This window comes from Delphinapterus leucas, chromosome 5 (genome assembly GCF_059928025.1).
Source record: "Delphinapterus leucas isolate spDelLeu-1000000601 "Yukka" chromosome 5, BTC_Dleu_Yukka2, whole genome shotgun sequence".
In the NCBI taxonomy this organism is placed as follows: Eukaryota; Metazoa; Chordata; class Mammalia; order Artiodactyla; family Monodontidae; genus Delphinapterus; species Delphinapterus leucas.
In genome coordinates this window covers 49,575,249-49,647,337 of record NC_143133.1, presented here as the reverse complement: position 1 = coordinate 49,647,337, position 72,089 = coordinate 49,575,249, and positions in this window count along the sequence as shown.

Below are 72,089 nucleotides of genomic sequence, written 5' to 3'. Positions count from 1 at the left end.
ATTTAGGTTGCTTCCATGTCCTGGCTATTGTAAATAGTGCTGCAATGAATATTAGGTGCATGTGTTTTCTTTAATTATGCTTTTCTCTGGGTATATGCCCAGCAGTGGGATTGCTGGGTCATATGGTAGTTCTATTTTTAGTATTTTAAGGAACCTCCATACTGTCCTCCATAGTGACTGTATCAATTTACATCCCACCAGCAATGCATGTGGGTTCCCTTTTCTCTACACCCTCTCCAACATTTATTGTTTGTAGATTTTTTGATCATGGCCATTCTGACTTGCATGAGGTAATACCTCATTGTAGTTTTGGTTTGCCTTTCTCTAATAATTAGTGACGTTGAGCATCTTTTCATGTGTTTGTTGGACATCTGTGTGTCTTCTTTAGAGAAATGTCTGTTTAGGTCTTCCGCATATATTTTTTTTTTTGCGGTATGCGGACCTCTCACTGTTGTGGCCTCTCCCATTGTGGAGCACAGGCTCCGGACACGCAGGCTCAGCGGCCATGGCTCACGGGCCCAGCAGCTCCACGGCATGTGGGAACTTCCTGGACTGGGGCACGAACCCGTGTCCTCTGAATCGGCAGGCAGACTCTCAACAACTGTGCCACCAGGGAAGCCCCTTCTGCACATTTTTGGATTGGGTTGTTTGTTTTTTTGATACTGAGCTGCATGAGCTGCTTGTATATTTTGGAGACTGATCCTTTGTCAGTTGCTTCGTTTGCAGCTATTTTCTCCCATTACGAGGGTTGCCTTTTAATCTTGTTTATGGTTTCCTTTGCTGTGCAAAAGCTTTTAAATTTCATTAGGTCCCATTTGTTTATTTTTGGTTTTATTTCCATTTCTCTAGGAGGTGGGTCAAAAAGGATCTTGCTGTGATTTACGTCAAAGTGTGTTCTGCCTGTTTTCCTCTAAGAGTTTGATAGTGTCTGGCCTTACATTTAGGTCTTTAATCCATTTTGAGCTTATTTTTGTGTATGGTGTTAGGGAGTGTTCTAATTTCATTCTTTTACATGTAGCGGTCCAGTTTTCCCAACAACACTTAATGAAGAGGCTGTCTTTTCTCCATTGTATATTCTTGCCTCCTTTGTCATAGATTAGGTGACCATATGTGCATGGGTTTATCTCTGGGCTTTCCATTCTGTACCTTTGATCTATATTTCTGTTTTTGTGCCAGTACCATACTGTCTTGATTACTGTAGCTTTGTAGTATAGTCTGAAATCAGGGAGCCTGATTCCTCCAGCTCTGATTTTCTTTCTCAAGATTGCTTTGGATATTCAGGGTCTTTTGTGTTTCCATACAAATTGTAAATTTTTTTGTTCCAGTTCTGTGAAAAATGTCATTGGTAATTTGATAGGGATTGCACTGAATCTGTAGATTGCTTTGGGTAGTAGAGTCATTTTTACAATGTTGATTCTTCCAATCCAAGAACATGGTATATCTCTTCATCTGTTTGTATCATCCTTGATTTCTTTCATCAGTTTTTTATAGCTTTCTGAGTACAGGTCTTTTGCCTCCTTAGGTAGGTTTATTCCTAGATATTTTATTCTTTTTGTTGTGATGGTAAATGGGATTGTTTCCTTAAATTCTCTTTCTGATCTTTCATTGTTAGTGCATAGGAACACAAAAGATTTCTGTGTATTAATTTTGTATCCTGAAGCTTTACCAAATTCATTGATTAGCTCCACTAGTTTTCTGTTGGCATCTTTAGGATTCTCTATGTATGGTATCATGTCATCTGCAAACAGTGAGAGTTTTACTTCTTCTTTTCTAATTTGGATTCCCTTTATTTCTATTTCTTCTCTGATTGCTATGTCTAGGACTTCCAAAGCTATGTTGAATAAGAGTGATGAGAGTGGACATCCTTGTCTTGTTCCTGATCTTAGAGGAAATGCTTTCACTTTTTCACCATTGAGAATTTGGTGAATTTTCTGTGGGTTTGTCATATATGGCCTTTATTATATTGAGGTAGGTTCCCTCTATGCCCAGTTTCTGTAGAGTTTTTATCATAAATGGGTGTTGAATTTTGTTCAAAAGCGTTTTCCGCATCTATTGAGATGATCATATGGTTTTTATTCTTTAATTTGTTAATATGGTGTATCACATCGTTTGATTTGCATATATTGAAGATTCTGATCTGATCTGGTTAAGGGGCTCATCCTAGGACTCAAAGTAACTTTCCTTAATGGTTCCTTCAAGCCTTCTTTGGAAATAGTCAACATTCTTGGAGTCATCTAACCTAAATATCAAATGATGGAGTTAAATTTAAATCCCTTAATTTTGTGGTTTTAAGTGGCATTCTCAGTAAACTGCAAGCTCCTTGAAGGCAAGGACTTCATCATTCTTCCCCAGAACTTAGCATACTACTTGGCACCTAGCAGTACTCTGTAAATATCTGTTGAATGAATGGACATGCCACAGAAATCTAGATGTCCTCAGGGCAGCTTTGGGACTTGCACTATTTACAATAGCCAGGACATGGAAGCAACCTAAATATCCATCAACAGAGGAATGGATAAAGAAGATGTGGTACATATATACAATGGAATATTACTCAGCCATTAAAAAGGGATGAAATTGGGTTATTTGTAGAGATGTGGCTGTCCTCAGGGCAGCTTTGGGAGATGTCCTCAGGGCAGCTTTGGGACAGTATTTATTTTTTAATAAGAATTTATTTTATTTTTAATAAATATTTATTTTAAACATTTTAATTATTTCAAAATCTGTAATAAAAATAGCACACATGCATTACAGTTCAAAATTTCACATATTGGATACCAGCAATACAATGAATCATAAAGTCAGGTGAACACCAGTGTAGTTGCTAACTTGAATAGTGTTTCCTGCCATTTTCTGTGCTTTCATTTACTCATTCATTAAATTCAACAAATATTGATTAAGCAGCTACCCTGTGCCAGGCACCATCTAGGTACTTAGGAAATATCAGCAAATAAAAAAGACAAATATTTCTGCCTTCATGGAGCTAACATTGTAGTGGAGACACTGACAATAAACAGTAAATTGAATGGTTTATCATAAGGGAATAAAGTGTTATAGTTGAGAGTTGTGTTTGGGGAGTGATTGGAGGTTGCAGTTTTAAGTAGTCAGGGTAGGTCCCATCAAAAAGATCACATGAGAGCAGAAACTTGAAGCAAGTGAGAATATTAGCTACATGGATATGTAAGGGAAAGATAATTGGATGCCCACGTGGGAAAAAAAATTAATATTAACATGCCTCATACCATGAACAAAAATAATGTTTTGAATGGAGTAAAGATATAAATATAAAATTCAAAATAAAGAATGCTTTTAGAAGACAAAATAGGAGAATAACTTCATGACATCGGGTTGGGAAATTTTTAATAGGACATAGGAAGTCTAATTATAAGAGAAATGATAATAAATTTGACTATATTTTGTTCATCAAAGTCACCATTAAGCAAATAATAAGACAAGGATGGACTGGGAAAAGGCATTTCATCAAATATAACTGACATAAAACTAGTATCCAGAATATATAAAGAACTTCCACAAATCAATAAGAAGTAATGGCAACCAAATAGAAAGAAATGGAGATTGGAATAGGTACTTCACAAAAGAGGCTCTCCAAATAGTAGCCATATGAAAAGGTGTTCATCCTTAGTAGTCATAATATAAATGTAAATTTAAAACACATGGATTATGGCTGCAGGCCTACCAGAATGACAAAAATTTTAAAGGCTAAAGTTACTAAGTGTTTTCAAGGTTTTGGAACAACTGAAACTTTCATGTACAGATTGGTGAGAATGTAAATTGACACACTTTGGAAAGTGGTGTAACATTATTAAAACTGAAAATATGCATCACTAATTTCACTTCCATTTATATATACCTCTGAATTGCAATACACACAATAATCAACACACATGTATGAGAATGTCCACAACAGCACTATTCAAAATAATTCAAATCTAAAAGCAAACCAAATGCCCATCAGTGGTAGAATGGAAAAATCAACTGTTAGTGCAGTGTGCAGCAATGAAAATGAACAAATTCCTACTATGCATTGAATAGAAGTAATAGGATCACAATCATAATATGAGGGAAAGAGGCCAGATACAAAGGCACAAAGACTATATCGCCCTATTTATACAAAGTTCAGAAACAGACAAAACTAAACTAAACCGCTTAGATATGTACAACTAGTATGTGGTGTATATCACAAACAGATTGATATTTTTGAAAAATCAAATAGTGATTACCTATTAGAAGACACCGGGGCAGTAACTGGAAAGACACACATGAAGGGCTTTTGAGATGATGGCAATATCTAATTTCTTGATCTTCATGGTTTTCATGAGAGTTTCTTTATAATAATTTATTAAGCTATCAATTCACTTTTAGCTAACTTTTGCATATAACATTCATAATAAAATATCTGAAGTCATTAGAAAGATACTAAAAATTTAAGCAATTTTAAAAATTGGGGAGCAGGGAGAATATATGGGACATCCCTGTACCTTCCTCTCAATTTTGTTGTAAGCTTAAAACTGCCATTAAAAAAATAAAGTCAATTTTTTTTTACAAAAGAGAAGATTTTTTTCATTTTATCTTCCAGTTTTATTGAGATATGATTGACATACAGCACTAAGTTTAAAGTGTATAGAATAGTAATTTGACATATATACATCATGAAATGATTATCACAACAAGTTTAGTGAACATTCATCATCTCATATAGATGCAACATTAAAGAAATAGAAAAAATTTTTTTCCTTGTGATGAGATCTCTTAGGGTTTGCTCTCTTAACAACTTTCATACATAACATACAGCTGTATTCATTATATTCATATTGTACATTACATCCCTAGTACTTATTTATCTTATAACTGTTAAGTTTGTACCTTTTGACTGCCTTCATCCAATTCCCCATCCCCCCACTTCCCACCTGTGGGTACTACAAATCTGATCTCTGATGTGAGGAATCCAAAAAAACAAAACAAATGAACAACATAACCAAATGGAAACAGAGTCATAGATACAGAAAATAAGCAGGTGATTGCCAAAAGGGAGGGAATGGGGAGAGGAGATAAATAAGTGAGGAAGATTAAGAGGTACAAACTTCCAGTTGCAAAATAAATGAGTCATGGTACAGTATGGGGAAAATAGTCATTACTTATAAAATAGCTTTGTATGGTGACATTGTAACTAGACTTGTGGTGATCATTTTGAAATATATAGAAATACCGAATCACAATGCTGTGTAACAAGAACTAACGTAGTGTTGTAGGTCAATCATTCTTCAAAAACAAACAAACAACCTCATAGAAAAAGAAATCAGATTTGTGCTAAGGATTTATTTTTTAATTATGAAGAAAAAGAATTAGAGATTATGACCATAGACTATACTTTTGAGGAGTTCTGTTTTAAAAGGGAGTAAAGAAATGAGGCTGTAGCTCTTGGGAGAAGTGAACTCAAGAGGAAGATTTATGGGAGAAACTGATTCTGTAGAAAGAAAATGCAGAAGAAATAAAGGAGAATTTCTGAAGCAAGGTTTTTGAACAGGCAAAAAGAGATGGAATCCAGGGCTCAGGTAGAAGGGTTGGCCTCAGACAGAAGCATGGCTACTTCATCTTTGGAAATAAGCAGGTTGTACTGAAAACAGATGTTGGAAGGTGAATTGATGTGATGGTGCCCCACAGATATTCTCTTCTGATAGATTCTAATTTATCAAAGAAGTGAGAGGCAAGGTCATTAGCTGAAAGGGAGGATAGAAAAACTGTGTTAGGGATTGAGAAGAGAAAAAGAGTAAAACAGTTCTCTAGAAAAGTAAAAGAGTGAAAAGTAAAAGATTAAGGAAGTGTAGTATAAACACCAAGTAGCAGTGAGTCCTCTTCAAGTTAATGGAAATAAATATAAAATGGGAAGAGTCAGCACATTGTGTATTTTTCCCTAGCCCCTATTCAACTGCACAGATGCAGGTTTTGATTTTAGTACACACACATGTATACACTGAAATGTATTCATTTATATGCTTATGTACACATATGTGTGTATTTATTTTCTGTCTCACCTTATCAGAATGTAGTCTCCAAGAGCCAATTACTTTTTTATACAGGATATTAATTATAGTTCTCTGTGCTATATAGTATGACTTTGTTTTTTACTCATCCAATATATAATAGTTTGCATCTGCTAATCCCAAACTCCCAATCCTTCCCTCCCCCACTGCCATACATGGCATCTATAAGCCTGTTCTCTGTATCTGTGAGTCTGTGTCTGTTTTGTAGATAAATCATCTGTGTCATATTTTGGAATCCACATGTAAGTGATATATGGTATTTGTCTTTCTCTTTCTGACTTACTTCACTTAGTATGATAATCTCTAGGTCCATCCATGTTGCCGCAAATGGCATTATTTCATTCTCTTTTATGGTTGAGTGCTATTCCATTGTGTGTGTGTGTGTGTATATATATATATATATATATATATATATATATATATATATACCACATCTTCTTTATCCATTCATCTGCCGATGGACATTTAGATTGTTTCCATGCCTTGGCTATTGTAAATAGTGCAGCTATGAACATAGAGATACATGTATTTTTTCAAATTATAGTTTTGTCCAGATATACGCCCAGGAGTGGGATTGCTAAATCATATGACAACTCTATTTTTAGTTTTTTGAGGAACCTCCCAACTGTTTTCCATAGTGGCTGTACCAATTTACATTCCCACCAACTGTGTAGGAGGATCCCCTTTTTTCTACAGCCCCTCAAGCATTTGTTATTTGTAGACATTTTAATGATGGCCATTCTGACTGGTGAGAGGTGGTACCTCGTTGTAGTTTTGATTTGCATTTCTCTAATGATTAGTGCTGATGAGCATCCTTTCATGTGCTTATTGGCTGTCTATATGTCTTCTTTGGAGAAATATCTATTTAGGTCTTCTGCCTATTTTTTGATTGGGTTGTTCTTGTTTTGTTACTGAGTTGTATGAGCCAAATACTTTTCTATCTTATACATCACTATATCCCTACCAACTAAAATAATGCTGTTCTTATAGTAGATTCTCAAGAAATGTTTGAATATTGAATAATCAATGAGAACCATTGGTAAATATTACCAGTGCTTTAGTTTTAAAGCAAAAATTTCTACTGTTTCTTTCAAACATCTGATTCTTTCACTTGAAAAGTATCTTATAGTTGTAAGAACAATGGAGTTAAAAAAACTAACCAAACAAGCTATTGCAACTACTTCTGTTTCAATCACAATATTCTCAATACTGTACAACCAAACAAAATATTCAAGTAAATTAGATGATAAGATTGATCTGATTTCAGCTGTCATCCATAAACACTGATTTGAAATTTTGTGTTCAACAATAACCTCCTCATTTAGCTAATATGAAGAACTTCACAACGAATAAATATTAATTATTTAACTTGCAAAATAAAATTATACTGACAAATGTCTCTTTTACATTTTAGGATGTTGTGTAACAGTTTACTTCAAAAAACTTTCTTTTCATGTAAATTTTAGTCCACTGCCTTAGATAATAATTAGAAAGATGGGCTCATCAAAATATGAGAATGACATGAAACTGGGGAGAGGGGGAACAGCCATTCATTGGCTGATGAAACCAAAATGGAAAATATTTTTACAGACTGAAGCACTGTATTACACCTAGTAAGTTAAAATTTAACAGGAAGAAAAACATTTAGTTACTATTGGGGTTCCCCAATAAATTACTTCACAAGTAGAACACAGGGACAATTTGGCTTAATAGAGCAGGTGAAAGTAATTGTTGTAGCTGGCAATAGGCTCAAGGAATGCTTATGATGAGATGAAACTTCCCCCCAAAGAGCTAATGTGATCTTAAGCTGCATTAACAATATATGTAGCTTGAACAAATGAGAAGGCAACATTCTTTTCCCTGTACTACTCATAACACACTTAGTGTACTAATCCAATTCTAAGTATCACAATGTTAAGTCAAATTGGAACATTTTGGGAAGACAATGTATAAGATGCTGAAGAAAATCCAATGTCTTAAGTGAAAGCATTAAAAAAGGGGGTAGGGGGGCAATGGAGTTATTTACCCAGAAGAGAAAACTCAGTGAAGATAACAGTCTACCTCAAACATTTTAGTATCCGTATATGAAAGAGGGATTCTACTCATTATGGCCCCAAGAAGTAGGACTGGGCCAATGAGTAAAATATAGGGAGACACATGTTGGTCAAATCACAACATTTTTTAAATTAGAAAATTGCGATTTGGAAGCTTTCCAGCAATTTCTGCTCTCTGAGGTAGAGAATGGGATTTGCCTTTGAAACAGATCCATCTTTTGTTCAGGGAGCGGTCCCTCTGGAAAGTTCCTTTGGTCATGCAGGTGACAAGAATCTGCTGATTGTTCCTAAGTGATACTTGATGTGATTGAAATGTCCCAGATTGAACCACTAAATGCTCTTCTGACAACTAAAAATTATTTGATCAATGGGTTTATGTGTTCTTGCTCATCACTTTGCTCACAGGAAGGTTGGAGATCAAATCTAAATCTTCCAGGTAAATCTGTGAACAAGACTGGCTTCATCAGATGATGCCTGCATCTCCATTCAGTCCACACATTTTTATTGATTTCTACTGTGTGTCAGGCACTATTCTAAATGGCAGGTTTACAAGAGAGAACAAAATGTTCTTCTCACAAAAGTCAGTTTTCCCAAATATCAAAAACTCCTCAGTTCTCACCTTCTCAATAAAGTTGACTCAGACCTCCCAACTGAACACTACATCCTGCTTCCATCATATTACATCCCACCCTCATCCTCACACCTGAGTCCTAATATCCTGTTATCTTTTTCATTTCTTATTCTTATTTTTTTTCACAGCATTTGCCACTTTCTAATATCTGTTGCAGCTCGCTTACTTGGAGCTTATTAGACTCTTCAAATAGATTTTTGACTATTTCACTTACTGCTAAATCCCCAGCACACAGAAAAGTGCCTAGCAACAGTAAACATACAATAAGTATTTGTGAATGAATGAATAAAAACCCTGGCATTGCCTGCAAACTGCCTTGGTTGCTGCTGACTCTCCTCTGGGACATGCGGGAGGTTCCTGGTCAATCTGGTGATCAGTCTTAGGTCGACCCTACTGTAAAAACATTGCAGCAACTAGTATAAGATTTGCCCTAGTTAGGCAGAAGATTCTACCTCCTTTCAAGCACAGTTAAAAAGACAGGAACTTACACTGAAGGTGAAAGGAGAAAAATTCTGACCATTGTGGGCAGAAATCAAGAAAATCATTAGAACTTTTTCTGACTGGCTTAGGAAATTGGGGGTGGGGTTTGATGAATATCACTTGATAAAGAAGGATGGGCAATATTACGGTTCATCCCCTAATGTAGTTTAACATGCCAGCTAAAATCCATCAGAAATGATAGTAAAAGTTCTCAGATTTTTTTGCAGTGGGTCCCAGCTGCTATAAGAAAGCTTTGGTCCTCTCAGGGAGATTTCCATGAGAATGAAAAAGTTCTGTGAAAAACCATAGGTGGAGCACTGACTAATATTAAGACTTTTAATGGCTGGGTTGGGTTCATAGAACTGATGAATGTGACCCAACTGGAGAATTGGAAACTGTCCCAAATAAACCTAGATAAATTTTTGAAGTTAGCCACACTGCCTTGGAAAACTCCCTTAGGCCTTATGCTGAAAGTGGTCAAGAATTTAAGTGGTGTTATCTTGATGATGGGGTAGCAATGTCCCAGATCAAGATAAACTTCTTAAAAGAACACTGATGCTGTGCTAGTAAATCCCAAATCAGCCACAAGGTATAATAAACCCCATGGGCCACATCAGAAAGCAATGTGGCTATGACTGCTGGATCAAGGGACATCCAAAGCTGAAGTAGGTTATGGCAGTAATGATGACCTCCCCACCTGATATAAAGTATTATGGCTGAAAACGCTGGACCTTTGCTTGGATGAACCATGAGCTGCTGCTATACCACTTAAAACTAAAAGTGCAAAGCCTTCTTTACTGGTGCAGAGCCATTCCCTCTCCATGGCACCTTATTCCTCCGTCCTCTCCTACCCTGATCTTGGCTGCTTTAAGGACAAAGATGATGAGGCCTAGGTCAAAGAACTCACTGTTTCCAAAGGAAACTGAAGGCCATATTCACCTTTGAGCAGGCAGTAAAACCTTGGGGAGAAAGGGGGACAAGCTTCTATGTCTTTTTTGGATAAGGATACTCAATTAACCAGCTGATTCAGTGCAGTAGTGGAGATGGGGCAACTGGACTGGGTTAAGAGTGGAAAAAGAAAGTGAACATGACCTTGCAGATGGAGGCTTTGGGCTGATTTACTGTACTGTTGCTATTGCTTCTTCATCCAAATGTATAAGAGAAAGAAATGATCTACGTGCTTATTTGCCCCATCCTGTAAGTGCCACAGGAGATTCTCCAGATTTAGAAGAACCACATGAAGAGAAGTACTGACAAATTTGGGACTCACCACCCTAATGACCCATTTAAGCTAAAAGTCTCTGTGACTGAAGAGGCTGTGAATTGGAGCCTCTGGCAACAGGTGGTAGCCTCAACCCAGAAGAGCCCCCTGGTGTTTGGACTCATTATCTCTAAAGACTACCAGTACACTCCTTTTGAGAACTATCTTTTATTTTGCTACTAGGCCCTTGACATAAATGAACTCCTGGCACATAGAATCTTTGTGACTCTCCGGACTGGCATTCCCATTTTAGAGTGGGTCTACTTAGACTAAATGGTAGAAGGTAGAAGAATCCCAACAAGACATGCTTGTCAAATTGAAATGATATATTCAAAAATGCAGCCAATTTGGTCCCAGCAGCATCTCAACTTTGCATGAAAAAGTGGCAGTTATCCCTTTAGGGGAATATTATACCCCACAAAACTACTTATTCAATGGGACTTCAACGTGCCAAAGTTCCCCTAAATTCTTGAGTGTGGTTTGATGGGTCAGCTAACCTGAAATTCAATGGTGTCCACTGACTACCACAGCAGTTCAACATCAACACTAACTGAACAGAAAGTAGATGTGATTCTTTGGCTCAGTGGCCAAAACTCAAGGCCATTCTTAGCTTATACTAACTCTTGAGCTTGGGGCTCTTGTTGCCAATAACCTAGCTGTCTGGTCTACCACTTGGGAAAACATAGACTGGCAGATGAATGACAGCCCTCTTTGGAACCACAAACTGTAGAGACAAATCATAGCTGATGATGGAAGCATGAGTCACTCATACAGATGCCTATGGTAAGGGTCAGTCATACCAAGTGGAATAAAGCTGCTGAGCAATTCCCAGATTGCCACTAGTGCTGCCTAGATACCATCCTAGTACTGGAAATGCATCCATCATCACAAACTGGGCACAACACAAAGGATTCCCTATATCTCAAGCAGAAGCTACCATTGCATGCCAGACTTGTGAATCCTCCCAAAAGTTGACCAGTTTGCTTTGAAGTGAGGAAGACCACATTGCATAGGGTGTGGCCCCCACCTGTTTGCTATAGATCGAGTATGTCAGACCTTTGACCCTCTCAGGGCTATTGGCGATGCCTCACAAATGCGGACACTATTTCAGGTTGTAAGTCACTTGTCAGTCTAACCAGTCGGCTCTACCCCTGCCATTGAAACCTATAAAACTAATCTGTGTTGGGTTTTCAGCTTTCTGGACTATTTGCAATCTGGCAATGTTGCGCCTCTTACTGCTGAAGCCACTCAACAATGGCTGATAGTCAAGGTATTTGATAGACCTTTCCATCCCATCCCAAGGCATCTGGTATTGTTGATGGTTTCAATGGCCTCCTCAAAAATTGACTCAAAGACCTTTCTGACTCTACCTTTCTTAACTCCTCCTGGTCCACACACCTTAGGAAGTCAATTTTTTCACTGCAACTGTCCACAGAAAAAGATTTTCTCCTCTTATCTGCTTCTAGGGTAATTGTCAGGAAGAAAGTGGTGGGCATTATATAGACCTATTTTGAAAATTCAGGATTTCATCCTGACCATTCCTAGCCATGAAGCTACCTTCTTTCCCTGAATAGCAATCCCAGAATGAACTAGATGATATACCTTCAAGGTGTCTGACCACATAAAGGCTGAAAGGACTCACAGTGAATTCTGGTTCAGCCTCCTGGATTCTCCTGTTGGATTGACATGAAACTACATCATAAGGATAATAAATACATGGTCGCTGAGTTTTTCTACCATCGCCCAAGTAAGCCAAAAATGTTGAGTATGTAATAGGTGTCTGTATATTTTATAAAAATATTCTTAGCCCTTTTACAACACTCTGTTCCAAACAAAAGGTCTGGGCATGAATAGAGGATGATTGGTAACAAGTGTGAAGTTACAGCTACTGGAATGGAGCATACTGACTTTGTGGCAGTGGAGAGAGAACAACACCCTAGCACCCAGTAGCTTAGACCCTGTGAGGTACCTCAGAGGGAGGGACATTGATGGTCTTTTGCCTTTCATAGCCACCTCTAGAGCTTTTCTCATTAAGGAAAACACCCTCGTACAGCTCTTCCAAAGTACTACAAGCAGATTAAATGACTGCTGGGTCTGCCATCCCCGGCCAGACAGCTCTGAACACAATTTGATCACATCCCCCTTCACCTTACTGTCTATCAGAAACATCAGGGGATTCCCCAGTCCCTGTGTCTCCCACTCACAACCCCCATCAGCAACTCAGGATGTCTTCCTCACCTCTGTTGCCATAGCTCTTGAACAGGTGGTGGTGCAGACAAACAGGACAGATTGGATGGACTATTCTTGGGTAGCCCCTTCAGGAAAAAGGACTAGGCACAATTACTCAAATTGAACTGGGAAAATTTAGGCTTATTAGATGTCCAGGGGGCCATGTTGGAGGCACTGTCAACCTATGTCCCCCAACTGATGTAGGTCCCACTTGGTGGTATAAACAACATTTTCTTTCAGGCATGGATGCCCCCATGTATGCTCCCCATACTGTACTTCTTGTATGGAAGCCAGGTGTTAATTTGCTTCCCTCCCCAAAACACGGTAATTTGAACCGTTGCAAGCTAAGTCTGTTGGCATGGAAGACTCCAGATGGGGGTACTCCGGGTATTTATAAGGCAGTACTGAAACAAAAGTGAGTACTTGAGTACTTCTGACAGTGGAAGTACTGAGTGCAGTCAGTTTCCATGAACTAGACCATTTTTGGATAGTTTTGTGGGTTTTTTTTTGTATAAAAGGAATGTAACCTTTTGTAGTCATTGTAGGGTGAGGGAAAGAACATACTACATAAGGTGGAACAGTTAGAGTGCTTCAAAGATGAGTAAATTTGCTGATTGTGGGTATTCTGTAACTAGAGGTGCTCAAGTATGGAATATATAGTTATTTAGTAAAAGTGTTTTAGAAGAAATTCAAATGTTGGCTGCAAGACTGGACTAGATTCCATGATACTTCTTTCTTCTTAATTTTGATCTAAGGAAAAATTACTCCAGCATAAAAGTGTGCACAAAAATTTTAAACTATGAAGCTTCAAAACCCTGAGCACACTATCAATATAAATAACCCCTCTGCATAATACCTCCCTTCTCATTCACCTGAGATTCTCTGAGTAACAAGCCATCTCAGAAATCGACCAGCTCCTCTTATTTGACAGATAAAGAAAATGATACCCAATGCGATTAAATGGATTTCTCAAAATCGCATAGATTTATGACATACCAAAATTAGAAATTGAGTATCATGACTCTTAACCAGCCTTTCTCGTCTGGGGTTCCTTATCTAATCGACAGAACTCAGAAAAATCATTTGAATGAATATGTTCTTGGTTCTCCCAAAGAGGATACCTAGCACCATTTCAGATGCTAAGGAGAGAAGGCAGGTTCGCGTGTACCTGGATACCTAGAGTGCTGGGTGTTGCCCCCTGGACCCCTAGTGGAGATGGCTGTCCCTGGAAACATGCTGCATCTCTTACTCCACCCAAGTCACTCCTTTTGTCAACATGAAGGATTGTTTTCCCCTCAGAATTAACAGGCAGTCCACAGAATAGAGTGAACCACAGGTAGAATACACAGTCCTTTTGCAGACTTTGGGTTCTTTGGTAGAAATGGAGGGAAGCACACTTAGAGAATTTGCTGAAAACCAAGTTAGTGCTCTGGCCCTTTGCTGCAAGCGAGCAACCTTACTTTACCAGGGTTCATGCTGTCTCAGAAAAACAGACATTTTTATCCTCAATATATTATTTGCAGAGCAAAATGCCCAGTTGAGCCACTCTGGGGTTCAGTGCCGATTAAATCCTTACTCTTTAAAAAGAAGCACAGTCCCTGAGCACTTTGGGGGGAACTGGGGAGGCCAGTGGCCAAGGCACAATCTGTGCCTCTCTCTTTATCCTTAAACAGGCTGCTAAGTTGTGCAAGTGTGTGAATTATTATTTTCCTAACATTATACACTTGATTTAAAGCATATTCCCTTTGAAGGAAGGTATAATTTGGGAATTATTTGAAGTCTCTAAGTGGTTAGAAACTGAGCTTAGCCAGATTTCTAGCTGTAAGCAAAAGTCAGCCTCTGATAAGAAGCTGTTGTACTTTATTGATGCAAAGGAGGTAAGTACCCTCTTGGGGGTTTCTCAGTTCAAGAGCATCCTAGTTGTTATTTGCAAACTGCAGTGTGCAATTCTGAATGTTTTCAGAGACACTGACCCCATATGACTGAGTTCTCGTCATAGGAAGCTTCCAAGTACCTGCCCAAAGTTTTAACGACATATTGGTTGCAACATGAGTTTTGTGAGGCAGGAAAGCTTCCCTCCATTACCTATTCATATGCAATATTGAATTATAAAATAAAGCACAGAACTGAAATAGATAGATTTTCCAACAGATAGACATGCAGCCACATTACAAAGTCAATTTCATATATGGGATCCTGCGCTGAATCATTTAGCTATTTAGGAATGCATTTCGCAGCTAACTCATCCTGGCAGGCCCAACGGGATGCAGTTCCTCTTAAAATAAATATGGAGTCATCAAACAGACATCACTGTGACAATTAACTGCTGGGCTTGAAGGAACTTTTGCTTGGCTTTTCAAAGCAGCCAGAACAAAAAGAGAGACTCCATGCGTCACAAGCACAATCCCCATTTGGGAACAATCTTTTGCAAAAATCAATCTTGAATAAATACACTATATGAGTCCTCTTTTTCACTTAGCACAGTTAGGAAATAAGGGGTTCCATATAACTGAATTTTCCAGACAACTTGAAACTTACAACTTTAATAATAAAAAAGAAAAAAAAAAAGGAGAGAGTGGGCTAGAGATAGTCCTAAATATTTTACATAGACCTTGGTTTCCTTAAATAGAGGCTGGGTTATCATTTAATTTTATAAGTTTTTTAGTTGACTTGACATCATCCATTTGGCAAAGCCATTGCAATAGTTCCAGGAAGGGATGGTGCACGTCTGGATTGGGCAGGGGCAATGGAGAGAAGGGGACAGATATGAGATGTAATTTGGAGGTAGAATTGACAGAACTTAGTGACTGATTGAATGTGGCACTCGGGCCAAGGGTGAAGGCAAATATGATTCCCAATTTCTGGCACAAGTTACTGAGAAGATAGGTGTGCTATGCATGGTGATGTCATACGTAGAAGAAGGAGTAGGTTGTAAAGAAAAAGTATCAAATGTACAATAAGGTCAATAATCAAGAGCTTAATAGAACTCAGAAATAAAGGGAAAAGACCCCTGAGCCAGAGAAATAATGTCTGCAAAAGTCAGGTCTGAGTTCACACAGACTTTGGTGAGGTTCACTCAGCACAGATTGGCTCTTGACTGACCCTCAGGTGGAAGGCATGATGTTTCATGATTTTAGCATGTTGGAAGCAGTACATGAGAGAGGAGAGGCTTCATGGAGCTGATACACTCACAGTTAAAGCAGTGGCTTAAAGCCTGAAAGGAAACCTGGTATATTATAGCATGAAACAATAAGTGATATTCATCATAAAGTCCCCTACATTGGGTGAGGACCAAATGAGGTATTATCTTTAAGGTTCACAGTTCACCATTTCTTTTAATACTCAAAGCAATTCTGTGTGGTCAGCAGATTATCAGCATTTTACAGGTGAGCCAACGGATACTCAGAGAGTTCATGCCACTTGCCCAAAATCACCAGTCAGTGGCTAAGCCGCGATTTTGACTCCAAAGGCTAGCTCTCTTTTTCTCACACTGAGGCTAATGAATGGAATTTATGGATGATACAGCTATCAGCTCTGTTCAAAACAAAAATTCTTCTGAGCAAGTAGAGTTGTACTTTTAAAATACTTGGCATCCTGAAGTCATGGGCTCCCCGTCACCTGAATTTTTCAAGGACAAGTAACTGCAAGTGTCCATTAGGTTTTTAAATGAGATTCTTGTGTTGGATGGGAAGAGAGGTCACTTAATTCCTTTCAATGGCAATATTCTATGAGTTTAGAAACAGGTTCAAATGAAATTGTGGGTAGAAAAGTGCTGCAGATATTATAAAGTGATATTCAAATGTTAGCATCTTTGTTATTTGTGTCAGTGTGGGCACATCAACAGACCCTACTCTACAATAGGCTGAATAATCCAATACTTAAGTATTGTAATGAGATAATCCTGTACTGCCCTGCCCACCCTCATCTGTCTCATTCTTTCCCTCTGATTCTACCTACGTTGAAAGGCATGTCATTTCTTTGAATGACTAACAAAATTAGGCATTTTCTCCAGAGGGCCACTATTGAAACGGACACATATGCCAGAATGAGGATTGTAGGAGCTCAAACAGCTTCTATCACTGTTTTGAATTATCATATTCACTTAGATGAAACTGTTTAACAGACTACCTAGCGATCCCTCTGGGAGGTAGAGACACATGGACAAATCATCTTTGATTGGTAGTGACATGAAAATGTGGCAGAAAGTGTTTTGCATTATTAATTTATGTTTTCTCTGTCTTTCCCACGTCTTTTGTCCACATTCAAGCAGGCAACAGGCTCACACCAAGAGAGATTTGTGACAAGTCTCCTGGATTTTATAGTCAAAAGCCTAAACTCATTAAGAACAGTAGTGCTTTAAATAAGAGGGATACCCAATAATTAAAAGCAATTTTCCTGGATGGAAGAGAGTTGGTGAAAAAAAGACACATAGTTCTCCGTGCTGAGGATACCTGCAACCTACCTCTTTGTGGTACCAGATGGTGGGCAAAAATTTAGTGAATGACCACATAGTGTCCCAGAGAGACTAGGGCCCAGGGCTCACAACCTGACCAAAGATTCCTTAAATGCATTGTGCATTGTGGAGGCTGGGACCATGCACTTCTCAATAGAACCAGTGCATTGGTACTTTGTGATTATCCCAGAACCTTGGTACAACCTCAGGGAAGTGGTCATAGGAAACCTCAAGAATGTGTAGTTCAATTTTCCATAGGAAAAATGGTGGGGCCTCTAAAGGTGAAAATTTAGTTGGTCTAAAGTCAAAGAATATGAAAAAAATTTTTGTTCCCCTAACAAGAATAGAGATGGAGCTGCACATCTACTCCAGAATTTAAAGCCCTAAGGAACAGGTCGAGAAACTGCATGGAAGGTCAAAGTGGAAACGCAAACTCTGGTGAGAAAATCCAAGGAAAGCCAGGAGTTTCTAAAAGGATATGAGCCCATACATGACAAGCCCTAGATAATGAATAATCCTGGGTCCAAAAAAGAGCTAAGCACTGCCATACAAGAAGTAAACCCTCAGAGGAAGAGGGCATCCTACATCACCTATACCAGACTCATATAGTTGCTAAACAGCAGCCTTACCTATGAGTTTCAAATTCTTGCATGTTTTCATGGCAAATCCTAATTTTATCATCTTCCCAAAGGCCAAGCAGAGCCTAATTTAGTGTGACACTTTCATGTCCAAACTAGTTTTACTCCTCAGAGTGAGATGGGCAGGACAGGAATGAAGACACAGACATATAGAATGGACTTGAGGACATGGGGAGGGGGAAGGGTAAGCTGGGAAGAAGTGAGAGAGTGGAATGGACTTATATATACTACCAAATGTACAACAGATAGCTAGTGGGAAGTAGCCGCATAGCACAGGGAGATCAGCTCAGTGCTTTGTGACCACCTAGAGGGGTGGGATAAGGAGGGTGGGAGGGAGACGCAAGATGAAAGAGATATGGGGACATATGTATATGTATAACTAATTCAATTTGTTATAAAGTAGAAACTAACACACCATTGTAAAGCAATTCTACTCCAATAAAGATGTTAAAAAAAAATGAACATCAAAATGAAATTTCAAATACATTAGTGCTCTTTCCCCTAAGCCCTGAAACTTTTGCTCGAAAATCCATGGCACTATGAAAGAATTTCTGCCTTCTAACAGATATACTACAGTTCCCTCTATGGGTAGGAGAAATTCACCCATAAAATAAACTTCAGCCATTAGCCTCTTCTATGGGCAAGTGAAATCCTGGGTTTTCTCTTTGCATATCGGGAAGCTGGATGCATTTTCTTCCCACTCTCCTGTGGTGGTAGATAGTCTTCAAAGATGGCTCTCATCAATTGCCCTTCTCCCTGTATATGCAGCTTGTCCCTTCATTAAGAGGGAGAGTCTATGAGAACCTGCTATATAGCACAGGGAACTCTAATTCACTTCACGGTACAGTAGACACTAACACAACATTGTAAAACAACTATACCCTGATTTAAAAAAAAGAAAGAGAGAGAGTGTCTACTTCAATCATTCTCTTTGAATCTGGGCTGGCCTTGTAATTACTGGAATGTGCAGAACTGACTTTGTTGAGTTTCAGTCCTCACTTTGAAGAAGTCTAGCAACTTTCCCTTCTGTGCTCTCGAAGGAAGCCAACCTCCACACCATAAAGAAGCTAGCAAGATTATTAAATGATAACACACAATGTGGAGACAGAGAAAGAGAGAAGGAAGGGAAGGAAAAAAGAAAGGGAGAGAGAGACACAAAGAAAGACCATGTAGAGGCGCCAGACTTGTAAACGAATTAACCTTAGACCTTCCAGCCCAGTCTAGGTCAGATGAGTAACCTAAGTGATGGCATTTCACCAGAAGAACTGTCCAGCTGAATCTTGCCTGGATTCCTGACCATGAGAAACAATAAATCTCTGTTATTTTAAGCCATTCACTTTAGGAGTTATTTGTTATGCAGAAATAGAGAACCGAGACACAAGTCTAGACTTCACGAGTTCAACCATTCTTTTGCCACCACTTCAACTCCCATGAAAGTTCCCAATTCAGTATAAATTAAAGCATTTATCTCCTAGACAATACCTGCCAGGACCTTCTGGAGAAGACTAAACATATGTTCTCTGTCCTCAGCTGGGCTTTGATTCCCCTGAACAATTCTTCCATATGTCCCTGGATCACTTTCATTCCTCACAGCAGCCATTACACACATTCACTATGTTTCCTCAGCCTTCCTACCCCTATTCTCACCTCCCTCAAACATAGGAAGAACTCACTTTCTGCTTCATATAATAAATCGAAGTGGGAATTCCCTCAACCTCATCAATTTTCCCTGTTGGAAAGGGGACTTCCTGCATCACCGGTCCCATGGTGCCAGAATTAAGTATCTGATTGGTTCGTATGGGAGAAAGGACTGGACATGCTCACTTCAACCCCTTCTCTCCTTCAGATCCATCTTCAGAGAGCACACATTGGCATCTGCTCACTGTTCTTGGCCCCAGAGTAAGGGGCCCATTCTGTCTGGGGAAGCTTGGATATGTCCAGCTGTCCAGCCCTATATGCCTGTCTAATTCCTAATTCATGGCGAGAATATTAACAAGTCTCTGGACCCATACCTCACAGGGAGTTTTCCAGTCAACCCATCACTTATAAAGCTTCCACACTGAGTTTCATCTCTCTGCCTCATTGTGTGATTCTTCATTTGGTTCTGAATTCAGGGAACATGGTGTGGAGTGGGGAGAGTTATATATTGATTCCTTAATACCCCAGTGTTCCCCATATGTTTATTTGTAAACACCACCATCCTCTCCTCTCAACTTCAAAGAACAAATAATCTTTTTTTTTTCTTTTGGGGGCTAATGCCTCCATTTTTGATCTGCATCCCAACTCCTATTTCTCCCCACACAGAATGGGACCCTTCCTTCAGGGCTGAGAACAGCTTAGTCTCTCTCCTTCATTTTCAAACTCTTGGACAGCATTGAATCTATCTGCCCAACAATTCTCTCTTGTATGAGAAATAATCTTCTCTTCACCTTATATCCACCTTAAATCGCTTCCTTATTTCTATGCTACCCTTCATATCTGGTTTCTTAAAGACTCATCTATAGTCATAATCTTCTACCCATTATACCCCTTAGATTTTTCAATACACTGTAGTTTGTCTTCCATTCCCAAAACGCCTCTGAAAATTTTTCTTAGTAAGGTGGGTCTCCTTGGTCTCCATTCCTTATCTTCAGTGGTCTCCCTATAGTACCGAATCATGAGGGTCATTCCTTTCTTTCTTGACTTCCATGACACCACTACACCCTCCTTATCTTCCCAAATCTTTGATGATTTATGCAATATCCTATTCACAGGTAGTATTTCCTCTACCTAACAATATAATAGTAACTTTCCCCAGAACACCAACCTTGGCTTTCTTATCACTCGGCAGATTCTGGTGGGACAATGACACTACTCATCATGGTTTAACTGTCATTAACTATTCCTGGTCAGGTCTCTATCACCACCTTTCTAAACCTGTATCCTAAGTTCTACCCACTTAATTCACTTATTTTTAATTACTTTATGACTCCTCTGGGAGTTCCCTAGCACAAAAAACTTAACATTTCATTAAAAACATTATTTCCCCAAACCTGCTCATCTCTTAATTTTCCATTTATAGCTAATATCATCACAATCCAATTGGTCACTCATACTAAAAATGTCAGAATTATCTTAGACTCATCCTCGTGCCTTGCACTTCATCAGCTATCAGTTACTGATTCATGAGAGGTCTTCCTTTTAAATCTTTCTCAGACATGACCCCTCAGCTCTCTGATTCCTTTGCCTTAATTGAAGTCTCCACCAGTATCCTGCAAATGGATTCTTAGACACCAGAGGCATTTTCTCCCATCCATCCTATGCTATCACTACATTTAAAATTTTAAATCGCATCATTTCTCCCCTGTTCAGTCCTTCAGTTAATACCTGTTGTCTTTGGGACAAATTTAATCTCTTTTGCTTTGCAAGTGAGACCCATCATCATCTGGCTCCTCTATTGCTCTACCTGTACAACCTCATTTCCAACTTCTACCCTATATGTTCCCTGTAATACATCTAAGCATACTGCTTGTGCCTTCTTTCCACAAATATACACACAAAGTGGCTCTCACACACCAGTACCTTCTCATATGTTGTTCTTATCACCTGTGATATTCTAGTCTGCCGGGTGAAATTCTCATCATGCTCCCAAATCCTGCACTAATGTTACCATTTCTCTGATCATTTCCTCAAGCTTGTCTTCACCCTCATGCTAACAGAGATGGAAAATTTCTATTTTTACTTTTAAAATAACTACAGACCTCCATCATCACACTTACCAATTGTTTTATATTTCACTATTTTGTCTGTTCCCACCTTGAAGATAGTTACTTTCATTTTTTGAAAAATATATTTGTCAGGTACCTGCTTTTCTCAGACACTGTTCTAGGCTCAGGGAATAAATCACTGAACAAGCAAAGGTCCCTTTCTAATGGAGCGTACATTCTAGTGTAAGAAGAAAGACAATTAACAATAAACATAATAAATATGTAAATTGTGTAATATGTTAAAAAGAACAGGGTAAAGGAAATCAAGAATGCCAGGGTTAACTAACACAACACTGTAAATCAACTATAAGCCAATAAAAATTAATTTAAAAAAAAAAGCCAGCGTTGAGGGAGAGGAGGAGGGTTGATTTCAGTTTTAAACAAGGTAGTCAGTGGTCACTGAGAAGATGAGGTTTAAGCAAAGTCTTACAGAAAGTGAGAGTCAGTCATTCAGATATTAAGGGAAGATCCAATAAAAGAGCACTAACTCGGGAGTGTGTCTGTCTTGTCTGGGAGAAATAAGGAAGAAACAAGCTCTGCAAGTAAACAGAGGACTGGATCTTGTAGGACCTTGTAGCCTCTGCACGGGCTTTAGCTTGGACTGGGGTAAAATAGGAAGCCAGGGCAGGGTGTTTTGCAGAGGAGGGGTATGACCTGACTTCTGTCCTAAAAAGATGTCTCTGGCTACAGGGTTGAGCACAGACGTTAGGGGCAAGGGTAGGATCAGAGAAACCAGTTAGGAGGCTATTGCAGCAGCCCAGGCAGGAGGAATGAAAGAAAGCATGAAGAAAGGAAGAAAGGAAGAGGAATAGGGGTGGGAGGTAACTTGGAGAAAGCAAAAAAGTGTATAAAGAGCAGAAATAATAAAATGGAAAAAGAAAGAAATGAACAAACAAAGCCTCCCTGTGCAAACTTTGAACCATTGGCTAACACAGCAGGATGATATTCTAACAGCTTCAGACTCACCAGTGTGTTGTTTATTGGTCTTTTACTAATCTGAGAGTACTTTTTGCTGGCTGAGCTATCCACTGTAGGTGTGTCTGCTTCTTGAACAACAAAATCAGCCTCTGGAACAAGAGCCTAAAAGAAATTAGGATAAAGTTTGGTGGAAATCAGGCAACTGGCCTAAATATAGTATCCTACTTCTCTCTTCAATCTCTCTTTGTCTTGTTTTCTTGTGAATCTGTGTTGGGGAGAAAATTCTATCTGGGGAGAAAATTCTATCTGCCTTTACTTCAAGAAAATGTTTGTGTTCTCTTAGCCTAGTAGGATGCTGAGAAATGGAGTGATTCAACAGTGACTCAAGGTATGACAGGAGAAGCTGAAAAACAGGACAGTACAAATCTCATGTGGGAAGCCAATCGGCCTCCTGCCTTAAGAAAACCATCTTAATTGAAGCAATATTTTAAAATCATCAGAAATAATTAGCTTTAAAATTGTAAGTTGTACTATTTTAATAACATAACTATTTTCTATGTACACTTTCTTATAACACATCAACTTGATTTTTAGCTATAGAAGAATAACTTTCCATGTTTCTATAGGTCTTTGTCTGTTTCGCATTTTCTACCTAGCAGGCATTTTATTACAATGTTGTTTAGCTCCGACAAACCTTGCTAGGATATTTAATAATTGCCCTTCCTGTGTTGGAAGTTGTTATATTGATCACTTTGAGAGATAATATTTACTTTTTGGTCTGTGTCTATTTGCTCAGTGCATTTCTAATGTAGTCACAGCAATTACCAGAGCTAATTCTCAAAAGCTGAGCAATCCCAGTCCTTGGTTCCTATCTATAGGTTTTCCTTCACTTTTACAAATAATGATTTATGCAAAGTCGCCAAGACAGCTATTGCTTCAATGCAAGGTTTATTATCTCCAAGATGAACAGACAAGCCATTAAGCGCTCATGGAAGGATTAGTGTAGAGAAAGATCACCACATTGTGATTTTCTGGTTACATGGTTCAATACAATGATGGTTCAAGGAAGTAAAAGCCAATTTTAGCACTGCCATTGTAGAGCTGTGTATATCTTCAATAAGCAGTTATAAAAGCTGTGACTGATAGGAATTTCCCTACCATAAAAGTTTCTTCCATCACATACCCACTAAGTGAGTCACATAGAAGAACTTCTAAGCAATGTGATTGATTCTCCCAGTTTTATTTTCTGATATATTTCTTATACAGGAGCCAAGGCTATAGAGTAATAAGATAGGTTCCACAAGAGCCTTGTGCAATTAGCATCATTACTTTATAGCCACATTTTATGTGTGGGTTTCTTAGTGTACAGCATATGTGTTTGTGAGTCTGTGATCACATCTGTTGTCCTGAGAATAGCTAAGACCTTTTTAGCTACATTCCTAATGTGCATTAGAGTGGATGGGGCACATGGGTGGGTGACGCAACTTAATCATTTCCTTATTAAAAAGACTCAAAATCTCCCATTTTCATAACTAATGAGAGCCTACTGTATAGCAGAGGGAATTCTACTCGGTACTCTGTGGTAACCTAAATGGGAAGGAAATCCAGAAAAGAGGGGATATATGTATACGTATGCATGATTCACTTTGCTGTACAGCAGAAACTGACAGAGCAGTGGAAAGCAACTATACTCCAATTAAAAAAAAAAAATCTCCCAATTTCCTCAGAACAAAGCCCTATCAAGTTAGAGTGAGATTAAAGATCTCCTATAGTCTGGCACCAACCTCCCTCTTCCACCTAATTTCCTACTTCTTCACCCCACAAGCTCTCCACCTCAGTCATACCGGGCCCAGCAGCTCTCTATCAGGCCAGATGGATCTCCACCTTTCTACCTTTACTCACACTAGAATACACCCCACTTCACCTTAATTTGTTCAGCTTTCCTAAAGCTGTAATGGCACACAATACAAATAATATTAATAACCACTGCAGCAATCACAAAAATAACAGCAAAAATAGTCATAGTGGTAGTGGTGGTATAGTAGAAGTAGTAATAGAACTGATGTCTGTATAGTTGGTATAGTTTAGTAAAGAACACAGATTTAAGGCCGGATACCTGGGTTTTAACCACATTTCTCACAATTCCAAATTGTGTGAGTTAAGGCAAGTCATTTAATCTCTCTGGACTTTAGTATTCATATATTTAAAATGGGAATAAAAATGCATGACCTCATGGGGTTGCTGTCAAGCTGAAATGAGTAGACACGTGTAAGTAGTGCTTAGAACAAGTAGATGATCAATAAAATTAGCTCTGATTACAGAGCACTTTCCATGTATCAAGCAGTATACTAAGTGTTTTTTTATGTCTTATTTAATTTTCTCAACAACACTTGAGGTAGAACCAATTATTCTCTCCCCAGCTTACCAATGAGCAAGTTTAGGCTCAGAGTTACTTCTGAGAGTAACTGAGTCAAGTTACTTGACCCAAATTCACAGAGCATGGGATTGGCTGGGCTGTAATTCAAATCCAGGCACCTAAACTCCAGAGCCTTGCTCTTAACCACTTTGATTTTACTTCTTTCAAGAGGCAGTAAAAATCTTCCTTCATCTGTTGAGATTCCCTTGACCACTAAATATTTCAATATTCTATAACTTTTATTGTTTAGACACCTGTTTGATAGTAACATTATTTGAGTGTTCATTAAGTATTAAGTGTAAAAGTGTATTAAAAGTGTAAGTAAAAGTGTATTAGCTCATTTGACATCTGTAATTTGATATTTCAAATCTCCTCTTTTATGTTGTCATGAAAATCATTTGTGTGGTATTTGAACAGCAGGCCTTGACTCCTATGTTCTTTTGTATATCCAATGTACCAAGCAAAATATTCCTTAAACATAATAAGTGCTTTTCAGAAGCACTGCCATGGAGTGTTTTGGGTGATAATGGTAATGACGTGGATGATAGGTAAGTATATTATAAGCATATATAACAATTTAGTTTGAACATACAATATGTGAAGCAAGGCAATCAATTTAGAGGGTTTTGGAAGGATAAAATGAAAAGCATTTTGTTAGATGGCTCTACCACCAAACTAAAAGCTGGGATCCTTGGTTTCATACCTCTGCTTTGTCACAATGCTTTGTGTGATCTTGGGGGTGTCACCCACTGCTATGTTTCTCATTTGAATTATCTGTAAAAATAAGTTAGCAAAATATTCAGCTGGTCAACCTCAAAGTGGTAGTAAGGTCCAAATAAGATAACGTATGTGAAGGAGTTCCCCAAACGTACAAAATGAACTCCTGACATAGATGAGGTTTCCATCTCAAGTGAGAGTTTCTTAATCCTGAATTGTGAACATCAGTGTAGCATATAGTTTCTTCATAAAGTACATTCAATTGCAACCACAAATTTTTAAGTTGCTTCTTTAAAACCTTAATTACAATTACTGGGCCTGTAACAATAAAAGGAAAACAACACAGCTGCCTTGAGCTGTGATTCATGGGTAGTCGATCAGGTTCACTCTCCATTTAAAAGGTGCTCTAAGGACCAGCATCATCGGCACCCTTGGAGAAAAATGCAGAATCTCAGGCCCTTCTCTGGACCTAGAAAACCAGGATATGAATTTTCATAAAGTCCTTTGGTGATGTATGTGTAGAATAAAAGTAAGTCACTGCCATAAGTTTCCTAATTACCCTACACATTTGCCTTCAATGACAGCTGAGGTGAATTCACACCAGAAAAAAAAAAAAAAAAAAAGAGCTATTGCTACATTTCAGGGATATCCAAGCTCACACTCAACATGTCAAAGCCACAAAGCTTAAGTCCCAGGATTCCCAAAGGTTGCAGGTAATGGACTAATGGACTAAATACCTAAAATGTACAGTCACTACCAATAACTGGAGCTATTCGAGTATCCTGTCTACCAAGTGATGCTGCTTGATAAAAGGGGACAGTCTTCGATTCAAAGGTTCTTCTGGGGATAACTCATCTATGAGGCATGTGAAGCAGAAGGAGCAATTAGCTGATGAATGCAGGATAGGTACTGGGCTGGCCAAAAAGTGCCTTTGGTTTTTAAGTGAAAATAAAAGACACATTTTTCGTTTTCACCAAGAACTTTATTGAACAATGTATTCACCCTTTTGTTCTACTACCTTCTGTCATTTTTCAGGCAACTTCATAATTTCATCTTCCTAAAGCTTTTGGTCTTTTTAAGCAACGAACTGTTCCAGGTCTCTTTTACAGTCTTCCAGGGAATTGAAATTTTTTGCATTAAGAGAATTTTTTAAAGACCTAAATAAATGGAAAGCTGAAGGTGCAATGTCTGGTGAGTGTGGTGGATGAATCAGAACTTCCCAGTGAAGATGTAACAGTTTTTGCCTGGTTATCAAAGAAACATGCGGTCTTGCATTATCCTGATGAAAGATTATGCGTTTTCTGTTGACTAATTCTGGACGCTTTTCATCGAGTGCTGCTTTCAGTTAGTCTAATTGGGAGCAGTACTTGTTAGAATTAATTGTTTGGTTTTCCAGAAGGAGCTCATAATAGAGGACTCCCTTCCAATCCCACCATTACATGACATCCCCTTCTTTGGATGAAGACCGGCCTTTGGTGTGGTTGGTGGTGGTTCATTTCAATTGCCCCATGATCTCTTCTGTTCCACATTATTGTACAGTATCCACTTTTCATACCCCATCACCATTTGTTTTAAAAACAGAACATTTTCATTACGTTTAACTAGAGAATTGCATGCGGAAATACAGTCAAGAAGGTTTTTTTCCCTTATGTGGAAACCAGACGTCAAAGCGATTCACATAGCCAAGCTGATGCAAATGATTTTCAGCATTTGATTTGGATATTTTGAGTATTTCTACTGTCTCCTGCATGATATAACATTGATTGTTCTCAATTAATGTCTCAATTTGATCGCTATCAACTTCAACTGGTCTACCCAACCGTGGAGCATCATCCAGCGAGAAATCTCCAGCATGAAACTTTGCAAACCACCTTTGACATGTTCAACCAGTCACAGCACCTTCTCCATACACTGCACAAATCTTTGTTATGTTTTGTTTTTTTACATTTAGCTTGGGTTTTTTCCTTTCTTGAAATAATAAAGCATAATATGCCAAAAAAGTTTTTTTTCTTCCATCTTCAATATTAAAATGTCTACACAAAAATTCACCAATTTTGATGTCTTTTTTAAAATGCACCCTGATATGACAGCTGTCATATACAATCAAACACAATTGTTTTGAAGGAAGTTAAAGACAACTAAGTACTACTAGAGCCATCTTACAGAAAAAAATGAACAAACCTTTTAGCCAACCCAGTAGGTGGCCAATTTTCTCTCTTTTTTTTTTATAACTTTATTTTATTTTATTTATTTTTGGCTGTGTTGGGTCTTCGTTGCTGCGCATGATCTTCCTCTAATTGCAGTGAGTAGGGGCTACTCTTCGTTGCGGTGCGCGGGCTTCTCATTGCAGTGGCTTCTCTTGTTGTAGAGCTCGGGCTCTAGGCGCACAGGCTTCAGTAGTTGTGGCACATGGGCTCAGTAGTTGTGGCTTGTGGGCTGTAGAGCGCAGGCTCAGTAGTTGCGGCACACGGGGCTTAGTTGTTCCATGGCATATGGGATCTTCCCGGACCAGGGCTCGAACCCCTGTCCCCTGCATTGGCAGGTGGATTCTTAACCACTGCGCCACCAGGGAAGCCCCCAATTTTCTCTTTGAAAAAAAAAAAAAAAGTTTTTTTCCCAAATAAAGGTCATGGCATGTCTTGGTGAGTTACTGACCTACCATGTCCACAGGGGTTCAGCTTGTACACATTGATGACCTTGGGGACTATTGTCCACACCTGTGCAATCTGAGTGAGTTAATGAAGTAAATTTTAATTCACTAAATAATTCACAAATTTTTGAGGCACAATTATTGTCAACAATCCCCTAATTCCCACACAATATTAGAGCATAAAGGTTCATTACCATTTTACCAAAGCAGAAATTATATTACTTCAATATTGTCCACTGAGAAACAGAGCACAGATCAAAAAACAATTTAAATATTTTTCTTTATTTTCCATTCTACAAATTTAATTCATTTTCAAAGGAATGTTTGGGGTCCCAATAGGTGGTTAAGGCTGGTTAAGTCTACAGGAGCAGTGAAATGGACTAAAGAGGCGATTATATGTGTAATTTGGGATAATTTGTTTCCACCTGAATTGTAATTGAGACAATAATGTGAATGAGAATTCCATAAGATCATGGATTTTATGTGTGTTGTTCTAGTTTTCTAGAGAGTAAGGATTTTGTTCAGTTCTGCTATGCCCCAAGCTCAGAAAAGCAGGTACACAGTAGGTGATCAATAAATATTCTCTGTAAAAATGAATTCCCAAATTCCTTGAATCTCTAATTTTATTATGGAAAAATCTAATATTTGGTGATATATCATAATACCTCACAAGATCCTCATAGGTGAAAAATGCAGGCAACTGACTGATTTTTTCCATGTACTCACCATTTACAATTGTCTTTTTATTTCATTGGATTTTATGATTATTAGACAAAATATATTCCATCTATCAAGAATTTAATATCATGAGGGACAACATGAAATCATTAAAAGAATACAGATAATGAAATTAGATCTTGGTGTGACTTCTAACTCTGACACTTACCAGGCGCAAAACCTTGGACAAGTTATTCACCCTCTAACTTTCTAATTATTAAAAAGTAGGGAGGATAATGTTTTCTTACAAGAATATAGAACTTCAGTGTGATAACATCACTGAAAGCACTTAGCCTGGCATTCAAATATATCAGTTATTATCACTAATGTTAAAGTTATTTGTGTAAACATAACTTGGATGACAGGTCAATGAGCATATACCCCTAGTCAGAGAATATGGTATAAATTAGAAAGGATTACAAGTGGAGAAAAAGGCAGTGAAAATTATTCAAGATGGGCAAGGAGAAAGGATTTTACTTAAAGCCATAAATTACCTTTCCACCTGAAAGACTTGCTTTGATATTTTCTCCTTGCCCACCTTGAATAATTTTCACTGCATCTTCTGCAGAACTTTGTTTGTGGCATTTTGACACAGATACAGATTTGAGGGAAAAATCAATCTCAGAAGAAGGTCTTTATGATGCTAAACTTTTCTACAAAATTCTACAAAATAAAGTCTATTTGAACTTGAAATAAAGATCATAGTTATGTCTGGAGCTTAACCTTTCTGGCTGCTCAATATTATCATAACCTGGGGGAAATTGTAGACTGTCTATAACCATCAGACTTTCAGCAAAATGTGAGTTCATTCACTCATTGATTCATTCATTCATCCATTCATCCGGCAAACATATATTAAGCATTTACTACATTCCTAGCTCTGTGCTGAGAGCTGGGGGTGGAGAGATTATTGAGACTTCCTCCTCTCTCCAAACAGCTGACTAGACAACTAACCTGTTTTGATACACAGTTACACTTCTTACAGTAGAGGTAAGCATAGATACCTGTGAAAACACAAAGGGAAGTCCCCTAAACCAGAATGAATCTGTCCCAACTGGGAATATGGGTTTTTTAGTGAGCTATTCCTAACCCATATTTAAGAACAATCCTGATTCCTCAGGACATCAGTGAGGAACAGCGATTTAAGGGGACTTTGGTTTGTGAGCACCACAGTGTTGGACAGTGACTTAAGGAGGCAAGAAGGAGGTGACTCCACCAGCGAAGTTGCAACAAGTCAGGGTCCCATGTTCTGTACCCCCATCTCCCCTTGCCATACTTCTAGGCATCCATCATAGAAGGGAATTTAAGGTACTTAACCACCAATCCCACTCCAGTTATAGATGAATAAGGCTCTAAATAATTGAGTGGTTAAGGTCACAGAGCCATTCAGTGGGGAAAAAAAGTTATAAGTCCCTGAGTCTCTGGGGTCTCTGATAAATATCCTACTCCCAGACTTATGGAACCCATGGCTCCACTTTCCTGGCTCACCAGAGCCTTTGAAGAGAAGGTTGACTTCTCGTCACTCTGGGATCCACACTGAACACATGACTTTCCTCTCACCACCCCCTCCCCACCAATCTGGTTATTTAAGAAGTTCCACTTTTTTTTTTACATTGTGTAATTATATCAAGAAAAGGGCATTGTGGTCGATGGGCTCACATAGACATTCCCCCACCAAACTATAAACAGAAGCTCTTTGAAGAGAGTATAGATTCTCTTACTTTTTTTTTTCATCTCCAGTGCCTATCTTAGCTCAGTAAATGTTTGTTGAATCAACAAATGCTTTCATCTACATTTGGTTACTGATTCCTTCAGTCCCCTGAATTCACCCTCAAAAATTCTAGAACAACCCCTTCCCCAAAATTTCACACAACTTGGCTTGAACTCTCTGTACTGGTGAATCCAGTAAAAATCCCTACGACTACTGATCTAGCTTACAACATTCACTGAGAAAAACAGAATGCTACCATGCAGAAAAAAAGTCTAAAATGGACAGCATTTCCTGAGGGAGTATTATACATCATCTTTAAGAGATCATTGCTTTGTGCAAGGAAGCACTATAAAGAAGAGTGAACCTTATCATCAGTTTCACTGTAGTTGAGTCTGGGAGTAAAAAGCAAGAGATTGAGAAAACTCCTGGACGGAGATAGGAAGACTAATGAACTAGAAGATATCGAGGGTGTGTGATCCTTAATTGTACATTTCATTGCTTTTACTATTTTCTATTACAACTTTATCAGTGGCTAGCTGTGTTTTCCAAGAGCCAATACTTGGCAGTAAGAATTTGTTGAAGAAAATAAAAAGAAACTCTCAACTTCTTTAGAAACTTCTTTCCCTTTAATAGATTTTCACCTTTCTCTCCTGAAGCAGCAATTCTTTCAAAAACAAGCACACTGCATTTATTTCAGAAATGCATAAGGAACTTTTTAATATCTCACACTCATTTTCTCCTTACCTTCTTAAGAATTTGTCTTCCTTATATTTCAATATAAGGCAATATCATGAGTCATAAGATACCTAATTATTACAAGTGAAATAATTGGAAGTAATGGAAATTTATTTCTCTCTCGGAGTGTTGAGGAAATTCAAGCATTTTCTATTCGATAAACAGTTATTGGCTTTGAACTGTGCAGAATTTGGTGGGTCTTAATCCCATTCAAGAAGTTCTCAGATGAGACCAACTGAATTACAAAAGCTCATATAGACCAAATTCACTCCTACAAACTTAAGTGGAAAAGAAAACAAAATGGAAGGTCATAAACATTTATTTAGTGCTCAATATGCATGAGAGATTCTCATATATGTGTCTCATATATATGTCAGTTTATCTTCATGGAAACCCAGTGAGGTTTCCTTTGGTTTACAAAAGAGTGAATAGGCTTAGAAAATCTAGGTAACTTGCCTAAGGTCACACAGACAATAAGTAAGAGAGCCAGGATAATAATTCGGGTCTGGTAGTCATCGAAGAGAGAATGGAATGGTGGTTGCCAGGGGTTGGGGGGAGAGGGAAAGGAGAGGTATTGTTCAAAGGATATGAAGTTTCCATTATACAAGATGAATAAGCCCTAGAGACCTACTGTATATCATGGTGCCTACTATTAACAATACTACATTGTATGCTTAAAATTTTGCTAAGAGGGTAAATCTTATGTTGTGTTCTTATCACAAAAATATTAATAATAATGTATAGAAGGGTGGAAGAAAACTTTTGGAGGTAATGCATAGGTCTATGGCATAAATCATGATTATGATTTCATGGGTGCACACTTACCTTCAAAGGCATCAAGTTGTATATATTAAATATGTACAGCTTTTTGTATGTCAGTCATACCTCAATAAGGTATTTTTTTTAATTATGACAATTCTACTCTTCTCACTAAATACTTTTTGTTTGCAAATGTTATTTTTCCTTAAAAAGTGTTATTTCTGTAAACAAACCAGAAAAAAAAAGCCCTTAACGTTTAAGTTGAGTAAAAATAAATAGTATGACACATAAAGTAAATGTGTGTCATTTGACCTCTCATGGTCAATGACCTCTCATAAATCTCAAATTAGAAATAATGGGTACTGTAGAAATAATGTCGGCTCATCCTTTCTTGCTCAATGGAAAATTTCCCCTGAAGTTTCTGGCAGGTGCTTATAATTTGCTCTTCTTTCTATAGATAATATGCACACTGAAGTATTTTATGTCAAAAAAAAAAAAGAATTCAAGTCTCTTGGACTCTAACACCTCCTGATAGTGGTTAAAGAAGAGCTAAAATGAACTTTTGGTGTCCCCTCTTTTCCAGTCCTTTTAGTGATAGGAACAGTGAGGACCAGAAGATCTTAAAACTTGTTAGTTTGTGTCAGATCTAGAGGAGAGCCATTCTGATAAAGTCTCTGTTTAGAGCACAGATGACCCTTTGTTTAGAGCATAGATGACCCTTTGCTTCACTTATCTGGTATTTCAGCTGAAGTACTTTGAAGATCGGAATCATCTCAGAAAGTGATCTAATTCTGTTTCAGCCAGCACCAGCTGTGTCCACATATGGTGACTGAATTGAACTTAGACTTTAAATAGAGTCAAGTCGGTGAGCAGAACTGCCCAAATGATCCATTGCATCAGTAAACACAGCAGCAAGATGCACCCTAGCTCAAGTGGTCAACACCATCCTTTAGTCCTATTCTTATTTTGAGGAGACAGTGTATCATTATACTATTTTAGAACATACATTCAAAAATATACATTCTGGTCACTGAGAAAAATTTTCCTTCTGAGATTCTATTTGAAAAGTGTGCTGAACCTTCCCAGAACTTCTGAATAAGTAATAAAAATAAAATTGTTTCTCACATATATAAATAAATGTGTTATATTCTCTGGCATTGCTGTCTCATTTGAACCTCACAGCCACCCATTAGACAAGGAAAATTGAGACTCATAGAAGTTAAATGACTCATCCTGCAAAGTACAATCTTTTGAGTCTAAGTCTAGGACTCTTTCCACTGAGCCTGCTGCCAACTAGAAAATTACAACTGGACACTTAAGGCCCTCACACACTTTCCCATAGCTCACGTCCAGACAGGACCTCTTTAGTCTACCACTCCTTTGTCAATTCTGACAAGGCTGAGGAAGGAGAATGAGAGGGCAAGAGGGTTGGCATCAGGAAGAAAACCCTACCCTTTGCTTCTTCTCCTTTGCAGACCAAGTTCTTAAGGAGAAAGATTTCATCTCTAGAAATCTGAAGTACAAAGGAAGAAAGAAATACAAAGGAAATACAAAGAAAAAAGAAATACAAAGGGAAAAAGAAATAACCAAAGACCCAAACTCTTGTCTAAAGAGGTGAGGCTGTTGTGTTATGATGCCATTTTCCTTCTCACCGTGGAATCATTGCATACGTCGCATCTTCCATTTGGGAAACATTCACCTTCACCACCTTCTCTTGGCCAACAAATGCCTATGGTTCCTTCAGATCTCAGCTCCAAAGCAGTTTCTACAGAAAAGCCTTTCATGGTCCTCCAGGATAGATCAAATCTCACTTCTCTAAGCTTTCCTAACACTATAAACCTGTCCTTCCTAGCATGTGTCATGATTATAATTTTACATCTCTACTAGTGTGATTTACAGATTAATGTCAGCCTTCTCTCCTGGATTACAGTATCCATCAGAGTAGAGACAAGGGGTGGCACATCATTGTTTCTCTAGTGCCTATAATAATATCTGGTATATAGCAGATGTCTACAAATATATGTTTACATGTTCAGTGAATGAATAAATGAAGGAATGAGCTAAGAGAATATGGAAGAAGAAAAAGATATGCATCCTAGGATCAGATGCAGAGATAATTGGGGAATTTTCAATTATACAATATGTTGAAGCTTACCTGAATGAATGCAATGAGATATTTTAATTTTAGTCATTATTGTTTTTATTATATTAGCATTCTGATATTATTTTATGGGTCTTTTTGGCTTTTTGTGGGGGAGGTGGAGCAGAGAGTAGATTAAGGAAGATTTGAGGTAAGTAGAGAAAGAAATAAATAGGGAAATTATTTGATGTAATACTTCTGGTTTTCTGCCCTAATAAACCAATAGTTAGGTTGTCAATACAATGAAGCATTATTCAAGGACTGCATTTCTTACCATTTACCAAGAACAAAAAATCCAAATAGAGTATTTCTAATTTACTCTTTGAATCCTTTAACTAACATAAGACTTTGAACTCTGAAGGAATTTCCACCATCCAATTCATGTTCATCATCAGGCCCTATACTCAGTTTTTAAACATTTCATTCTCAATGCTATTGTATTACAGTTCACAACAGAAATATTTATTCCCCCAAACACCTGTTTTTGCTCAAACAAAACAAAAACCATCAATTCAGTTCAAGTGCAGTAAATCCTATCTACAATCCCCATTATTTTCATCGGGAAATAATAAAATTCCTGAACCTGAGAATTGAATACTCCATTCAACTTCTGTAAAGATTTTCATCAGCAAAACCCAGAGCACTCAAGTATACAATGATGAGATTAGAGTCTGCTAAAACTATTGCATTGTTGGAGCTTTCAGATAGTGCTCATTTGACAATCTCTATGTTTTAAACCTAATGAAGTACGGCCAGCATATATGCAAATTAAACTATGTTGAGAAATACTGCATTGTCCATATCATCAGAAACCCTCATGTGGAAATGGATCATTTCTGTGGCTTGGGGTAGCTAATTATTCCTGGAAAAGGGAGGGGTGGTAGTCAGAGAAGGAAGTACAGGTGGAAAAATGGGGCACCTGGAAAAAGCAGAGAGTCAACAGAGATAAAAGGGGGCACTTGACTTCTGAGGTGGAGAGATAGAAAAGCCAAAGTCGCCCCAGCTTATCTCCCAGCTGTAAAATCAGCCCAGGATCAGATGAAAAACATCATTAATTTCAATGTAATTAAATATCATTAATAAGATGCTCTGGAGTGTGTACTGCTTAGAGATAATGGAGACCCGTGGGCATGACCTATGGGAAGGCTGTATCTCAGGATCACACTGACTCTGGGGTTCCATGCAGAGTTAGGAAAGTAAAAGCTGTGCAGTTAGTTAACTTTGTTTATTGACTTCACAGCTCTTTCAACACTTCCTCCAATAAAAGAAATCAGAGAAGATGGTTCATGGCAGCCATAAAATTTATCTTCATCAAATCAGTAGAAAGAATTGCATTTCCTAAAGCCGACCAGGCAACCATTTCACCTTAACGAAAACCCCTATGGATAAGCACGTGATAGGAATGCCTTTATAAGTGGAAGAACATCTTACAGGGGTTTCAGTTCTACACTCGCTTATAAAATCACGTATAACCAAAACAGTTCTGGGTTGCACTGGCTTGGTGAGATGCTAACACATGCCTGTGAGAGGTTTTGATGGCTGTGAAGTTGCCCCTCTTCCTTCATGAGTGTGAGACTCAATTATGACTCCCTTGAGCTGGAGAGCAATGCACATCACAAAAGCACAGCCTGGGAGAACAGGAGGAGTGACCATTCCATGTTGAATTTTATTTTCTTTCTAATTTCCTCCCTCCCTTCCTTCCTGTCTCCATAAATAAATAAATTCAGGAAAATGAAATGAATATCTGATGCTATTATACTATACTCTTCCCTCTTCCTGCAAGATCATTTCTCTCACTTGTGTTCTCACACCTCACTCTTTATACAGCCCATTCATACTCAATACAACATTTGAGACTCCAGTCAATACCCCTGGCTCTCCAAGTCTAATTTACTTGGCCCTCTTCTGGGTTCTTGGAATCCTGTGTGCCCCTCTATGCAATCGCTTATCATGTCTGGAGTAATAATTAGTTTACATAGCTCCATCTGCACTAGACTAGGAGTTCAGCAGTCTGTGTCATATGTCTCTTTGTATCATTAACATTGAAAACAGTGCATGGCATCTGGGAGTTATTCAGCAAATAAGGAAAGGAGAAAGAAGGGAAAGAAGAAAGAATGAGATATCTGTGTGACTTGAGCAATTTTTCACCACAAGGGGCATCAATTTCCTTATCTGGAAAGTGATAGGGTGGCTAGTTCCAATTTTGGAAATCAGTATTCTATGTTTCTAGACTTGGAACAACCTCACTGAGACCTAACATCAAGCCAAAAAGAAGCAATTAAAGGAAATACTTTAGATAAGAAATAGGCTTTAAAAATAATCCAATCAGCAGAATGCATCTCAAAATATGTGCACAGCTCTGAGCCACTATCTAAACAGTTGGGAAGTAGCATGTTCAGCAGTGAAAAAATATCTAGGGACTTGGCCAGTATGAACCCACAGATGTTCCTGTTGAACTCAGCTGATGAGTTTCCTTCAAAGCCATGTTTAACCAGAGTCCTTAGTTCACCTCCAGGACACAGCCCACTCAGGCCCTGCACCCTTGGCTTATAAAAAGAGAAAGAAGGAAGGAAGGAAGGAAGGAAGGAAGGAAGGAAAGAAGGAAGGAAGGAAGGAAGGAATGGAAAGAGAAAAAGAGAAAGGTATCTCCTAACAGAGAGTACAACTTGTATCATGTGTTCCAAGAGTTGATGACCTCTCTCTTTCTAAAGAAGAATTATCATTTGAAGCAAGAGTGCCAAAAAAATAGATTTATTCATTATTTTATGGTTACTCTTCACTTATCACTCCTCCCTCCAGGTCGGAAAGCCCTACTACTATCCACAGGCAGCGGGTGTAGAAATTGGAAAAGGAATAGGTTTTCTTATCAAGGGATTTTTAATTGTGCATAGGGAGGTTGGAAAACTTTGGAGAAGAAATTAATTTGTTGAGTGTTGACTCTGCAGCAAAAGCTTTATATACAATATCTCATTAATTTTAAGCTTCACAAGATCCCTTCCAGGTACTATCATCATTTTACAAGGAGGAGGAAAGGGAAGAAAAGGGGTTTCAAAATACGTTGCTTAAGTCATCCAGTAAAAAAGTGACAAAACCAGAATTCGAGCCTCAGCCATGGAGAGTGCAAAGCCACCAAAATTCCTCCTGATCTAAAACCCACCTGCTCAATTACTGCTTCCCTAGTTACTTCAAAACGTCCACCTGGGTGCCAAGGGTTATAAGTGAGTGGAGTGATACACTCAGATCTCAGAGAAGCCTAGCGGGGCCTAGGGAAGCATAAGTCCCTGGGTCCATTCTTCCATCACAAGTGGCTTCATCTGTTTAACCCAGTGCTCCAAATGAAACAGGAGGGAAGAGGTCAGGGCACAAGCTTTGAAAGAATGGCACAGCCTAAGGACGTGACATAAACTCATTAGAACCAAATGGGTCCAAGATGGTGGACAAGCTGACTTCCACTAGACCTTGAGCCTCAGTATATGCTCACTGTAATACATTAGCAAGCTAAGCAACACACCCACAGGTGCCATTACAGTTCCAAGGCTGACCATAAGGATCAAAAAGTGGGCAGTGCCCCAATTCCTGGAAATCCCTGCACCTTCCCGAAATAGCTGGAATACTGCTCCCACTCATTAGCCTATGAAATTACACACTCCTATAAAAACTGACAACCCCATACCCTGGTGCCACTCTCGCCTTCTGAGATGACCCACACTCTGTCTGTGGAGTGTGTTTCTTTCTAAATAAATCCACTTCTAACCTATCACTTTGTCTCTCACTGAATTCTTTCTGCAATGAGACATCAAGAACCTGAGCTTTGGTCAGAGACCTTCAAGATGGCAGAGGAGTAAGACGTGGTGATCACCTTCCTCACCATAAATACATCAAAAATACATCTATATGTGGAACAACTCCTACAGAACACCTACTGAATGCAGGCAGAAGACATCAGACTTCCCAAAGGGCAAGAAAATCCCCACGTACCTAAAGAAAAAAGAAAAAACAGAGATGAAAGAATTAAGAGAGGACGCACACCTCCAGGAGGGAGCTGTGGAAGAGGAAAAGTTTTCACACACTAAGGAGCCCCTTCACTGGCGAAGGCAGGGGGTGGGTGGGGGGAAGCTTCAGAGCCACGAAGGAGAGTGCAGCAACAGGGGTGCAGAGGGCAAAAGAGGAAAGATTCCCACACAAAGGATCAGTGCCAACTAGCACTCACAAGCCTGAGAGGCTTGTCCGCTCACCCACTGGGGAAGGTGGGGGCTAGGAGATGAGGCTCAGGATTTGGAGCTCAGACCCTAGGGAGAGGACTGGGGTTGGCTGCATGAAGACAGCCTGAAGGGGGCTAGTGTGCCACAGCTAGATAGGAGGGACTCCGGGGAAAAGTCTGGACCTGCTGGGGAGGCAAGAGAACTTTGTTTTGGGGTGCACAAGGAGAGGGAATTCCTTCCCAGTGTGCCCACAGAAGACAGAGCACTGCCAAACGAGCTCCAGAGAGAGGCATGAGCCACAGCTATCAGCTTGGACCCCAGTGACGGGCATGAACTGCTAATGCTGCTGCCGCTGCCACCAAGAATCATGTGTGCAAGCGCTGGTCACTATCCACAACCTCTGGGAGCCTCTGCAGTATGCCACTGCCAGGGTCCTGTGATCCAGAGACAAGTTCCCCAGGAGAACACACAGCGTGCCTCAGACTGTCCTAATGTCATACTGGCCTCTGCCGCCTCAGGCTCAGCCCACATTCCAATTATGACTACAGTACCCCTCCCTCACCCTGGCCTGAGCGAGAAAGAGCCCTAATCGGCCACTGCTTTAACCCCCTCCTGTCTGGGCGGGGAACAGACTCCTGAGAGTGGCGTACACACAGAAGAGGGGCAAAAACCGAAGCTAAACACCAGGAGCCGTGCAAACAAAGAAGAGAAAGGGAAATTTCTCCGTGCAGCCTCAGGAGCAGCAGGTTAAATCCACACAATCAACTTGATAAACCTTGAATCTGATTAATACCTGAAGAGACAACGAATGTCCCCAAAATTGAGGCGGTGGACTTTGGGAGCAACTGTACACTTGGGGTTTGCTTTCTGCGTCTAATTTGTTTCTGGTTTTATGTTTATCTTAGTTTAGTATTGAGTGCTTATTATCATTGGTGGAATTGTTTACTGGTTTGGTTGCTCTCTTCCTTTTTTTTTAATATATATATTTTTCGTTCTGTTTTGTTTTTCTCTTTTTGTGTGTATGTGTATGCTTCTTTGTGTGATTTTATCTATATAGGTTTGCTTTTATCATTTGTCCTATGGTTCTGTATGTTCATTTTTGGTTATATTTTTTTCTCCTCTCTTCCTTTTCTTCTGAGCCATGTGGCTGGCAGGGTCTTGGTGCTCCGGCCAGGTGTCAGGCCTGAGCCTCCAAGGTGGGAGAGCTGAGACCAGGACATTGGACCACCAGAAACAACCCGGCCCCACGTGATATCAATCAGCGAGAGATCTCCCAGAGATCTTCATCTTAACACTAAGACGCAGCTCCACCCAAACACCAGCAAGCTCCAGTGCTGGATGCCCTATGCCAAACGACAAGCAACAGAGAAACACAAACCCACCCATTAGCAGGGAGGTTGCCTAAAGTCATATTAAGTTCACAGACACCCCAAAACACACCAACAGACGTGGCTCTGCCCACTAGAAGGACAAAATACAGCCCCAACCACGACAGCACAAGCACCAGCCCCCTCCACCAAGATGAAGGAGCAAGGTAAAACCCCACCAGACCAAACAAATGAAGAGGAAATAGGCAGTCTACCTGAAAAAGAATTCAGAGTAATGATAGTAAAGGTGACCCAAAATCTCAGAAATAGAATAGAGAAAATACAAGAAACATTTAACAAGGACCTAGAAGAACTAAAGAGTAAACAAACAATGATGAACAACACAATAAATGAAATTAAAAATACTTGAGAAGGAATCAATAGCAGAATAACTGAGGCAGAAGAACACATAAGTGACCTGGAAGATAAAATAGTGGAAATAGCTACTGCAGAGCAGAATAAAGAAAAAAGAATGAAAAGAATTGAGGACAGTCGCAGAGACCTCTAGGACAATATTAGATGCACCAACACTTGGATTATAGGGGTCCCAGAAGAAGAGGAGAAAAAGAAAGGGTCTGAGAAAATATTTGAAGAGATTATAGTTGAAAAGTTCCCTAACATGGGAAAGGAAATAGTTAATCAAGTCCAGGAAGCACAGAGAGTCCCATACAGGATAAATCCAAGGAGAAACATGCCAAGACACATATTAATCAAACTGTCAAAAATTAAATACAAAGAAAAAATATTAAAAGCAGCAAAGGAAAAACAACACACAAGTGAATCCCTATAAGGTTAACAGCTGATCTTTCAGCAGAAACTCTGCAAGCCAGAAGGGAGTGACAGGACATATTTAAACTGATGAAAGGGAAAAACCTACAACTAAGATTACTCTACCCAGCAATGATCTTGTTCACATTCAACAGAGAAATTAAAACCTGTACAGACAAGCAAAAATTAAGAGAATTCAGCACCACCAAACCAGCTTTACAACAAACCCTAAAGGAACTTCTCTAGGCAGGAAACACAAGAGAAAGAAAAGACCTACAATAACAAATTAACACAATTAAGAAAATGGTAAAAGGAACATACATATCAATAATTACCTTAAATGTAAATGGATTAAATGCTCCAACCAAAAGACATAGACTGGCTGAATGGATACAAAAACAAAACCTGAATATATGCTGTCTACAAGAGACCCACTTCAGACCTAGAGACACATACAGACTGAAAGTGAGGGAATGGAAAAAGATATTCTATGCAAATGAAAACAAAAGAAAGCTGGAGTCGTAATTCTCATATCAAACAAAATAGACTTTAAAATAAAGACTAGTACAAGAGACAAAGAAGGGCACTACATAATGATCAAGGGATCAACCAAAGAGAAGATAAAACAATTGTAAATATTTATGCACCAAACATAGGAGCACCTCAATACATAAGGAAAATACTTACAGCCATAAAAGAGGAAATCAACAGTAACACAATAATAGTAGGGAATTTTAACACCCCACTTTCACCAATGGACAGACCACCCAAAATGAAAATAAATAAGGAAACACATGCTTTAAAAGACACAATGGAACAGATAGATTTTATTGATATTTATAGGAAATTCCATCCAAAAACAACAAAATACACTTTCTTCTCAAGTGCTCATGGAACATTCTCCAGGACAGATCATATCTCAGGTCACAAATCAAGCCTTGGTAAATTTAAGAAAATTGAAATTGTATCAAGTATCTTTTCCAAACATAGCTCTATGAGACTAGATATCAATAACAGGAAAACAACGGTAAAAAATACAAACACAGGGAGGCTAAACAATACACTACTAAATAACAAAGAGATCACTGAAGAAATTAAAGAAGAAATTTTAAAAACCTAGAAACAAATGGCAATGAAAACACGATGAGCCAAAACCTATGGGATGGAGCAAAAACAGTTTTAAGAGGGAAGTTTACAGCAATACAATCCTACCTCAAGAAAAAAGAAAAAGCTCAAATAAACAACCTAACCTGGCACCTAAAGCAATTAGAGAAAGAGCAACAACAACAAAAACCAAAGTTAGCAGAAGGAAAGAAATCATAAAGATCTGATCTGAAATAAATGAAAAAGAAATGAAGAAAACAATAGCAAAGATCAATAAAACTAAAAGCTGGTTCTTTGAGAAAATAAAATTGATAAACCATTAGCCAGACTCATCAAGAAAAAAAGGGGGAAGACTCAAATCAACAAAATTAGAAATGAAAAATGAGAAGTAACAACTGACAACTGAAATACAAAGGATCATGAGAGACTACTACAAGCAACTATATGCCAATAAAATGGACAACCTGGAAGAAATGGACAAATTCTTAGGAAAGCACAAGCTTCCAAGACTGAACCAGGAAGAAATAGAAAATATGAACAGACCAATCACAAGCACTGAAATTGAAACTGTGATTAAAAATCTTCCAACAAACAAAAGTCCAGGACCAGATGGCTCCACAGGCAAATTCTATCAAACATTTAGAGAAGAGCTAACACCTATCCTCAAACTCTTCCAAATTACAGCAGAGGGAAAAACACTCCCAAACTCATTCTAAGAGACCACCATCACCCTGATACCAAAACCAGAAGAAGATGTCACAAAAAAAGAAAACTTTCAACAAAATTCAACACCCATTTATGATAAAAACTCTCCAGAAACTAGGCATAGAGGGAACTTATATCAACATAATAAAGGCCATATATGACAAACCCACGGCCAACATTGTTCTCACTGGTGAAAAACGGAAACCATTTCCTCTAAAATCAGGAACAAGACAAGGATTCCCACTCTCACCACTATTATTCAACATAGTTTTGGAAGTTCTAGGCACAGCGACTGGAGGAGAAAAAGAAAAGGAATCCAAATCAGAAAACAAGTAAAACTGTCACTGTTTGCAATGAAATAATACTATGCATACAGAATCCTAAAGATGCTACCAGAAAACTACTAGAGCTAATCAATGAATTTGGTAAAGTAGCTGGATACAGAATTAATGCACAGAAATTTCTTGCATTCCTATGCACTAATGATGAAAAATCTGAAAGAGAAATTAAGGAAACAATACCATTTACCATTGCAACAAAAAGAATAAAATACCTAGGAATAAACCTACCTACAGAGACAAAAGACTTGTATGCTCAAACTATAAGACACTGATGAAAGAAATTAAAGGTGATACAAACAGAGGGAGAAATATACCATGTTCTTGGATTGGAAGAATCATCATTGTGAAAATGACTATACTACCAAAAGCAATCCACAGATTCGTTCCAATCCCTATTAAGCTATGAATGGCATTTTTCACAGAATTAGAACAAAAAATTTTACATGTTGTATGGAGACACAAAAGACCCTGAATAGCCAAAACAATCTTGAGAAAGAAAAGTGGAGCTGGAGGAATCAGGCTCCCTGACTTCAGACTATACTACACAGCTACAGTAATCAGGACAGTATGGTACTGGCACAAAAACAGAAGTATAGATCAATGGAACAGGATAGAAAGCCCAGAGATAAACCCATGCACCTATGGTCAAGTAATCTATGACAAAGGAGACAAGGATATACAATGGAGGAAAGACAGTCTATTCAATAAGTGGTGCTGGGAAAACTGCACAGCCACTTGTGAAAGAATGAAATTAGAATACTCCCTAACACCATACACAAAAATAACCATACACAAAAATAAACTCAAAATGGATTAAAGACCTAAATGTAAGACCAGAGACTATAAAATTCTTAGAGGAAAACATACGTAGAACACTCTATGACATAAATCACAGCAAGATCCCTTTTGACCCACCTCCTAGAGTAATGGAAGTGAAAACAAAAATAAACAAATGGGACCTAATGAATCTTAAAAGCTTTTGCACAGCAAAGGAAACCATAAACACAACAAAAAGACAACCCTCAGAATGGAGAAAATATGTGCAAACAAAGCAACTGACAAAGGATTAATCTCCAAAATATACAAGCAGTGCATGCAACTCAATATCAAAAGAACAAACAACTCAATCCAAAAATGCACAGAAGATCTAAATAGACATTTCTCCAGAGAAGATACAGATTGCCAACAAACACATGAAAGGATGCTCAACATCACTAATCATTAGAGAAATGCAAATCAAGACTACAATGACGTATCACCTCACATCCGTCAGAATGGCCATCATCAAAAAATCTACAAACAATAAATGCTGGAGAAAAAGGAATCCTCTTTTACTGTTGTTGGGAATGTAAATTGATACAGCCATTATGGAGAATAGTATGGAGGTTCCTTAAAAAAATAAAAATAAAACTACCATACGATCCAGCAATCACACTACTGGGTATATACCCTGAGAAAACCATAATTCAAAAAGAGTCATGTACCTCAATGTTCATTGTAGCACTATTTACAATAGGCAGGACATGGAAGCAACCTAGGTGTCCTTCGACAGATGAATGGATAAAGAAGATGTGGCCCATATACACAATGGACTATTAGTCAGCCATAAAAAGAAATGAAATTGACTAATTTGTAGTGAGGTGGATGGAACTAGAGTCTGTCATACAGAGTGAAGTAAGTCAGAAAGAGAAAAACAAATACCATATGCTAACATATATATATGGAATCTAAAAAAAAGGTTCTGATGAACCTAGGGGCAGGACAGGAATAAAGATGCAGACATAGAGAATGGACCTGAGTACACGGGGAGCGGGAATGGTAAGCTGGGATGTCGTGACAGAGTAGCATTGACATATATACACTACCAAATGTAAAATAGCTAGCTAGTGAGAAGCAGCTGCATAGCACAGGGAGATCGGCTCAGTGCTTTGTGACCACCTAGAGGGGTGGGATAGGGAGGGTGGGAGGGATATGGGGATATATGTATACATATAGCTGATTCATTTTGTTATACAGAAGAAACTAACACAACATTGTAAAGCAATTATACTCCAATAAAGATGTTAAAAAGGAAAAAAAAAAAAAAAAGAACCTGAGCTTCATTAAGTCCTGAAACCAAGTGTGTGATCTCAGTTGGAAGAACGTGGGTTTTGGCTGGGTTCAAGTCCCAGCCGTGTGGGTTGGAGTCCTAGCCCATGGGTTCAAGTACCAATCTGAGGTGCATGGTTTCACAGACATGTAAGGCATATATGTGCCATGATGTGAAAAATTTGGGGAAACACTGCTGTAGACTCGTCTTCTGTCACCCTACACATGTGATGCTCCAGTCACATGAAGTAATATAATAAACAACTTATAAATGTATGTTTATATCATGTCTATGTGGATTTACTCCTTGGTGTATCCACTATGCTGGATTCCTTCCACTTCTTCCCTACCTGGTAAATCCCTACCTACTTCAAGAGCAGTTGAAATTTGACTTCAAAAAGAGAAATTTGCTTTTTTTTTTTCTCAAGCACTTTGTACCTCTGTTAGGGTACTCATCACATTGTACTGTAATTTACAGGTTTATACAGCTGTCTCATTCACTTAAAGCACATAGGAGATATTCAGTAAAGATATGGTGAATGAATAAATGCATGAAATGTGGAAGGCAAAAACTGCATTTTAATCATTTTAGCATTACCATGAACTTGCTAAGGGGTAAACAAACTATGGCCTTTGGACCAAATCTGGTCTGTGGCCTGTTTTGTTTCTGTTTTTGTTTTTTAATTAAGACTTTAATTTTTTAGAGCAGTTTGGGCTCACAGCAAAACTGAGGAGAAGGTACAGATATTCCTCATATACTCCTGTGCCTACCCGTGCATAGCCTCCTCCATGATCAACATCTCCCACCAGCCTGGTACATTTGTTACAATTTATGAATCTACATGGAAACATCATAATGACCCAAAGTGGCCTGTTTTATATAGCCAGCAGGCTAAGAATGTTTTTTACATTTTAAAAGTTGCTTAAAAAAGAAGAAAAATATTATGTGAAAGAGACTGTACATGGCCAGCAAAGCTGAAAATATTTACTATATCAGGCTCCTTATGGAAAAGTTTGTGAATCTTTCATACCTAAATCAAACAATCAAGATTAATTGGTTGATTTCATAAATATACTACGTATAAATAATTTCTCTTCTTAACTCATTCTTGTTTTTCACCCAACCCTGTTTCTGGCTTCAATTATACCACTTTTCCCTGTTAACCCTCTAGTCAATATTTCTTAATTTATTATTGAACTATAAAACAGATACAAAAGAAGCAAAAATCATAACTGTAGATTTCAAAGAATTATCACTAAGTAGGCACACTCAAGTGACTACCACCCAGGTCAAGAAACAGAAGATTGCCAACAAATCAGAAGCCCCCATATACCTTCCTAATCATTATTCTCTTCCTTAAAAGTAGCCATATCCATTACTTCTAGCCCCATAGACTGTTTTTGCCATTTACGTATTTTTTTATCTTTATACATCAATAAATGGAGTAATTCAGCATGTAACCATTTATATCATACCTCAGTTTTTTGCTAAATACTAGGTTTGTGATACTTTTCTACTTGATTGTAGGTAACAGTAGTCAGTTCATTTTCCTTGCTGTATAGAACTCCATTGTTTGTGCATCTTGTTTTCCTTTTTAATGTATTTTACTGTTGGTAGACATTGGCATATTTTTATGATTTGGGATTAATGTGAATAATTCTGCATTAAATGCTCTTACACACGCATTTTTAAGGCATCTCTAATCACTTTTCCCACTCAGTTGAGTTCCCACATGATCCACCTGCCTCTGTTCGTCTCCTTCTCTGTGGTTATAGATCCTAGTGTCATCTCAGGGAGACAAAACAGAGTGAGGTTAAGAGCTCAGAGTTTGGAGCTAGGCCACCTGGATTTAAATCTGGGTCTTCCGTTACTATCTATGTGATCTTAAATAAATTACCTACCTTTTCTACACCTTGATTTTCATATCTGTAAAATCAGGATAATAGAATAAATTGAGTTAATATTTGTAAACTACTTACAGCAGTGCTTGGCACATAGTAAGTGACAAATATGCATTTCCTCAATAACTAAATAGTTATGCGAAAACACATCTGCATTTAGAAAGATGCCTTTATCTTGAACAGTTCACATGATGCAGGTTAACTACTTTCTTCTATTCGAGAGCAATTAAAAAAAAAAAGTCTAAGGCTTCCCTGGTGGCACAGTGGTTGAGAGTCCGCCTGCCGATGCAGGGGACACGGGTTCGTGCCCCGGTCCGGGAAGATCCCACATGCCGCGGAGCGGCTAGGCCCGTGAGCCATGGCCACTGAGCCTGTGCGTCCGGAGCCTGTGCTCCGCAACAGGAGAGGCCACAACAGTGAGAGGCCCGCGTACGGCAAAAAAAAAAAAAAAAAAATCGAATGGTTCAGGAACTGTGATTTAAATTAAACACACACACAAAAATTACCATAGCCTCAAGTTTTTGTCTAGGGATATATTCTTTATGTACTCTACCCTAAATATATCCAAAACAACTGAAAACCTAGGCAACAGATAGGTGTTCAAAACAAACTTATTGAATAAATGAAATAAATACCATGCCTCCCAAAAAAGGGATCAAAAAATTCTGATCACTGTAGTCTCAAAATTAAAATCAGTTCACAAAATAGCTAGCCTTTTCATTTAACTACAGTTTGTTATACTATCTGAGAAATACTCTCTAATTCAAGTTAAAAACCAAGTATGTATTTATTAAATCATGTTCTCAGTACTGTGATGAACTCTGTGAAAGAACTCTAGAGGAACCTGCTCTATAAAATAAATAAGTAAATAAATAAATAAAATTTAAAAATTCAACAAAAAAGAACACTAGAGGAGTATAATATAGCATATTTTCCCTAAAATGCTTGCAATTTTGTTATTCATTCATTCATCCTGCATTTATTGATTGTCTATTGGATTCTATGCACTTGAAGGCTACCCTTATGTATTAAATAATTAAAGAATATGGGATGACAGCTACTCAGATACTAAAGCAGGGCTGTTTTTGTTACCAAACCAAATCAGAATGCCTTTCTGGAATCTTTCTCAGAATTGTACAAGCTATAACAACATCTCCGAACCTCATTTTAACTAGGCCTTTGTTCTACATGGATGAAATTAATTTTCAAATCAAGTAATACAATATGCTGCTTTAGATGCATGTTTAAAAATTCACATTTTTATGTCCATCAGCTAGGTTTCCTAAGTCAATGGGAAAATCCCATTTCTCTTGAGTCTGATGAAAGGCCAGCCTATCTAATATGGGATACTACAGAAAATACCAAGTGGAAAGAAGGAAAAGGGTGTAGGTAATGGAGAACATGCAAATGTTTAACAACCAGCTGTCTGAAGAGAAGGGCCTGACTTGTATCTTTTGCTCACGTCTCTGGTGTAAATATTACCAGCACGGCAGCTTTCAAGCCTCCGGGGAGATGTCACTAAACATGGAGCTGGAAAGCTGTGCCATCAGCTATCATAAACCAGTGCAAGTTGGTTCCAGCACACTACTGAGGGCAGACAGAGCAAGAGAGCTTCAAGTTTCCTTTGAAGAACAATCCATCCTCCATGGCATGGTGGACCTGACAATGAAGGGGTCCTGCCCTGCCTTGAGGAGTAATCATAGAACTGAGGTGGGTCAAATAGATTCTCTCTCCCAGGAATCTGAATCTTGAGTGGAGCACACTAAAGAACAAGTGCTTGAAAGAAATCCCTGACAGTTTCTGCCTTCCATCCCAGCCCCACCCAGTGCCCAAGCTCTTGGCCACCTTATTTATGAAACCTGGATTTTCCAGGTTTCTCCATGGTTCTATGAGCTTTTTGAAATCCTTCTTATAGATTTCTTTCCCCTTATCTGCTTAGAGTCAGTCTCTGACTTAGACAAGGAGTAAAGCAACAGATTTCACACTTATTAGTTTGGGATAATGTGTATTTAAATAGTTGCTCCACAACTCTCTCTCCCAGACTCATTCTGAGTCTTACGAGGAAGGAGATGGCACGGAAGGAGTCAAAAGTAATTTAGTGGCAAAGGCACAAGGTGACACAACTTCTTTCCCACCTTTTCTCATTATGCCAACTAATTACATCTAATATTAATAGAGAGTGGTTTGGGTAGTGGAGGAGTACCATATTAGATTAAAAGCTAAGCTGCTGTAACAAGGAGACGGGAAGCAATATGGAGGCTAAAGGACTTTATTCCTCTGTCTCACAAGAGTTCCAATGTGGATGATCTGGGTAGGGTGAGCTGCTCTGCTCAACTTGGTCACTCAAACATCCAAGCTCCTACCCCTTGCTGCTCCATCTTTCCTTAGGCATCTTGTTACCTGTATGATTGAAGTTGGGTTTCTACCAAATCCAGCTTCCAGCCATCAGGAAGCAGATGGAGAACAGGGAGGAGGCATGCTCACATTTCAAGGGCAAGAACTTTGCCATATGAAAAAATGTAAGTAACTGGTCATCCACATATCCAGATACAACTTAGTTACAATGCAAAAGAGAAAAGGAAACATTGACAAGAAAATTAGCCATCTCCCTGACAAGAGCCTTTTAGAACCATTTGCTGCTACTTTTTTTTTTTAAGAACACAAGCACAGATCATAAATGTGAAACGTGTTCCAAAATATTAAAATAGAGAGAGTCCAACATTCTAAACGTTTTCTATGTAATAAGTTTACATAGGTTAGCAGTTCTAAACTAGAGTGAAATAATACACTGGGACATCTTAAATGTTTGTGAAATGTATCATAAGGAATCTGTTAGTAATAATCTTCAATGTATTAAAAGTTGAAAAGAATTTATTTTTGAAAAATTAGAGCCAATTGAAGATTATTCCTATAGCAATACTTCCTAAACTTCTATCATTCAATTAGTACTATCAGGATTTTCTAACTATATTATTATTGTAGCATATCTGCATTATTATGCATTATGGGATATATCTTTACTGTTATTTACTTAAATCTTTTTCTTTAAATGGGCTCACTTTTTGACTTAAATAAATGTATTTATGAAGGAAACTTTATGTCACTACTATAAATGGAAAACCAGTATCACTTGCCAAACTAGAAAATAAAATTTAAAATAAATAAAATTAATAAAAAATAAAAAAATAAAAATTTAAATAAATAAAATTACTACACAGTGTTGTTAAGTTTTACTTAGATACTGTTACTCACTAGAGACTGTTGCTAGCTGAGAACTCTGAGTCAGAGCTGGGTTTTGATCTGTTCAAAAGGGAGATAGTAAAAGCTGAGATGTTTAAAGAAACACTGGCAACAAATTGAGTCTTTCCCCTTGATGTAATCTAAGAATTGAAAGAGAATTTAAATAGGATTAAGTGGCTACATGCGTCAATGTTATTTGATTCCTATCTATGAACTACCTAAAATCACTCTTTGCGAAACCTGGCCCTAAGGAAAATGCCACTTTTACTCATTTGCACATGGATATGTTTTGCGGGTGAGAGAGAGAGGTGTGAAGTTACAGTTAGCATACAGAAGTTCTATAATAATAATCCTGCCAATGCCACGGGTTGTGAACATCATCATTCATCTGTGTCCAGGAGTAAGAGGGGACAAGGAATTTCTGTCCTAATTCCAGCTATTGTCTCAGAACCATGAACTGGAAAAAAAAATGCCACAAAAGATTAGTCATTCATACCCATAGGCCTCATATATGAAACACCTTTCCCTCCCAAATGCCATTTGGATGAAGTTTGACTTCCTGACTTCACAGGGCTGTTTTCCACTACCAGATCTCCTTGACATGCTCTCTGGAATGTTTGTGTCAGATGCTGCCTCAAATGTTTTAATCAACCACACACTCCTCCCATGAAAAGAAGATGATTTGAATATCTGGTTGGCAAAACTAACCTATAATTATGCTGAGTATCTGACTGCCTTTGATATTCCTAAACTTATACCGCACTCTAGGAAAACATTTTCCTTTTAGAAACAGACAGTCATGAAGCATGAAAATAGATGTGGCAGCCAGTCTGTCTCTTCAAGTGGCATCCAGCTATTGCTAGTCATCAGGGCTACAAAAGGGAAAGACTTCAACTCTCCAAAAATCTGGAGCAATGGAACACTATGGCCACAGATAGACTAGACAATGCAAGAGAAGTGTAGCAGGATATGCCACCCCAAAATATGTCACTTTGACATAAGGATTATTCTGAGCTGAAGGCAATTGAGAAGAAGAAGATACTAGAAAAGCTCTCTGATCTCCCTCTATTTGCCTAACAGTGGGACATAATTTGTAAAAGTGTCCCTTCTTCCCTATCAGGAGGGACAGGAGTAAATCACTGGAGACAACTCTAGGACCTTACCAGCCCAGACACCCATCAGAGGAAGCTACATAACAAACCTCCCTAAAAGTAGCCCTTATCTACCCTTAGTTTCCCTATATATTTGCTTTCCCACAATGTGTCACCCCTAGAAGCTCAAAGTCCTTTTTCTTTGTCTTGTCACTTCTCTACAAAATTATTATTCTTTGTTAAGATGCTACATAAGCTCAAGTTCTAATGATTCCCTTTGAGTTACTCATCACTGAGGGCTCCCATGCATGTGTGACATACATGTTAATAAACTTCTGTTTGTTTTTCTCTTGTTAATCTGTCTTCTGACAATCTAATTTACAGGGCCCCAGCCAATGAACCTAAGATGGGATAAAGAGAAAAGAATTTTTGTCCTCCCCTACACAGAGATACAAAGACTAGATGTACAATTTCTCAGGGATAGGGATAAAGATTTAACTTAAATATCTGGTTACCATAGTGAGACACCAATTTAAATGTGACATTGACATGCATTCAGAGATAACTGAGGAAACAGTATTGATGATGGGGATAAAGGGATGTGTTCTAGCCATGTGTTATGTACATTACAAAGGTTAGTTCATTTGTTTCTCCCAAGTCTTTGAAGATTAGCAGAAGAATATGAGGATAACTTATTGCAACTTTTCTCCCTAGTGGTAAACCAATCAGACACTCAGGGTCAGCAAACCACAGGTTCAGGAACTATCTCAATTTCAATCATCTATCATTTGCTCCCTAAACCATTTACTCTCTACTTGGAAGTGATGAGGTATAGTGAGGGAGTTTCTATACGGGAGCTATAACACACTCCTCCAACCCCCAAGATTTTGATGTTCCTAAGTGTTCCCTTTCCATATCATTGAGAAGCATTGCCTTAGTAAATTACTGTTGCTAAGGGTAATTTAAAATATTCTTCAGGTAAATTCTGCAGGTAAGTTGAGAACCATTTCAATACCTCAATTATAAATGGTCCCTGAAGATCTTATATTTCAGAGACTTGGGCTACATGTCTAAGACTGCTGCTTACAACTAGAAATAAGAGAGAAACCATTTTCAAACCATATTATGCTCTCTATCTTTCCCTGAGTACAGCCCAACTCTCCAAATTTTGTGTCTCTCCATTCCATCTAAAGTAATTTTCTTGGTGTCCCAGCGACATGTACAGGAGGACGTTTCAACATGTCCTCCACCTTGAGATATCTATGATCCTATAATATAATCAGAATAGAAAACATCATTAATATCTGTCAAGTAACTGAACCCAAATATCTCAAAACTTTAAAGAATCCTATTACAGCCTTCCCAGTACTTCTCAAATGAGAAGAAATGGACCTTATCTGGGGAATTATTTTCAGCTGCAATTTTTAGCCACTATAAACCAGGCTCAAAATCCAGAGCGGTTGGATAAACATTCTTAATTTACATTTGGAAAAATATATTTAAATCTCTTCACACATGTGTATGTATTTATTGTGTATAACTAACTTATCTGATAACAGAAGGCTTACAGAATGCTAGCAGTGGGGAAGAGTTGTAAGTGGAAAAATGTTGCATTAGTCTGGTTCTTTAATTACAAGCTGTTTGCACTGTGGGTTGCTTATCGATGTATTTTTGTTTGTGTATATAGAGGTTGATCCTGGATATTTGCAAATAAACTTGTGAATAGGAATAGTAAAGATGGTTTTGTTATTCCTCCTAAAGGGAGTCTCATGATTTGAACCTTTTTCCAAAATCACAAAGATGTAAAAATTTCAGGGGTAGAGAGGAAGTTATGCAATCCAATTATTTATTCAATTATTCTTCCTACAATATGCTTGACAAATAGTCATTCAACCCCCATCCAGGTGCTTTGAGTCAAAAGGAATTCCTGGAACAGTCTATGCATTTGCAGCAGATGACTAATGTTTTAGCTCTGCATCTTGCATTTCTTCTTCTTCCGAAGGATACACCTTGGTTTTCCTTTGGGGAATTGTCCTTCTGCATTTAATGTTGTCTTAATAGTACCATCCGTTGAGGTGTCCTCTTCTCTGTTAGCCAAGGAGTGCTCATGTGATCCAAACTATGACAATCCAAATCTACCTCCCAAGGATTTAAATTCCGAGTGTAAGGGGGTAAGAGAGAAAAATAGTTGGAACCAATTTATCCTAATGGCAGTATCTTGAAGAGCCTGGTTTCCTTAAAGAACAGGTTCTTCAACCGAAATTTCAGATCTGCGAGCACACAATACTTTTTCATAAATTTGATTTTTGCCTAAAACTAGGTAAAAATCAATTTATATTATTTTCAACCAAAAAATGTATTTGCTACCCTACTGGTCTTGTATTTATCCACCTGGAGAAATGTAGACAGGCATACTCCCTCTTTAATATTACAGTCTTTCACATGCGTGACTAGTTAGCATGTTCTTCAATCAGTTTTATTTCCTTGTATGACTTTTTAAGAGGCCAACTCACCTTTCCTCAACTTCTGCTATGTGTCATATGTTTACTTTTTTGCCCTCATTCTCCCTTTTCTCCCCCACTGTCAGGTATTCCTGAAAATGTCTGAAATACAGGATGATAAATTCTTGCCCAATTTTTATTCCAGTACTTTTGCAATGGTTTGTAAAGGTTGTACAGGAAAAACTGTAAAACTATAAATACAATAACCAATGAGTTGACATATGGTGAGTGGAGGCAGGAATTCCCCATGCCACAAAATTTCACTGTTCTGCACATCCTTTTTTCACTCTTGGTGACTGAGGTATCTCAAGTTTCCTTGACTTGCTTACACCTTGACTTCCATTGTATGCAATGTGGTGTTTCTGGCCTTCATCATCCTTGGGGCTTCAGCCATTGGCATTATTTTCCAAGACTCAAAGAAAATCCTTCCACTTCTGGCATAAATTCCATTGTATGTTTGGATACCTGAATTCCTTTGAAAATACATGGACAAATGGCTGGGAAGAAGAAAGAAAACTCATAACTTCTTTTTTTGCATCACATAACTGCTTTATTCCTTTACATATATCTTTCTCATTCTTGCTCTTGGAACAAGGTAAAGAGTACCTTCCGGCTTCCCCTGGAGTCTCTCTTCCCAGGCAATTTACAGACCCTTTCCATAGTACTTCCTATGAGGGGATGAGCTCATCCTCCCCTACAAGGAAGAAACCCACTACTGGTCAACTTGCTAACTTAGCATGACCTGACTCCGACTGGGTTTCAACACGACTTCAAGACCTTTCACTTTTCTATTTGATCTTCTCCAAACATGCTCCAGCTGGTCTGTTCCTCTCAATTCCATAAATATGTACTGAGCCCCTACTAAGTGCCAGGGTCTCTGGGTAAAAAATCGAATTAGACCTGCATCCTGCCTCCAGGGCAGACGGACACATAAGCAACATGGCAATGAAAAGTGATGAATGTAACAGTACAACTGAGTCTGCGCAAGATGGCAGTGATTAAATCTGGTGAGCATGGGGTCAGGAAAAGTGTCATAGAAGACAAGAGGTGACCTTGAGCTGGCTTTGGAAAGAAGAATAGGAATCTACCAGGCAGACAAGGGGGCATGCCACACACTTAAAAGGGAATGTGTCGTTCCAGGTGTGCAGAAAAAGGGGAATGATCACTTTCTTCTATCCTCTATAATTGCAGCCTATGATCATATTAGTCTTTTTGGCAGCCACAACACACAGCTGGCTGACAGAAGGCTAAAACCACATCTTTCTTGCATTGTTTTGCCATATCAATGCTCATCGTTCATGCCAGTGAGTCATTACTCTAAATCAAGGAAACAAAAGCAAGCCCTGAGCTTCTTTGTCTGTCCCTCCTTGATCACAGCTTCTTGGTTCTGGAAAACACAGCCTCGTCTCTTCCACACTCAGTGTGAGAACCCCTCCTCCTTCGCCAAGTTCCCCTTCCACGCTCCCTCACATGACTCCTTCAGAGATGAAGTGTTCCGAGCTTTGCAGGAGGCAGAAATCACCTTTTGACAAGTTTTACAGACAGTTAGATGCAGTTTCTACCCAGGTGTTGTCCAGTGTTCTCTGAAACCATTCAAAAGAAAAGAAACCAAAAAGATGTTTGCAAAAATCAAATTAAAGTCCAGCTCTGAGGGAGACGCAGCTATCTACACCCATACGAGCTTTCTGCCAAGAATGTTTTTAATGTAAGAATTGCTCATCCATAGACCTATAATAATTGATATTTGCAATTCGATGGTGCTTCTTAACAATTTTTTATTTGTTTCCAATCTGCTTCTCTCCTCACCTCATCTGCCCAACAACCCCCTGTGTCAGTACATTCTTGTCTCTTAATGACCCTCTCAGCAGCTACTGATCAAAGTCAAATTTTAATTACAAGTCTAATTTTGGAAGTTTGCTTCCTTTTAATCTGAACTTTTAGAAGGTAGTCAAATGTGTGCTTGCAACAACTCACAGGAAAGACATCAAGATCTAGGACTAGTTAATTAGAGATGGCCAGCTAGTTTTGAACCTCATGCTTCCTACCAGTTTGTATCTACCAGGTGATTATACGTATAGAATGTGAAATACATCACTAATGACTGCAGTAAGACCTGGGAGATGGGAAGAGTGGAAACAAGATGCAATTGTGTGACCACAGAACTTTATCCTGATCATTTGAGAATGGCTACTTTTTCTCTAATACTCTTTTCTTTCCCCAGTTTGGTCTGAGCCTACACCAAGCTTTCTCTGCATCTCGGCACTGTTACCACTATCCCTTCAAGAATATCTTACTTCAGCCTTTGGAAATCTTAACGATTCTTATAAGACCACCTCAAAAACTCCATCTTCTGGGCTTCCCTGGTGGCGCAATGGTTGAGAGTCCACCTGCCGATGCAGGGGACATGGGTTCGTACCCTGGTCTGGGAAGATCCCACATGGTGCGGAGCAGCTGGGCCCGTGAGCCATGGCCGCTGAGCCTGCGCATCCAGAGCCTGTGCTCCGCAACGGGAGAGGCCACAACGGTGAGAGGCCCGCGTACCATAAAAAAAAAAAAAAAATCTCCATCTTCTTTGCAGCTTTTTTGAGTCCTCCCAATAAAAATGACCTCCCTCTGGAAATCCCATAGCACTTTTTGTCATCATCAATATCAAACAGTAATCGCAATGATAACTTGCATTCATTGAGTGCACACTATATTGGCGCATAGGAAACATTATCTGACTGTATCGTGCCAACAATTCTATTGTGTACTATTTTCATCCCCATTTTCTAGATAAAGAAACGAGTCTCAGACATGTTAAAATGTGTTCAAAGTGAAATAACCATTTAGTGGTAGACTGAGAATTTGAATGCCAGGTCTATCATAGCAAATCACAAGGATTTATATTCCTCCTACATGCACAAAAATAATCATCATTAGAATGTAAGCCTGTGCAAGAAAGAAATTATATCTCATATTTCTTTGAATTTTCTAATGTTCACCAAGTTGTCATTTAATAAATATTTTTGGATTGGACGACTCCCTCCTAGAACAAATACAAATATATTTAGAAACTTGTTCATGAGGGGGAATAAGTGGCTTTTTAAAAATTATTTCTCTGCTTCCCAACATCTTTATAAATTTGGCACTTCAAAAAGACAACAAAGGTGATGTCTATACACACCACAGCAAAGCTCTAACAGAAAGATAAAAGTACAGACTTATGCATCAATAGTGTCATTATTAGACAGTAGTTATTAAGGACCTAATATGTGGGCAATACCATGCTAAGTGCTGAAAAGGACATGAAGATGAACAAAATTGTTCTTGCCATCAAAGTAACTTACTACCTAGTTTAGGGGCGCAACGAAGAAGAACAGTATTTGTTTTGGCTAATCCAGATTGCCTTCTGAAAAGGTTAGATAATGATAAAAGCAGAGATTTTTTCCTAGAGAGTATTTAAATGAATAAGTGGGAGACAGAGGTAGAACTCAATTGCTATGAATAACAGAAGGAGAATTCCAGATAGACTCTGGACTGAGACGAGAAGGCAAAAGAGAAAAACTGTCAATAGGAACATTTTAGGAGGGGAAAAAAATGTGAGCTGTGAATTGCAAATTGTTTACTGGTGGGTACATAGTATATAGCCCTCCTCTATGAAATCTTCAGTAGGGTCTACACTAATCTTAGGTAAGTGAACTTTTCTGGGAAATAAAAAGATGCTCAATTTTACTGCTGTGTCAGAGCAATAGAGTCCAAGGACAGCATGAAGCCTGGAGGGGACCTGAGAGATTTACTAAAGCTAACAGTACAGGACAGCTGCTGTTCAAGATTATCACAGGATCTGCCCCCCACGCCCACTCCTTTGTATGGAAGTGCCTGTACTTACTCTCTTCTCCTTGGCTTTGGCTTCCTGCTCCTTTATCACAGGGCCAGTGCCCTGACCCTGGACCCCATTGTTAGAATGGGGAATTGGTGGAATTCCCTTTTAGCTTCTCGGGCTCTATACTGGGTTGAATAGTGTCCTCCAAATATTCGTATCCCAATCAGAACCTCAGAATGTGACCTGATTTGGAAACAAGTTTTTTTGCCCATGAAATCAAGTAAAGGTGAGGTCATACTGGATTAGGGTGGGTCCTAATCCAGTGACCGATGTCCTCATAAGAGAGAAATTTGCGTACAAACACTCAGGGAGAGCTCTGTTTAACAATGGAGGCAAAGATTGCAACGGTATGTCTACAAGCCAAGCAATGCCAAGATTGCCAGCAATCATCAGAAGGTAGGAGTAAGGCATTGAACAAATTCTCCCTCAGCATTTCCAGGAGGAGCCAAACCTGCCAACACCTTGATTTTAGGCTTCTGACCTACAGAACTATAAGATAATAAATTCCTATTGTTGTAAGCCACCCACTTAGAGCAGCCCTAGGAAATAATATAGACCCTTAATTTCCTAACAGAGGTTCTGGCAACCTCCAATACTCAACAAGACAATCTTTCTCTGTCCCAGGCCTCAGACCAATTCTAGCCAGATCTACCCTGAAAAATGAGAGGATTCAGTGGAGATCCACACAGAACGAGTTTAGTTTTTTCTAAGATCCTGACAAGGAAAACCATAAGACATATTTTTCTCTATCACAACCCTTTCTGATTCTCTACATAATAACAGCTCAGGACTCTTCAGAGGTTTAGGGCTCTTGAGTGATAAAATCACTACAGGAACTCAATAGCCCAGTCATGTTAACAGACAATAAGTACAATGTGGCAAACTTCATTTATACTTGAAAACACAGATGATAGGACTGTCACTGTCCATGAACTCACATGTGCTCACTCCATACCCTGCAGACAGACAATAAATGCACACTGCCTAGAGTCAGGATGTTGCTCTGCCATGTGGGCATCTCCGTAAATGACCTAGCCCAAGAATTGTTATGTGAGATGAGCACAAGATAAATACTATGCTGCTCTGATAAGTGACTCCATTCATCCGTTTGACAAACATTTTTTTCTTTTCCATTACGGTTTATCACAGGATATTGAATATAGTTCCCTGTGCTCTACCGTAGGACCTTGCTGTTTATCCATTCTGTATATAGTGGTTTTCATCTGCTTATCTCAAACTCCCAATCCATCCCTCCCTCACTCTCCCTACCTCTTGGCAACCACAGGTCTGTTCTCTATGTCTGTGACTCTGTTTCTGTTTTGTACATAAGTTCATTTGTGTCATATTTTAGATTCCACATGTAAGTGATATGATACGGTATTTGTCTTTCTCTTTCTGACTTAATTCCCTTAGTATGATGATCTCTGAGTCGATTCATGTTGCTGCAAATGGCATAATTTCATTGTTTTTTTCTTATGTCTGAGAAGTGTTCCATTGTATATATGTATACCACATCTTCTTTATCCATTCATCTGTCAATGGACATTTAGGTTGTTTCCATGTCTTTACTGCTGCTATGAACATAGGGGTGCATGTGTCTTTTTGAATTATAGTTTTCTCTGGATATATGCCCAGGAGTGAGGTTGCAGGATCATATATATGGTAGCTCTGTTTTTAGTTTTTTGAGGAACCTCAATACTGTTTTCCATAGTGGCTGCACCAATTTACATTCCCACCAACAGTGTAGTAAAGTTCCCTTTTCTCCACACCCTCTCCAGCATTTGTTATTTGTAGACTCTTTAATGATGGACATTCTGACCAGTGTGAGGTGGTACCTCATTATAGTTTTGATTTGCATCTCTCTAATAATTAGTGATGGTGAGCACTTTTTCATGTGCCTATTGGCCATCTGTATGACAAATATTTTTAAGTGCATTGTTTTGGGGACTTAATTCTTTTTTTAAAAAAGACTTGGGACTCAAGGTATGGTTATGAAGGAAGAGACACAAACACTCATTTATAACACATGGAGATAAATGCTAGGGCATGGGCTTTGGGAATTCTTAGACTTCACTGAAGTTTCACATATTTAGGAATGAGATGAAGGCGGTTTTTACACAAACGTGTATTGTCAGGTTTAATTGTTTGTTTGGTGGGTGAGTCTAGCTAACTGCCCAACATCAGCAACTCAATACAGGTTTACTGTTCTCTATTCATCTTGCGCACACAGTTACTCTAGTGAGTGATAAAACCTTTGTTTCTTTGAGATAAAACTTTGGTGTGAGCTGAAAAGGCATACAACTTGCCTTGTGTTTCTAAAGATTCCAAAACATCTACAGACATGGAATTTAAGAGAAACCAAGTAACTTATTCAATATTGTCATTGTAGAAACTGCAGATTTTAAAAGACACCATGAGGGACCACAGATAAATGGCAAAGGTCCACTTTAGTGAAAAAGAGAGAGAGAGAAAGAGAGCCTTTGAGTACAATTAAGTAATGAGAGTCTGATGCTCCTTTGTTTTGGGGTAAGAAGTCTGTAAAAGGTTTGGAAGAGAATCTCCATCCTCCTGTCCTTGTATTCTCATGAGAAAAATTCATTTAGAGTGAAAATGCTGGTCTCTCTTTCCTGTTCTTTTGGATCCTTCAGAAGAAGGACAGACAGGGGATTCATAAATTAGGCAAAGACACTAGGCAAGTGTGGCTTAGTCCTTTCTGTCCTCTGTTTTTCAGAACTGTTTATCTTCAAGATGCACTTCTGCAAGAAACCAGATCCTGGTGAGGCAGAGCAAGACAGCAACTGCCCCCTTTGCCTTCCACTCAGTGGGTGACTATAATTCAGTAAAAGCAAGTCTTAGGAAGTCAGTTGAGGTACAGACACCCAAGCTGCACCACCAATCAGCTTTATCAGTCACAAAGCTGATCCAGATTGTAACTCCTGCATTTCCTTCTCTGTATTGCTCCATGCTTCTCCTTATCTCCTTAACTCTGCAGCCCTCCCTGCCAGGTTTCCACTATGAAACGTTTTTAGGCTCTTTTTCATGCTGGGGAACTGTGTCCACCCACGTGGGCTCCCCTCTTCCACTGAACACCGTGGCTTGTCATGAATGTGACTCTCTGGCAGTTTTCATTCTGCCTTGAGTTGTAGTTTTAGAATTTATTTGATCTGCCCTGCTAAACTCTATCCACACACCACCATGCCATCGACTCCAACCTCATCCCCTTCTTCACATGACTGAGCTTCAAGTTCAGGGATGATGGGGGACTCAAATCATCTTCACAGTTCCTACGGCACCTGTGACAAGGTTTGTCAAAAGGGAGCATGTTTCATTAAGAATCTTTATTCTGACACCCCTGTGCCCTGCCTCCCCAATTTCGAGGTACAAATATCATCACATATCCATTCAACTATTCAAATATCCCTGTGCCTATATTAGCAGTGAGTCCGGGGGTCTCCTCTGGAGGCTCTCTTCCACCACAGGCTTCAGGTTAGAGGGATGCACTCATCTGAAGATGTGGGTCAGTTCTGCTTCCAAATGGTAGTGAAATGCAGGATCATGCCAGTCACATGGCAACACCTAGGCATCAGATGATTCCGTCACTCACCCGTCCTCTTTCCTTGTGGAAAATGTGGTCTCTCTGGGGACCTTGGGGCTCTTTTCTGCCAGTCAGTTGGGACTATCTCGATCCATCAAAGAGATCCTAGTTGCAATCTGCTCTTCTAGGAGATACCTTGGCCCCTATGCAAACTTGCCGCCCCACACTTGCCTGATCAACTCTGCATTAGGAGGGGGTAGCCTTGGTCAGGACTCAAAATATTCAGTCCCACACAAATGCATCCACACTCATCGCACAGTTGCAAAACTAACTCTTCCCTGAAAATACAATGATGCTCTAAGCTCACAAGCTGGGTCCACCTAACAAAGTAGTTCACAGCCCCTACAGCTACAATCTAAAGTAAAATAAATTTTCCCTCGCAGGCACATCACCAAAATTACTTACGCCCAGAAAATATGTGTATGTGTCTGTCTGTTTGTTTGTCAATGCAGAGTTTAGAATTTTTTTTTAATACAAATGCCTTTAGTAAGGATATATACACTCTTGTTCTCCACGGGATTAGTTACACCCCCGGGGCTGTGGGGATACACACACACACACACACACACACACACACACACACACACGAGGCCACATGAGCTGAGAGAAAGCATAACCTTCACAATACTTGTATGTTTCTGCTATTGATCCTGGAGCTCTTTTTAGCAAACTTGTCCTCTGAACAACCACAGGTAAAAGGGTGGAAATTGAAGCTTATCTGCATAGGAAGAGAAGATGGCCCTACGATCACAAATAGGACCAAGGTTTTTCCCAGTCATGCATGTTATTGTGATGGTCAGATTGTCTGTTGGATAGTTTAAAATTCTACTCCATGGAATGTATTGAAGTCGGTCGGTCACTGTCCTGGGGGTGGGCGTGGGCACAAGGGCCAGCTGCAAGGGATGCGCGGCCTGAGTGTTGATGAATGGGAGCCAGGATCCCCCCACCACCACCTTCTTCTTCGGTGAAGGAAGCTCTGTTTTCCTCTGTTTTACCCAGTGGTGATCCCACCAGGAGAAAATGAAGCAGATGAGAAAACCACTGGGATCAGTTAAAATAATTTTTTAAAAAGCACTCTCTTTAGAAAATCCTACACTTCATTTATTTTGCTTAAGTGAAGTTGAAGAGTAGTGATTCTCATCCTTAGATGTGCATTAAAATCATCTGGGGAGATTTTTTAAAATACTGATGCCTAGGTTCAACCTCCAGAGATTCTGATTTTTAACTCATCTGGGCTGTGACCTTAACACTGAGGTTTTTTAAAGCTCCCAACAGATTCCGATGTGCAGCCAGGATTAAGAACACCTGCAGGAGAGGGAAAAGAACAGACTTTGGAGCTAGGGAGATAGAGTGGACTCCTGACTCATCTCTAACTGTCTATAACATAAGCTTCTTATACAAACTCTCAGATCCTCCATTTTATGCATTGATATATTTATGTATGTGTATGTTATTATTCACTTATACCTTTTTTATCCTCAAAATAGCTGCAGGTGCCTTAAAGAAACGCATGTAGTATAGCAAGGAGCTTTGGGAAAAGAAAAATGAAGCAAGAGTAGAATATTCCCTAATGGTTGTCAGATAGACCTCTACACTTCCTAGAGCTTCTTAGCAGTGAGGATAAGTAAAGAGGGACACACAACCATTTGCAAAATATACAGCTCCCATAAGCCACCGACTGCTCAGTGAATCACTAGCAACAGGGTTTTGTTCTGGGGTTCTCCAAAGGGATCACTGTGTGATGTGATAAACAAAATCCTTAAAGCCACAGTAAGAATAATAAGGAGCCCTACAGGGTGGCCCCTTTGTTTCCTACCTACACCTATAAAATGGAGACCATGACAGAGATTGCTAGTACCTGACCCATAACCAGTGTCTCCTTCCTTACTTCTTAGCAAAAGAACCGTGGTTTTTGGAGGCAGTGATGTACCCAGGTATGGAGGAAGAGGGGGAGGAGGAGGCCAAGAACAAGAACAGGAACAGGAATAGGATGAAAAGGAGAAAAAAGAAGGGGAAGAAAAGGAGAAGAAGAATGAGAGGAAAAGGAGGAGCCCTGTATCTTCCCCATTTGCTTGCAGATGGTGGTGGTCAATGGGAAGTAAGTAGAAGTCCTTAAAGACAAGCTAATCAAGGATATCTCTTTAAAGGGAGATGCCCTAGGTGGGAAAAGTGCTCTTGTTCTTTTTCCTTTCCATTTATAACAGGGTGTGATGGCTGGACTGCAGCAACCACCTCAGGACTACTAGGAAAAGCAGAAAGAATTGCAGAACTCTTGGTCTTGAACTATGAGCTCGCAAACTCTAGTCAGTGACACCTGGACTCCTGATGACATTAAGCCTTTGTTGTTGCCATCATTATAGTCAGGTCTCACCAACTTGCAGCCAAACTCAATTCTTAACTAACATAGGGACAATTATATCTTAAGGTCTTGTGAGACTTGAAATGAACATGAGCAGAATTTCTGGAATTTCTTTATGCTAATTATGTTATTTATCCATTCCATCAAAATTTATTAAATGCCTCCTCTGGACCAGGCACCATTCTTAGTGTTGGAGAATATGACCCTACCCTTATGGGGATTACATTCTACTGAAGCATTACTTCTGTTTGCCCAGATGTTTCCTGTTTTTATCTCTCTATATTTTTTGGGTAAATTTTTGGCTTATGAAAAATCTGGATTTAACTACTTTCCATGGCACTTTTTTAGCATTAGATCCATTGACCAAATCAGATTTACATGTATGTGTGTCTGTTGCTATGTAGGTATTGAATATATCTAAACCACACTCTTTATTCTCAATAATTAATATTTCTACTGGGAGACATAAGACATGAAGGGATAAAAAACAAAGCCAGAAGGGCCAACAGACAATAAGGTTAGTTGCTAACATCCACCAACCTAACTTATTATGTACTAGACATTTTTCAAGCATGTCACATGAAGTATCTCATTTACTCCTCACATCAATCTCTAGAGAGAGTGATTAATATTATCTTCATTTGTACCTTAAGTGCCTCCAAATCACAGAACTCCTAAGTGGTAGTGCCAGGATTCAAACACACTTAGTCCAATACTGAAGCCCATGGATTCTACTGCTACTCTAAACAGTCTCAAGTAACCAGAGATGCCAAAAATAGGTAATGACAGCCATCAATGGAAAGTTTATTCAACCACTATTCGTGGAGCTCCTTCTGAATGTCAAACATTGCTTGGGATACAAACAAGTCCATCAGAAAACAAACAAAAACAGAAAAGTAGGAAGGAAAACTGTCCATCAGCAGGGTCGTCCCTTACACTATCACAATATCAGTAATCACTGTGAGGAAAGCAAAGATTTTATGTGGGGAACAAGGGAGATGCTTTCAGTATTGTTTCTAGTATTTTAAATACCTGTAGACAAAAAATTAGACCATGTTCCTCAGTAGTCCACCCAGTTACTGAGAAATCTCACCTCTAGTGACTCTCTCCCCCTGCTCTTCCCAGATCACTTGTGGAAAAGTTAATCTTCTGTTCTCTTTCTTTCCCTCCCTGGAGACCTAAGTGATGACTGATTTTTTAAATCTCCTAACATTTCCTTTCCTCTTCCTCCTTAAAAAAATAGGTGTCAAAATGAGAGTCTGTGAGGGCCTGCCCAAATTTGGTGAGATGTGAGAGGCAGTGACCAGCATGACAAACCAGAATGGTGTTTCAAGGACGGCCCTGCTAGGAGGGAATCATTTGCAAAGAGTGTGGTCTCTAGTGAGAGAAGGGCCCACAAACTCATCCATAATAGAAACCCTTAGCCACAGGCTGTGACCATACTTTTAATCCTGAGGTCTCTTCACTTTCACAAACCCCAGTGAGCCATGTTGAACGACTGTTCGTTTCTCTTTGAGAGTAAAGAATATTCTCAGCTTCACACCTTCACTCTTTAGGAAAGAAAAAAAATGAAGCTCTCACATGTTTTTTTGGAAGTAAGATAGTCTCTTGGGTAAATATGTTGTATCCTTTACAAATAATAGCCACCATTTATGAGGCATTGACTTCTGGCATGTACCTGCCATTGTGCTAGTGTTCTCTGAGCATTTTCTCATTCAGTCTGTCAACGACCTTGTGAGGTAGAGTCTTTTGTACACCCCATTTTACAGATGAGAACAATGAGGCTTATAAACTATGAAATACAATTTAGTGGTTCCTGAGAACATTAAACATAGAGTCACCATATGACCTAGCAATTCCACTCCTGGGTGTATATATACCCAAATGGCTTGAAAACAGGTATTCAAACAAATATGCCTACACAAATGTTTATAGCAGCATTATTCACAATAGCCAAAAGGTGGAACAACCCAAATGTGTGTCAATGGATGAATGAATAAGCAAAGTGTGATGCAGCCATATAACAGAATGTTATTCAGTCACAAAAAGGAACAAAAGACTGATACACATGAATACAATATGAATGAACCTCAAAAACCTGCAGCCTGCAAAAAGGAGACCCCAAACACAGTAAGATAAGCAAAATGAGAAGACAGAAAAACACACAGCAGATGAAGGAGCAAGATAAAAGCCCACCACACCTAAAAAATGAAGAGGAAATAGGCAGTCTACCTGACAAAGAAATCAGAATAATGATAGTAAAGATCATCCAAAATCTTGGAACTAGAATAGACAAAATACAAGAAGCATTTAAGAAGGACCTGTAAGAACTAAAGATGAAACAAGCAACGATAAACTACACAATAAATGAAATTAAAAATACTCTAGGACTTCCGGGAAGATGGCGGAAGAGAAAGACGCGGAGATCACCCTCTTCCACACAGATACACCAGAAATACATCTACACGTGGAACAACTCCTACAGAACACCCACTGAACGCTGGCAGAAGACCTCAGACCTCCCTAAAGGCAAGAAACTCCCCACTTACCTGGGTAGGGAAAAAGAAAAAAGAATAAACAGAGACAAAAGGATAGGGACGGGACCTGCAGCAGTGGGAGGGAGCCGTGAAGGAGGAATGGTTTCCACACACTAGGAAGCCCCTTCGCGGGCGGAGACTGCAGGTGGCGGAGGGGGAAAGCTTCGGGGCTGCGGAGGAGAGCACAGCAACAGGGGTGCGGAGGGCAAAGCGGAGAGATTCCCGCACAGAGGATCAGGGCCGACCGGCACTCACCAGCCCGAGAGGCTTGTCTGCTCACCCGCCGGGCCGGGTGGGGCTGGGAGTTGAGGCTCGGGCTTCGGTCGGAGCGCAGGGACAGGACTGGGGTTGGCGGCTTGAACACAGCCTGCAGGGGGTTAGTGCACCATGGCTGGCCGGGAGGGAGTCCCTGGAAAAGTCTGGAGATGCCGAAGAGGCAAGAGACTTTTTCTTACCTCTTTGTTCCTGGTGCGCGAGGAGAGGGGATTAAGAACGCTGCTTAAAGGAGCTCCAGAGACAGGCGCGAGCCGCGGCTAAAAGCACGGACCCCAGAGACGGGCATGAGATGCTAAGGCTGCCGCTGCCGCCACCAAGAACCCTGTGTGTGAGCACAGGTCACTATCCACACCCCTCTCCTGGGGAGCCTGTGCAGCCCGCCACTGCCAGGGTCCCGGGATCCAGGGACAACTTACCCGGAAGAACGCACGGCGCGCCTCAGGCTGGTGCAACGTCACGCTGGCCTCTGCAGCCGCAGGCCCGCCCCGCACTTCGTGCCCCTCCCTCCCCCCCGCCAACCCCGGCCTGAGTGCGCCAGAGCCTCCGCATCAGCGGCTCCTTTAACCCCGTCCTGTTTGAGCGAAGAACAGACGCCCTCCAGCGACCTACACGCAGAGGCGGGGCCAAATCCAAAGCTGCGCCTTTGGGAGCTGTGAGAACAAAGAAGAGAAAGGGAAATCTCTCCCAGCAGCCTCAGAAGCAGCGGATTAAAGCTCCACAATCAACTTGATGAACCTGCATCTGTGGAATACATGAATAGACAACTAATCATCCCAAATTAAGGAGGTGGACTTTGAGAGCAAGATTTATGATTTTTTCCCCTTTTCCTCTTTTTGTGAGTGTGTATGTGTATGCCTCTGTGTGAGATATTGTCTGTATAGCTTTGCTTCCACCATTTCTCCCAGGGTTCTATCCGTCCGTTTTTTTGTTTTTTTCTTTTAATAATTTTTTTTATTTTAATAACTTTATTATATTTTATCTTACTTTATTTTATTTTACTTTATCTTCTTTTCTTTTTCCTTCCTTCCAGCCTTCCTTCCTTCCTCCCTCCCTCCCTCCCTCCTTTCTTTCTTTCTTTCTTTCTTTCTTTCTTTCTTTCTTTCTTTCTACTTCTACTAATTCTTTCTTTCTACTTTTTCTCCCATTTCTTCTGAGCCGGGTGGATGAAAGGCTCTTGGTGCTGCTGCCAGGAGTCAGTGCTGTGCCTCTGAGGTGGGAGAGCCAACTTCAGGACACTGGTCCACAAGAGACCACCCAGCTCCACATAATATCAAATGGCGAAAATCTCCCAGAGATCTCCATCTCAACACCAGCACCCAGCTTCACTCAACAACCAGCAAGCTACAGTGCTGGACATCCTATGCCAAACAACTAGCAAGACAGGAACACAACCCCACCCATTAGCAGAGAGGCTGCCCAAAATCATAATAAGGCCACAGACACCCCAAAACACACCACCAGACATGGACCTGCCCACCAGAAAGACAAGATCCAGCCTCATCCACCAGAACACAGGCACTACTCCCCTCCACCAGGAAGCCTACACAACCCACTGAACCAACCTTAGCCACTGGGGACAGACACCAAAAACAACGGGAACTACGAACCTGCAGCCTGCAAAAAGGAGACCCCAAACACAGTAAGAGAAGCAAAATGAGAAGACAGCAAAACACACAGCAGAGGAAGGAGCAAGATAAAAACCCACCAGACCTAACAAATGAAGAGGAAATAGGCAGTCTAACTGAAAAAGAATTCAGAATAATGATACTAAAGATGATCCAAAATCTTGGAAATAGAATAGATAAAATGCAAGAAACATTTAACAAGGACCTAGAAGAACTAAAGATGAAACAAACAACGATGAACAACACAATAAATGAAATGAAAAATACTCTAGACGGGATCAATAGGAGAATAACTGAGGCAGAAGAACGGATAAGTGACCTGGAAGATAAAATAGTGGAAATAACTACTGCAGAGCAGAATAAAGAAAAAAGAATGAAAAGAACTGAAGACAGTCTCAGAGACCTCTGGGACAACATTAAAGGCACCAACATTCGAATTATAGGGGTTCCAGAAGAAGAAGAGAAAAAGAAAGGGACGAAGAAAATATTTGAAGAGATTATAGTTGAAAGTTTCCCTAACATGGGAAGGGAAATAGTTAACCAAGTCCAGGAAGCAGAGTCCCATACAGGATAAATCCAAGGAGAAATACGCCAAGACACATATTAATCAAACTGTCAAAAATTAAATACACAGAAAGCATATTAAAAGCAGCAAGGGAAAAACAACAAATAACACAAAAGGGAATCCCCATAAGGTTAACAGCTGATCTTTCAGCAGAAACTCTGCAAGCCAGAAGGGACTGTCAGGACATATTTAAAGTGATGAAGGAGAAAAACTTGCAACCAAGATTCCTCTACCCAGCAAGGATCTCATTCAGATTAGATGGAGAAATTAAAACCTTTACAGACAAGCAAAAGCTGAGAGAGTTCAGCACCACCAAACCAGCTCTACAACAACTGCTAAAGGCAAGAAACACAAGAGAAGGAAAAGACCTACAATAACAAACCGAAAACAATTAAGAAAATGGGAATAGAAACATACATATACATAATTACCTTAAATGTAAATGGACTAAATGCTCCCACCAAAAGACACAGATTGGCTGAATGGATAAAAAAACAAGACCCATATATTTGCTGTCTACAAGAGACCCACTTCAGACCTAGAGACACATACAGACTGAAAGTAAGGGATGGAAAAAGATGTTTCATGCAAATGGAAACCAAAAGAAAGCTGGAGTAGCAATTCTCATATCAGACAAAATAGACTTTAAAATAAAGACTATTAGAAGAGACAAAGAAGGACACTACATAATGATAAAGGGATTGATCCAAGAAGAAGATATAACAATTGTAAATATTTATGCACCCAACATAGGAACACCTCAATACATAAGGCAAATACTAACAGCCATAAAAGGGGAAATTGACAGTAACACATTCATAGTAGGGGACTTTAACACCCCACTTTCACCAATGGAAAGATCATCCAAAATGAAAATAAATAAGGAAACACAAGCTTTAAATGATACATTAAATAAGATGGACTTAATTGATATTTATAGAACATTCCATCCAAAAACAACAGAATACACATTTTTCTCAAGTGCTCATGGAACATTCTCCAGGATAGATCATATCTTGGGTCACAAATCAAGCCTTGGTAAACTTAAGAAAATTGAAATTGTATCAAGTATCTTTTCTGACCACAATGCTATGAGACTAGATATCAATTACAAGAAAATATCTGTAAAAAATACAAACACATGTTGGCTAAACAATACACTACTTAATAACGAAGTAATCACTGAAGAAATCAAAGAGGAAATAAAATAATACCTAGAAACAAATGACAATGGAGACACAATGACTCAAAACCCATGGGATGCAGCAAAAGCAGTTCTAAGAGGGAAGTTTAGAGCAATACAATCCTACCTTAAGAAACAGAAAACATCTCTAATAAACAACATAACCTTGCACCTAAAACAATTAGAGAAAGAAGAACAAAAAAAACCCCAAAGTTAGCAGAAGGAAAGAAATCATAAAAATCAGATCAGAAAGAAATGAAAAAGAAATGAAGGAAACAATAGCAAAGATCAATAAAACTAAAAGCTGGTTCTTTGAGAAATAAAGAAAAGTGATAAACCATTAGCCAGACTCATCAAGAAAAAAAGCGAGAAGACTCAAATCAATAGAATTAGAAATGAAAAAGGAGAAGTAACAACTGACACTGCAGAAATACAAAAAATCATGAGAGATTACTACAAGCAACTATATGCCAATAAAATGGACGACCTGGAAGAAATGGACAAAATCTTTAAAAGGCACAACCTGCCAAGAATGAATCAGGAAGAAATAGAAAATATGAACAGACCAATCACAAGCACTGAAATTGAAACTGTGATTAAAAATATTCCAACAAACAAAAGCCTAGGACCAGATGGCTTCACAGGTGAATTCTATCAAAGATTTAGAGAAGAGCTAACACCTATTCTTCTCAAACTCTTCCAAAATATAGCAGAGGAAGGAACACTCCCAAACTCATTCTACGAGGCCACCATCACCCTGATACCAAAACCATAGAAGGATGTCACAAAGAAAGAAAACTACAGGCCAATATCCCTGATGAACATAGATGCAAAAATCCTCAACAAAATAGTAGGAAACAGAATCCAACAGCACATTAAAAGGATCATACACCATGATCAAGTGGGATTTATTCCAGGAATGCAAGGATTCTTCAATATATGCAAATCAATCAACGTGATACACCACATTAACAAATTGAAGGAGAAAAAACATATGATCATCTCAATAGATGCAGAGAAAGCTTCTGACAAAATTCAACACCCATTTATGATAAAAACCCTGCAGAAAGTAGGCATAGAGGGAACTTTCCTCAAGATAATAAAGGCCATATGTGACAAACCCACAGCCAACATCGTCCTCAATGGTGAAAAACTGAAAGCATTTCCACAAAGATCAGGAACAAGGCAAGTTTGCCCACGCTCACCACTCTTATTCAACATAGTTTTGGAAGTTTTAGCCACACTAATCAGAGAAGAAAAGTAAATAAAAGGAATCCAAATCGGAAAAGAAGAAGTAAAGCTGTCACTATTTGCAGATGACATGATACTATTCATAGAGAATCCTAAAGATGCTACCAGAAAACTACTAGAGCTAATCAATGAATTTGGTAAAGCAGCAGGATACAAAATTAATGCACAGAAATCTCTGGCATTCCTATACACTAATGATGAAAAATCTGAAAGTAAAATCAAGAAAACACTCCCATTTACCACTGCAACATAAAGAATAAAATATCTAGGAATAAACCTACCTAAGGAGACAAAAGACCTGTATGCAGAAAATTATAAGACACTGAAGAAAGAAATTAAAGATGATACAAATAGATGGAGAGATATACCATGTTCTTGGATTGGAAGAATCAACATTGTGAAAATGACTCTACTACTCAAAGCAATCTACAGATTCAATGCAATCCCTATCAAAAGACCACTGGCATTTTTCACAGAACTAGAACAAAAAATTTCACAATTTGTATGGAAACACAAAATACCCTGAATAGCCAAAGCAATCTTGAGAACAAAAAACGGAGCTGGAGGAATCAGGCTCCCTGACTTCAGACTATACTACAAATCTACAATAATCAAGACAGTATGGTACTGGCACAAAAACAGAAATATAGATCAAGGGAACAGGATAGAAAGCCCAGAGATAAACCCACACACATATGGTCACCTTATCTTTGATAAAGGAGGCAGGAATGTACAGTGGAGAAAGGACAGCCTCTTCATTAAGTGGTGCTGGGAAAACTGGACAGGTACATGTAAAAGTATGAGATTAGATCACTCCCTAACACCACACACAAAAATAAGCTCAAAATGGATTAAAGACCTAAATGTAAGGCCAGAAACTATCAAACTCTTAGAGGAAAACATACGCAGAACACTCTTTGACATAAATCACAGCAAGATCCTTTTTGACCCACCTCCTAGATAAATGGAAATAAAAATAAACAAATGGGACCTAATGAAACTTCAAAGCTTTTGCACAGCAAAGGAAACCATAAACAAGACCAAAAGACAACCTTAAGAACGCGAGAAAATATTTGCAAATGAAGCAACTGACAAAGGATTAATCTCCAAAATTTACAAGCAGCTCATGCAGCTCAATAACAAAAAACAAACAACCCAATCCAAAAATGGGCAGAAGACCTAAATAGACATTTCCCCAAAGAAGATA